This window comes from Lucilia sericata, unplaced genomic scaffold (assembly GCF_015586225.1).
Source record: "Lucilia sericata isolate MDLA Ls3-8-SP2 unplaced genomic scaffold, ASM1558622v1 Contig000195F_arrow, whole genome shotgun sequence".
NCBI classification, from domain to species: Eukaryota; Metazoa; Arthropoda; class Insecta; order Diptera; family Calliphoridae; genus Lucilia; species Lucilia sericata.
The window spans coordinates 356750-428838 of NW_023994223.1; the positions used below are offsets into that span (position 1 = coordinate 356750).

A 72089-nucleotide genomic window follows, 5' to 3' on the forward strand; every position below is an offset into this window, starting at 1 on the left:
CTCCACTTCCATCAAGGAACTTCTAAGGCTTTCATCAGAAAATTTTTGTGCTGGAGATATTTTGTACAAAATGGTTTTTACCGACCTCACAAGCCTTTCCCATGCTCCCCCCATATGGGGCGCGGCTGGTGGATGAAATCTCCATAGGATCCCTTGATGTTCCATTTCAGTTTGTACATAATCAAATTTTATTTTTGCTACTTCCTCTTTTAAAAAACGATCGGCACCACGAAAATATGTACCGTTATCGCTATAAATTTCCGCAGGTGTGACCCGTCTTGCAATAAAATTTTTAAGAGCCATTAAAAATGAGTCGGTTGAGAGGGTACGGGCTATTTCAATGTGTATAGCTCTTATAGTGAGACAGGTAAATATAACACCCCATCGCTTTAACGATTTCCTACAAAATGTAACAGCTATCGGACCAAAATAATCTATCCCGACAAATGTGAAGGGTCTTTGAAACGCACCGAGACGGGCTGGTGGAAGAGGTGCCATTTGGGGTGTAACTGGTTTTGCTGCATCAATTTTACATTTTTGGCAATTTCTCCGAACTATTTTGTATATTACTCTCAATTTTACTATAAAATATGTTTGACGAATTTCGTTTATGACAGTTTCGTGATTTTGGTGATGATACGCCAGATGGTAATTCAATACTATAAGTTTTGTTAAATGATGTTTGCTTGGCAGTATAATGAGATCACGTTGAGGGCCGCAAGCCAAGGTTGCGTATTTGGCTCGGTTTTTAACTCTTACTATGTCGTCACCATCAATATAAACGTCTAATTTGTCAAAGGCACCGCCGTGTGCATTTGGCCATCCATTTTGAATGGCATATTCCTCAGGAAAACTCGCCATTTGGGCTGTTTTAAAAATTAATTTTTTTGTTTTACTTAAATGCGTAGCTTTCAGTTGAACAACTGGCTTTTCTTTATATAGCAATTGTTTCTTACGTTCGATAAATACGATCCAATTTGCAACGGCACGGTAAAGCCTAAACCAGCTGGAAAAATATTCAAAATTAATTGGTAATATCATAGACTTTCGAGTGTGAATGTTAAGATATACAGGGCGTATTTCTGAAGTAACATTTTGATCTACATTTGATCCGACTCCGGCTGAGCCTTTTGGCCAATCATTTTCATCAAATTTTAACCAAGAAGGTCCTTCAAACCAATCTTTATAATTATCTTTAGCTGATCTATATTTCGTAGCGAAATCAGCAACATTCATTGCACTTGGCACCCATCGCCAATCGGAAACATTTGTAAACTTTAAAATTTCCTCAACCCGAAACATAACAAACTGCTTAAATTTCTTCGGGCCGCCACTTAACCATGTTAAAACAGTTACAGAATCGGATTTTTCGCTGCAAAATAATTTTGTGACAACTTACTGTGTTCATAAGTCTTGCACCTATTACAGCGGCTTGTAACTCGAGTCGTGGTATGGATAAGGGTCGAAGCGGGGCTACTTTTGCTTTTGCAGCTACCAGACGTATTTCTACTTTACCGTTAAGTTCTATTCGAAAATATGAAACAGCTGCATAAGCGTTCTCACTTGCGTCGACAAATGTATGGAGTTCGGCGACATAATTATGATGTTGTAGGTCTTTAGAATAGCATCGTGGTATGGAAACAGCTTCAATTTTGGCAAAAAATTTTGCCAATTTTTCCATTTACAAAAAATTTGATCATTAAGTGGTTGGTCCCAGTCCAAAGCAGATCGCCATATTTCCTGAAGAATAGATTTTAAATATGACATAAAACAGGTGACAAACCCTAAAGGGTCGAAGACTGACATTAAAACCTGAAGTATTTCCAGTTTTGTGGGCACTATTTCACCAGTTAGGATGGGTCTACGAAGTCGTAGAAACTTTAAATTAATTTTAAATATATCATTTTTGGGATCCCAGTAGAGCCCAATAATTTTTTCAAATTGAGATGAATTTGATTATTTTCGAAAGACTTAATTTCATTGTCACTGGTTTCGCCGAGTGCTGTTAACACCTCAACTGAATTAGATGACCAGTTACGCATATGAAAGCCTCCTTTGGCATGAACATCTCGTACTCCTAAAGCCAACTGAATTGCCTCCTCCACGGTATTTGTAGAATCAATAAAATCATCGACATAATGTTGTCGAGTTATGGCATCAATTACTTCTTGATTATTACCAAACATTGTTGCATTTTTGTCGCGAACATAATGTGAGATATATGGCGAACAAGAGGCACCAAACGTGAGTACATTAAGCTGATAAACTACTATGGAATTTTTGTTATCCCACCATAGGAAACGTTGGGCACTAGCGTCTTCCTTTCTCACCTTTATGCGGTGAAACATTTCGGCGATATCTCCACACACTGCAATGGCTCCAATCCGAAATTTAAATATAATATTCATTAGGGGTATTAAATAATCAGGGCCCTTTAACAAAAAATCATTGAGGGAAAAATCACCAGACTTGGCAGCTGCATCCCATACGAGTCTTCTTTTATTGGGCTTATGTGGGTTTTTAACAATGAATGTGGGTAAGTACCAAACAAGACCCTTATTTTGTTCTAATACTTCAATTGGAAGTTTCTGGGCATAACCTTTGTTTTCTAAATCAGAAATTTGTTGATTTATAATTTCGGCAAGTTCCGGTTTCTGAGTTGCTTTTCGCCTTATACATTGCAATCGTTTAATGGCCGTGGGTAAACTGTTTGGCAACTCTGTGGATTCAGATTTCCATAAGAGCCCAACTTCGTAACGTCCTTCATTAAATTTACACGTTTTCTCTAAAATTTCTAAAGCTTGTTGGTCATCCTTAGACATTGGCATCCTGTCAGGAGATATTATCCCAACATTTTCCTCAGCAAGAAATTGTTTTATAACGTCATGAAGTTCTTCACAGTTGCATTTGTGGAAGTTGAGTCTATTACCAGATTTAGAATCTCCACCAAAAAGCGTCCAACCTAATCTTGTTTTTGAGGCCACTGGTTGCTGCCACCCACCTTCTTTAACATTAAGAGATGTAATCAAATTTGGGTTGTTTACTCCTATAATCATGGAAGGAACTACGTTGTTATAGCTTTCTAGAGGTACATTTCTGAGGTAAGAGTATTTCTTTTTTATATCAAACACATTCATGGACTCTTTTGACAGGTTCAGGTTTTTTACTGTGTATACGTTTCTAACTGGAAAAATATTAGAGTTGGGTTTGGCCGATGAAATTTTTAAATCAAATCTTCTTGAGTCATCTTCAAAACGTGAGACATCACCAGTCCATAGTATACAAAGTGGGTCTTTCGTACCTTTTATGTCTAAAGAGTCGGCTACTTCCTGCTCTAAAAGTGTTAGGGTCGATCCGTCATCCAGGAGTGCGTATATTGTAATAGATTTTTTGTTACCGTACAGAGTAACTGGTACAATACGATAAAATAATTCTGCTTTTGCATCTTTGTGATTATTCACAGTGCCGGCTGATGACTGGTCTTCAGGATGAAGTAAAGCATTGTGAAGTACCTCACTACCGTCAACTCCACATGGCTTTTGAAACCAGCACCTGCGTCGATGCATACCTAGGCAAATGCGACATAAGTTTTTTAAATTTACAATGTCCCATTTTTCAGCTGTGGACAAATCTTTAAATTTTAAACACTGTGTCACTTTGTGGGGTTCATCGCATACTATACACTTTAATTGGGGGTTCTCTGTAGTAGTGGCTGTGTGCGTGTTAAGGCGCCCTTCTCTTTTGGATGACTTAGAATCACTACAGGATTCAAAAACCGGGACGGTTACTCTACAGGTGGCTTCTGCTATCATGTACAGCCAATTAGAAAAATCTGACAAATTTGGATGTAGTATATCCTTAGAAAATAGGGCTCATTGAAGTATAGTATCTGATGGTAATTTGTCAACTAATTCCTGTAAAAGAGTCGGATTAATTAAATATTCTTCTAATTGTGAGGCTCGAATAGTTGCACAAAGATTTTTTACTGCAAAGGCGAATTGTATTATGGACTCTAATTTTCCTTTTTGTAGTGTAAACTTACGTACTTCATCAATTAAGTTTTTAATAATAACCTCGGGTCTGCCGAAGTACATTTTTAATGTTCTTATGATGTCTGGCACCATGTCGGGCAACATTAAACAGTTTCGAACAGTTTCCCGTGCTTTACCGCGTAAACAATTTTGCAACCTGATAAGGTTCTCCTCGTTGCTACATCCAGCTACACGGTTGCTTTGTTCAAATGCACTTAAGAATATGGGCCATTCTTTTGGGTCTCCATTAAATATAGGTAAATCCCTTGATATACATTGTCTGGCCACAAGTTGTGTAGTGGTAATGTTTAAATTATTGTCTTCACAACTATTTTCACAATTGTTTGTTTTTGCTTATTATTGTTGTTTTTAAGACAAAAAAAATTATTAAATTGACAACTTGTCATGTGTTTACTTTGTTGTGTGACGTCATAAGTATATTGATTGACGTGGGTATGTTCACTATATAACCCTTTGTACATTGACAATGTTGATTAATTAGTGGTGAGAATGGATCGAAGGTTTGTGTCTGTGCTAAGCATTGATTACAAGTGTTATTGGCACTGTTATTAGTTGAGTTATCGACATTATGTCGATAATTTTGTTCACACTGTGGTCTAATTGATGCAACATTATTCATTATATTAGACTCCGGCTGTAGCAGTTGTGTCTGCGAATTATCGTCTTTGTGATGGCACTCATCATTATTAGCACGTAGTAAATCATACTTACGCCGCAAATACTCTTCTTTCAAACGCATTTCTTCCTCCAGCTGTTGCAATTTCAATTGAGTATTACTGTTTGCCATATCTGCTGTGACTTGAGGAGTCTGTGAGACTGTTTGTGGCGGACGCTGTTATAGAAATTCCTCAATAACTTCTAAACTGGAATCTGAAGATGGGTTTGATGCATTGAGGTTATGTATGTCATGTATGCTGCCCGATACCAATAGTACATTGTTGACACCTCCATAGAAATATATCAGAAGTATTATCTATATTACAGCAGCTTTTGTGCTAGCTGTAAAGACAATTAGAACAAGTAACCATTTTTTCATCTTCCGGGTCAGTACACAACACACAATTGGACACTAAGGTTGGATTGTATTGCGCCATATTTTTGAGTATATAAGAATTTTAAAGAAATTGTTGAATTAAAGACTAAGTTTTCGTAGCAGTTAGTCGCTTTAAAATTCTGTAAGCGAAATTTATTAATTTTATTTCTTTATGAATTTTTAATACATTTGATTTTACCTTAGTTCTTTCTTTTTATAACTTTTTGACAATTTTGTTCTTTAAATGGCGGGGTATTTTTATATTTTGTTTTTGTATAAGGTGTAAAGATAGAAAAGAAGATTGACATGGTTGTAAAAGTGGGGTCGATTGCTTTTAACATTTGTAGTTTTTAGTAATATAGACAACTGTCGGTAACATTATTAATAAATTTTCAAATTAAGCTGCATTGAAGGGTTGTGCTTTTATTTATTGTTTTATATCCTTGGCGTGATAGATTCCAAGTGGTGTACCTGTTAGACTTTCCAGCTCGTACATATTGTTGCCAATAACCCTGCGAATTCTGCATTTCATAAATTTTCGGCAGAATTTGGGGTTTATATTGATTTTAAAATCGCTTAGAATAAAGTTTCTTCTTGGCCTGGCACAAATCGTACTATTTGAGCATTTCTATTAAACCTAAGTGAACTTCGTTCAAATACTTTATACATGTTCTCTTTGATTTTCTCCCTAATAAGTCTGATTTTGTTCGATCTTTCTATAAATATTTCATTGTCATCCAACGTTTTGCCAATTTTTAATCAGATCCGCATGTAAACATGTTATGTCCGAACAATGTAAAGAAAGGACTAACACCTGTTGCTGTGCGGACTGATGTGCGTAACGATAGTTCTATTGAAGGCAGATTTACATCCCAATCGCGATGATCATTTTGTGGATACGCTCTTATAGCCGCCAGTACACTTTGATTCACTCTTTCAGAGGCGTTTGATTGAGGAACATATACTGATGTTTCCATGTGGTTAATTTCATATAATTGAATCATTCTTCGGACGTAAATTGTCTTCCATTATCTGAGTGTATAATCTCAGGGACACCAAATATATGAAAAACTTCTCCTGTGAGAAATTTAACCACAGTTGCATTTATCATTGCCTTCAAAAATACAAATTTTGTCATATGGTCCATAGCTATAAAAATGTATGCGTTACCATTTTTTGATCGCGGATATTTCCCTAAGAAATCAATATATATTTTCTGAAATGGTCTTACTGTTGAAACTTTAGAACCAATTTCAGGCATTTGATTGATATTTGCAGACTTTGTTTCCTTGCAGATTGTACAGTTTTGTATGTAATTCCTTGTAAAAGCATATTTTGCGAGTAGTATCTAATTCTGAGGCGATGTAATGTTTTATTAATGCCACCGTGGGCTTTACCCTCCGGATTATGAGCTTCTCTAATTAGGGTATCTGTTAGATTATCAGGTACCCATAATTTCCATTGAAATTCGTCTAAATTTTCTATTTCTGAACTAGTATTTGTCCTTTTATATATTTTGATATCCGGTAGTTTATTTTGATTTTCCCTTATAGAGTCTATTAAATTTAGGTATTCTTCGGAATCATATTCCACTGTATCAAACCCCAGTACATTTTGTTTATCTACCATTATCTCCTCCACTAACCTCGATACTACATTCATTAAACCTTTTCTATGTTCTATTTTAAAGTCGTAAGATTGTAGCTTCAATGCCCATCTTGCTAGCTTTCCACTCAAGTCTTTTAATGACATAAGCCATTTCAAGCTAGCATGATCAGTTATCACTGTGAATGGCATCAACTCTACATATTGCCTAAATCGTTTTATTGCTATTACTGCTGCATAACATTCTTTTTCAGTGACACTGTAGTTCATTTGTGCTTGGTTTAGTTTCTGAAAGAAGAATGAAATCGGTCTTTCGTTATTCTCTTCGTCCTTTTGAAACAATACCTCACCTATATCATAAGGTAAGGTTCGCTTTACTAAGACATTCGGATACTTTCTTTAACAGATTTAGGTGGTCATCAAAGTTAGATGAAATGACCAAATAAGTCGTCTAAATAGACGAAGACATTGGATTTTAATTCCTGAGGAATAACTTTATCCATGAGTCTACACAGTCTTTGCGCAGCGTTGCACAAACCAAAAGGCATCACAACATATTGATACAACGGCCGCCCTGGTCTAACCTACTCAGTATTCCTTATAAATTTTGGATTGGGTATGCATCTCTGATTGTTCATTCGTTGAGTTTTCTTGCATCCAGGCAAAGTCTGTTTTTACCGAGTTTTGTTAATAAAGTGGAGCGGTTACTCCAAGGACATTGACTAATTTCGATTACCCCTAATTTTAACATTTCATCCAATTCAGCGTATATAAGTTCTTGTACGGTAGGTGAAACAGGGTAATATCTATCTTTTATTGGTAACGTACCCTCACTTAGCTCTATTGTATGGACTTCTATCTGTGTTCGTGGGGCAGAATCGAAATTTTTTGGAAATAAATCTGGCATTTCTAAACGGCTGATCCGATCGGGATAAAATTTGGCGTGAGCGTAGCCAAGGAGTATTTGAGGGACGGCGCTGTGGCGGCTCAAAGTAGGGTACCTACGACATGTAAAACTTTTAAACTCGTGCCATTTTTTTGTTTTTCACCCAAATACAAAGATACTACTTATACATACTACTTATCTCTTATAATATCCGAGTTATAGGCATTTAAAAATTTAGTGATACAAAATTTACCATACCTTGGTCCGCCTTTTTTTGAATACCGGGCGTAATTTTGGACCAAATGGACTCAATTTTTTCTTGTTAGTTAGACAACAAAATTTCCAATAATATACAAAAAATTTCAGATCAATATCATTTACAGATCCAAAAATATACGTTTTTTAATTTAAAAATTCAAAAAATTTTAGATTTTTGCCGTTTTTTTGCCAAAAATGTGTCTTAACTCTTTTATTAATAAAATAAAATTTTCTTTAAGAACATATAACAATTTTATAGTTTGTTAGGTCACCGTATAATAATTACTAACATTATTATTTTGTTTTGTTTAAATTTTCCATTTTTTATTGTATTTAAATTTATTCATATTTTTGGCTCACTGTTGCCACTGTAATTTGTCATTATTTTTTGTTCATACTAACCACTGTACATATTTTTGGTAATGACCCGTTAGTTTTTATTATTTGTTTCTCACTCCAATTCTTATTATAAGCATATTGTTGTTGCTCTTAAAAATGCAATTTCTTATTTTATAGACTTATTGCATGTATTTTGTTTTTGCATATTTTGAATATAAATAAACAAGTTGAGTTGGTACATTGGAAGTGAGAAACAAATAATATTACAATAACAACAGTGTAGCCCTTATTTACATGATCAATTGTTAGGCTTAAGAAAAGAATTTTTAAATAAATAAATCATTGTCATAGTCAATCGAAAAACATCGCTCTTTTCATTTGTCGGTACCACGGTCGTAATTTATTTTGTTTTATAGATAATCACTGCCCATAGAACAATTTCAGCAACCTATAGACAACAATTCAAAGTAAACCGAATTGCTCTATAACGTTGCCGGTGAAGAAAAAGCTCTTCATCGTACATTTTGGCGCCCAACGTGGGGCACGTGATTAATCTAAATCTTACTAAATTTGTCGTTCTCGGTCCGTGGTATATTCTAAAATTGTCGTTGAAGTACAACTTAAAGTAAAAGTGTACGGTCGTATTGTGAAGTGGAAATTGTGGTTCTATGATAAAAGCAATATCTAGTGCTACAGAAATAAAAACAAGCTTTGTGGTTCAAATAAAAAACTTTTGTGCAACAAAAATAAAAAATTAAACATTAAAAAAAAACTCTGAGAAAACATATAAAAAAACTATTCGAAAAATCAAGAGACAGTGCAACATATATAAAAAACTGTTAAACAAATTTTTGGTGACGCACCTATTACAAATCTATTTAAAAAAAAACCTATTACAAACATTATAAAAATTTTGTCGGCTCAATACATAAGAACAGTTTTTGTGGAAAAATAAAATAGTGACTCTAAAATTTTACCGCAAATTTTTATATACAAGAAAATACATACATTTGTTCGCTCTTGGTTCCAGTATATAATATAAAATTCTGTGTATATTTAATTTGTCGCTCGGAATATTGCGTGTCATCCATTTTGTAAATACTTTTGGACATTTTTGGCTCATCTAACCTTACTTATTGAAAATTTATGATGACTCTGGAGGAGGTTAAGCAGCAACGGGCTAACACTAAGAAGAGCATTACCCGCATCAAGAACCAAATCGAAGCCAATGGAAGGGGAGAAGGTAAGACACTTTCGTCAGCCGAGTTGAAGTGCCGTTTGGGGATTTTGGAGTCGTATTTTAAGCAGATACTGACGTATCAAACCCTAATTGAAAAATACGATCCCGAGGACAATGCTAGGCCCGAAATAGAGGATTTGTACATCTCAGCCAAAATGAATATCCAGTCGCAGCTTGGTGAAGATGTTCATAATACAACATTGTCCGAGTCCACCATTTGTTTCCCAGCTCCCAGCCACAAATTGCCTCAGCTGAAATTGCCCACATTTAGTGGTAAGTACAGTGAGTACAAAAATTTCATTACGTCGTTCAATCAAGTTATCGATCGCGAGTTTGGCCTATCAAATATTGAAAAGTTTAATAATTTGCTCAACTGCCTCCAAGGCCAAGCTCTAGAAACGGTCAAGGCTTTCCAGATTACGAACGAAAATTACCCGAAGGCTCTGGAAAGGCTCAAAACGCGTTATGATAATAGCTCGCTTATTTTTATGGAAAATATTACCGCCCTTTTTGAACTTCCTGCCATGTCCAAATACAATTGTGCCCAATTACGAAGTCTCGTCGATAATGTTTCTGCCCTTTATAGTTCCTTACTGTCTCTTGGCTCACATAGTGATATTGCTAATTCCATGCTGATTTACATAGTGATGGAAAAAGTGGATGAAGATACCAGAAGAAAGTGGAAAGATTCCTTGGACTTTACCAGATTGCCAACATGGGATGATTGCTCCAAGGTCCTTGAAAGGCGTTGTCAATTTTTGGAATCGGTTGATACCAACCAAGCCTGATCATCAATCTGGTAAGTCCAAATCTAAAAATTCAAAACCTGGCTATACTTTTTCGGTATCAAAACGCTCTTGTGTGCTTTGCTCCAAATCTGACCACTCAATTAGTCGTTGTTCTCGGTTCAAAGATATGGATGTTAGTCAAAGGTATGAAAATGCAAAACGTCTAAGCCTTTGTCTAAATTGTTTGTCCAAAGGGCATCAAGTAAGTAGTTGTTCCTCCACATTCAAGTGCAAATTTTGTTCTCGCTCGCATCATAGTTTGCTTCATCGGTCTCAGCCAGCTTCTCGGCCCTCGTCCCCTGCTGCTGAACCTACTACTTCTCATGTTGCCTTGAATGAATCTTCTGCCTCGGTCCATACCCATATGGAAAAATCCTCGCCGGAACTGGTGCTGCTTGCTACTGCCATGGTTCTAGTTCGTGATTCCACTGGTCGCTATCAATTGGGACGCGCTTTGTTAGATTCTTGCTCTCAATTGAATTTCATAACCGATGAATTTTCCCAAAAATTACATTTGCCTCGTACAAAACAAACTACTGAAGTCTCTAGCATTGGTAACACTCTTAGCAAATCTAAATATAGGTCGTCCACAAATGTAAAATCTCGAGTCACAGATTTTGAAGTTTCGCTCTCATTTTGTGTCACACCTCATATTTCATATCAACCTGATAATGAATTAGATGTCTCATCCTGGAATTTGCCCCCAAATACTGAACTTGCGGATGAAAACTTCTTCAAATCAAAACGAATTGATTTACTTATTGGTACTGAAACGTTTTTCGACATTTTAGCAGTTGGTCAAATAAAACTTGGCCCTAATTTGCCTAAATTACACAAAACACTTTTCGGATGGATTGTAGCAGGTCGTTATGTATCAAAACAACCCAATATTTGTGGCTCTTCTTGTATGCTCTCGATAGAAGAAGATATTGATCTTAAATTACAGCGCTTGTGGGAAATCGATGAAGTTCAATCTGGCTCAAATGATTTGACACCAGAACAATCTGAATGTGAAACATTTTTCAATGATACTGTTCATCGTGAATCTTCTGGTAGGATTGTTGTTAAATTGCCCTTCAAGGAATCTCCTGACGCTTTAGGTCTTTCTCGAAATATGGCTCTTAAAAGATTTGTATCTCAAGAGAGACGATTTGCTCGTGACAGCAATCTTAAATCACAATATGTTGCTTTTATGAAGGAGTATGAAGATTTTGGACATATGAGTCTAGTTCGTAGCCCTCGTCTACACGAGCCTCATTATTTCATCCCTTACCATTGCGTTTTCAAACCAAGTAGCACTTCCACAAAGTTAAGAGTTGTTTTCGATGCCTCGTGTCCATCATCGTCCCAGAAGTCTCTCAATGATCTTCTTATGGTTGGCCCAACAATTCAAGATGAGCTGTATAAAATTTTACTTCGGTTCCGTCTTCATCGCTTCGCTCTTACTGCCGATATAGTAAAAATGTATCGACAAGTCCTTATTGACTCCCAAGATAGAAAATTCCAATATATTTTGTGGAGAAATTCAGAAGAGGAAGAAATTCGAACATATCACCTAAATACAGTCACCTATGGAATGTCAGCTGCGCCCTACCTTGCCATCAAAAGCCTTCACTATCTCGCAGACCAATACATGGACCAATTCGAACTTGGTGCAAAAACCATTAAGTCATCATTTTACGTTGATGATTTTTTTTTGTGGCTCAGATACGCTTGAAGAATTGTCTCGTATGAAGCAGGAGGTTAATGAAATTCTAATTCGTGGTTCGTTTCAATTAGATAAGTGGCACTCTAATCATAGAGATTTTCAGGACGACAAAACTGTCAAAGACCTTAATATTGAAGATTCTGCAGTAACTAACGCTCTTGTTATCTCTTGGGACCAACAAAAAGATGTTTTCTTATTTTTGTTTTCGCCTAAAGTCCAAATTGATGAAAAAATAACCAAACGTACAATTTTGTCGCTCTCGTCAGCGCTTTTCGATCCCCTAGGACTTTTATCCCCTCTCATAATAAAAGCTAAAATCATCATGCAAGAGTTGTGGATTCTAAAAATTGGCTGGGATGAGTCTGTACCTCAAGAAATACACTCGGCTTGGAAATCTTTCGTCTCTGATCTCAAACTATTACCTTCACTTAAAATTCCTCGTTTTTGTCTCGCTCCTGATTCTAAATCAGTTCAACTTCATGGCTTTTGTGACTCATCAATTCGTGCTTATGGTTGTTGTTTTTACTTTCGTGTTAAAACTTCTTCAGGAAATGTTGTTGTTCGGCTCTTTACTGCCAAATCTAGAGTGGCTCCTACAAAGCGAAAATCGTTACCCAAACTTGAGTTATGTGGCGCACAACTTCTAGCAAAATTGTATTCCAAAATCAAAAATCTTTTCGCAATACCAAATCTGGAAGTCGTTCTGTGGACAGATTCGCAACTAGTTCTTCACTGGCTAAAGCAACATTCATCTACTTTGTCAGTTTTTGTTGGCAATAGGGTATCAGAAATTCAAGATCTAACTAATGGCTGCGTTTGGCGACATGTCCCAACCCAGTTCAACCCTGCTGACATCGTTTCTCGTGGTTCAACTGTGCAGGAACTCGCCTCATCCATCTGGTTCAACGGACCAGCATTTCTCGCTCTCGATCCTGTTCAGTGGCCCCCTACTAAAACTGATAAACTCTCCGAAGAAAATCAGCAAGTATTCGACAAAGAAAAACGGAAAACCGTACTTCATCTTGAATCAAAATCTAACTACATCCTCGATTCTGTTGGAAAATATAGCTCGTACTTAAAAATCATTCGTATTATTGCCTGGATGTTTCGTTTTGCTCAAAAAACAAAAACTAATATTTCCAATTCTGACTCTTTGCAGCCCCAAGAATTAGAAAATGCTAAACTTTGTATCGTTTTCAACATCCAGAAACTACATTTTCAAGATGACATAACTCGAGCTCTAAAGAAGAAAGATCCCCAAGGTGCTCTAAAGTGTCTGAACCCCTTCCTAGATTCGTCAAATGGTTTCAACTTGCTCAAGGTCGGCGGACGCTTGGAGTACGCGGCAATTTCTGAAGGCCAAAAACACCCCATAATCTTGCACAGCAAATGCCATTTCGTCCACTGTTACGTACGTCATCTGCACATCAGTAACTACCACGCTGGACCCAAGGCTCTAATGTCATTGATTCGCCAACAATTTTGGATCATCAACTCCAGGAATTTGTGTCGCAGCATTGTAAATTCGTGCCCTCAATGCATTCGCTATCGCCCAAAATTGTTGCAACAAATGATGGGAAATTTGCCTGTGGAACGACTCAACCCGTCAAGGCCCTTCGCAAGGTGTGCTGTCGATTTTTGTGGTCCAGTCAACACCTACCTAAGAATTAGAGGAAAGGTCCCCTACAAGACATACATCGCTATATTTGTTTGTCTCGCTACCAAAGCTGTCCATATTGAAGTGGTATCCGACCTGTCAACAGATGCCTTCATTGCTGCCCTAAAACGGATGATTGGTCGTAGAGGTCTGCCCACAGATATATTCTGTGATAATGCAACAAATTTCGTTGGTGCAAACTCTAAGTTGGCTCAATTAAAGTCGTTCCTTTTTGAGCCAAAAAATTCAAATTTTATTACAAATTATTGATCGAATCATTTTATTAATTTTCGATTTATTCCCCCTAGGGCACCACATTTTGGCGGATTGTGGGAGGCGGCCGTCAAATCGGCCAAAGGTCACTTAACCAGAACCCTGGACAACACAAGGCTCACCTACGAAGAACTCGCAACGGCTATGATTGAGATAGAGGCAGTTTTAAACTCGAGGCCCATTTCGCCTCTATCCTCAGATCCCAGTGACTTTGAAGCTCTTACACCAGGACACTTCTTGATAGGCGCTCCCCTCCGTAGTTTGCCAGAACGTGATGTCCCTACAAATGAGATTAACAAACTTGAATATTGGGCCCGATTATATAAATGAGCTCCAGACTCGCAACAAATGGACTAGCACCAACTCTAATATTACCCCTGGTTCCCTAGTCATCATCAAAGAAGATACTTTACCCCCGCAGCGTTGGCTCATGGGTAAAATCATCAACATTGTTCGTGGAAGAGATTATCGTGTTCGAGTTGTCGACATCAAAACTACAAAAGGAGTTATACGTCGCCCTATCCACAGACTGGCTCTTCTATCTTCTTGAAAGTGTCCTTTCAATGGGGCCGGAATGTTAGGTCACCGTATAATAATTACTAACATTATTATTTTGTTTTGTTTAAATTTTCCATTTTTTATTGTATTTAAATTTATTCATATTTTTGGCTCACTGTTGCCACTGTAATTTGTCATTATTTTTTGTTCATACTAACCACTGTACATATTTTTGGTAATGACCCGTTAGTTTTTATTATTTGTTTCTCACTCCAATTCTTATTATAAGCATATTGTTGTTGCTCTTAAAAATGCAATTTCTTATTTTGGAGACTTATTGCATGTATTTTGTTTTTGCATATTTTGAATATAAATAAACAAGTTGAGTTGGTACATTGGAAGTGAGAAACAAATAATATTACAATAACAACAGTGTAGCCCTTATTTACATGATCAATTGTTAGGCTTAAGAAAAGAATTTTTAAATAAATAAATCATTGTCATAGTCAATCGAAAAACATCGCTCTTTTCATTTGTCGGTACCACGGTCGTAATTTATTTTGTTTTATAGATAATCACTGCCCATAGAACAATTTCAGCAACCTATAGACAACAATTCAAAGTAAACCGAATTGCTCTATAACGTTGCCGGTGAAGAAAAAGCTCTTCATCGTACATAGTTTTCTAAAAGGTATCTTTACGCAGAACACTTTGGCGTAAAAAACTTGTCCTATTTTTTGAAAATGTTGCCACTGCGTCCTTCCGAATATGACCTATTTTTTATCAAAACTTCAACTTTGGGCGACATGTTCTAAAATCCCAAAGCTGGGATCAGAAAACTGAAAGCATTTTTGGAAACCTCAATATGTTTCATATTTACTCCAAAAGTATTTTCCCAGCCCTGAAAGAAATGTGGACCCTGTGGGCAAAAAAGTAAAAATCCCATTTGTGGGATTTTCATTTTGTCATATATTACATATTTGTTTAATTTCTAAAACTATGATTTATATCAAAATTTTAATAGGGTCGCAGATAGCTACAACAATTTAGTCCATATTTATCCCTTAATATCTTTTTTTAGTTAGATATGGAAATTCTCGATTCTTTACAAAAATTTTCAAGCCAATATCTCAATTACATTCAAAAATATGTTCATTTAAACCTGTATCCTTTAATTTCATATTTTTCATATTTTAGTAATAAATATGACAGAACATATTTAAATCTTATATTTACCTATTTTCTATTTGTTTGCTTATCCTTATAATTGAAAGGTCCTATTATGCTTAAATTTTCAGAAATTTATAACTATTTTTTACCTAAATTTTTCCGACAGATCATTTCGTTCTCTTTCGTTTATGATCATGTAGGTAAAAATATACAGGTAATGATAATTTCGATTCATTCTCTAATAAGAAATATCAATGACTGAATTACAGGTTATAGTAATATAGTCCTAAATGTTAATAGGTAGACAATTCGTAATTTTTTACTTTGGAATACCTGTATCGGAAATGACAAGAATTGGCATATAAGTAAACTTCTCAGATTTTAAGTACCATATTTAATAAATCTACAATGAAGATTACATTAAAGTACGAAGAGTTGTGTTCCGTTTTATGGAGTGTATCTTCAAAAGGGCCAGAAAGAATTGAAGACATTTCAAATTATATAAAAACTACATATAGTAGAAAAGTAGACAAAACAGGCATATCAAAAATTGAAAACTTTTTAAGAATTTTTGATGTAAAAAGTAAGTCTGTGGATGGAAATCAAAAGAAATTTCGATTAAAATTTTGTAGTTGGATGGAAACTACTACGGAAATCTCAACTTACAACACATCAACAGGAGCGCCTTGCAAGTCATACGAAGACTTATCTCAAATGAGGAAATTGCTGATACATTTAACGAAATGCTGAAAAGGAAAAACCAACCTATGGATGTCGTACATATTGCAACTATTCTTCCTAATGCATCACCAAAACGACTTAAGCGAATTGTGGAAAGTATACCAACTCCAACATCATAATCAAATTTTACTGAAGAGGAAGCAATAGCGCTTATGTTGGAACTGGGTCTCAGTCGAAATAAGTACCAAATATTAAGGAAAGCTCTGCATGAAAAAGGACACAATATATTACCATCATACAAGGCGATCTAGGGAAAAAAAACAAACTATCCTACCATCACCTATTGCTGTTAATGATGTGGAAGCTTGTATTGATATATCATCTTTGCTCGAAAACACAGCATCAAGAATTGTGTCAGACTTTTCAGAAGACCAACTAAGGAAAATTCATAACTGTGATGTTGTCTTACTGTGTAAGTGAGGATGTGACGGTTTATCAGCACTTCCAGAATACAAACAAGCTTGTGGAAGTCGGACATTAGCAGACTACAAAAGTGTATTTATGTCATCATTAGTGCCATTACGAATTCGTTCATATTCCCTTAATCCATCATCGTCAAGCATCGGAAATTCATTTGAAGATATATGGATCAATACAACTCCGGGTTCAAAAAATTTTTGTAGACCCATTGGATTTGAATATATAAAGGAGTCAAAGAAAACAACAAAAGATTTAGTGGAATATTTAAAAGATGAAATAAATGCACTGGAGCCCATTTGCATAAAAATAAAGGAATTCTCTATTAACGTGTCATATCAGCTAAGCTTAACAATGATTGATGGAAAGGTCAGCAATGCCATAACAGAAACTTCTTCCTTCTGGAGATGCTCAATATGTAATGAGAAAAAGTCGCAATTCTCAAATATAAACAAAAGCAGAAGTATTAATGAAGAAGTCCTGTCTTTCGGAATTTCACCACTTCATGCCAGAATACGATTTTTGGATTACTTTTTACACATAGCATACGACGTCAAATATAGAAGTGTGCCAGGGAATCTTACTAAATCAACAAAAAATAATGAAGAATTGAAAGAACTGAGAGCTGCGGAAAAAAGCAGAATCCAAGAAGAATTTAAAGTTCAGATGGGATTAAACATCGACAAACCACTTCCAAGTTGCGGTAGTACAAATGACGGTAATACGGCGAGAAGGTTTTTTCGTGATTTTGAAATTACTTCAAAAATAACTGGAATCGACAAGGAGTTGCTTCGAAGAGTTAACACTACTTTAATGGCACTGAATAGTAAACATAAAATTAATGGAAATCGATTTGGGGAATATACATCTGAAATTTCTAAATTACTTGTATCTCTGTATCCATGGAGGGAACTAACACCAACAGTACACAAAGTATTGTGTCATGGTCAAATAATAATTGAATCGAATATTCTTCCACTTGGAGAGTTAACAGAAGAAGCCCAGGAAGCGAGGAATCGAGATTTTAAGCATGTTCAACTATTCAGCTCAAGAAAATGCTCCAGGCAATCACAGAATGAAGATATTTTTAATAGTTTACTTCTATCTTCTGATCCTGTTCTTTCAACTATGCGAAAAAGATGGATTTGTTATGAAACTCTATCATCTCAAAACAAGGAAGATTTAAAGGACTTATATTACCTTCTGGATATGTATACCGATATGACAGATTATTTTATAGAAAATAAGTAGTGTTAGGAATTAACTATATAAGTAGGTTGTAAGAATTAATTGTATTATGTTTAAGATAAACAGTTCAAATAAAAAAAGCTATTATACTAACTGATGATATTGTATTAAATTGTGTTTTAAATTTCGGTGGGCGGGAAAGGTGATTTGTGTGGGGTGATTTAGGTGTTGTTGTGCGTGGCTCATAATAAAATTATAATTTTTTTATTGTATATACAATGTTATAATAGTCTTTAATAAAATAATTAACTAAATAATTTTTAAATTTTATTTATTTATTATTTTTATTATTTATTATTTTTATTTAAATTGTCCAAATATTTTATTCAACACCAAATGTATGTTCTGTCATACTTAATACTAAAATATGAAAAAGATGAAATTAAAGGACACAGGTTTAAATGAACATATTTTTGAATGTAATTGAGATATTGGCTTGAAATTTTTTGTAAAGGGTCGAGAATTTCCCAGGGACCGTAACAGTTATAAGTTATATCAAAAAAGTTAATTTATAACAGTTATTTTGTGACTTTAAAAATAAAAATCCATCTGAAAAAGTTATTTTTCAACCTAAAAATAAAAATTCAAATGAAACTTTTAAAAAAGAGTTTTATTTTTCCGTCATAAAATAAAAATTATTTGAGGAATTTAATTTTTTCCGTCAGAAAATAATACTTATTTGAGGAGTTTTATTTTTTCCGTCAGAAAATAAAACTCTTTTATGTGAATTGACACCTAAAGCTTGCCACTGATCAGATAGGGAGCAAGAAAACGAAGAAAATGTTAATGATGATGAAAAAAGAGCTTTCTATGAAATTGATAATTTTTCTACACGGCCCTTGTCGATTGATAAGTCCCTTTTTGAGTTCTGGGAAGCAAAAAAAAAACATTACCCCCACTTATACAAATTGGCAAAAACTGTACAGTGTGTTCCTGCAACACAGGTTAGCGTGGAAAGAGCGTTCTCTGCTCTTAAATTGGTATTAAGTGACCTGCGTTCAAATCTTACCGCAGAAAATTTGGAAAAAATTATGTTTGTTAAATTAAACAAATAAATAACCAAACATATTATATCAGATACATATATTCAATAAAATAAGAGACTGAAAAAAATAAAGAAAAATTGTTTAATTATTTGACGGAAAAAATAATAGTCCCCAAATGAGTTTTATTTTTTGATGGAAAAAATAAAACTCCTCAAATAATTGAAGCATGGAGCCGAATAAGGGCGTATAAACCATTTGGGAAATTTTACAGGAGACGATAAAAACATCATAAAACTTTAAAATCGGCATTTTTTCCTACTTTTTTCACATATATGCATAAATATAACTCACATCTATCCCTGTGCTAAAACTCAGTAAAAAATTCGAGTCACAACTTGCCAAAATTAATACTTGAAATTTTGCTAAAATGGAATAAGGGCATATATCCATATATTTTAGTTGAAAGTATATATAAATGTTATTTTTATATACTTCTTAATTATTTTATTATATAAAACTTGGACAGCCTCAACATAACAGTCTAGAGCATTATTTGCTAAAGTTTCAAGGACATCCTTCATTATCATTATAAGTAATTAAAACAAAAACCAAAAAAAAAATATATATTTTTTAGTATTTTTATACATACATACTTATATGTATTTTTAATTTATTAAACAGGAACACCAAATTAGATATTTCTCTACTAGATTTATATTAAAAACGCCTACTATACCAAAAATTCTAAGGAAATGTATTTAAATTTAAGCGTTTTTAATTAATTAATAATTAAAATAAATAACTAAAAACTAATGTAAAGTAATAAGAAACGAACAAAACTTTTACATTTATTTGCATATGTCTTCATAAAATTGTTTTGCATAGTTCGGCAAATATTTCACCATTGTTAGAAGGTCTTTTTTCTTGTTTTCGCAAATATCAATGTTTTTTTCCCTTAAGGGTAGCAAGTTATCCAGATTTGGTATATTATTTCTGCCGGAATCTACTTTACCATTAGCTATTAAATAATTTGACCAGGATTCGTAATCTTAGGGTATTCGGGTCATCTAATGTTAATTGAATCCACCTTGCTTTTGTAATTTTACATTCAGAATTTCTTTTTATAAGCTCAGTGATTTCCATAAAATTTTTAAAATCTTCCAGCTTCATTTCACAAATTTTAAAGGGATTTTCAGTTTTTGCTGTTTTTATCATATTAATAACATCTTCTGGAGTATAAAGTTTTGAAATTCGCTTCTTTTTTTCAATAAGAGCAAAGTCTCTATCACAAGGTAGAAAACCATGCCCTGATGTTAAAAATTTTTGATTAACTTCTGTAAAGTAGTTTAATTTTATTAAATAATAGCAGAGGCTTAATATAGTCCAATTATTGTTCTGTCCAACACATCTGTCTGACCATAATATAAGTTTTTTAATTTCAACCGCTTCAAGGGGTTTAAAATTAGATGTTATATATTTTAATATACACGATGCAATTTCTGCTGAACCTCTCTTCCCAATATGCTCGTGCCATAAAAACATATTACCAATATTTTCCCCCATATTGTGTATACAAAAGTTATAGTTTGAATATTGGCGTTGGTAGTACACATCCGAGTGTGTTAAATTTGGTGTAAGTATTACCTGTTGTAAGTCGACGCATAAAACAACTAACGTATTTCTTCCGGTTGCCATATTAACATCAGCTTTTAATGTAGCATATGCAACTTCAGCTGTTTCCTGATGTTTTCCTAATTCATTGGAAATAGCGTTCATTTCTACTTCGTCATTTGAATTTATCATTTTTGTGAATAATTCGTCACACGTTTTGCATGTATCGGACCTGGGTAAGCCAAAGCCAAGTTTAAACTTTGTGTTAAATGTTCGAAGATATGATCTATATGTTATATTATCCATAGGGTATAATTCTTTATACATTTCAAACATTTTTTTTACAGATAAGTCGGCAGGTAGATATTTTTTTTCCGATTTATGCCGGCTATAATGCGATTCCTGTGCCTCGAAACTATTTATATGATTAATCATGTTGTTTATTACATGAGTTAAAATTTTTTTTGGCCTGTTGTTATGGGAACCTCGCATATCAGTAAGTATGGTGCCGTTTTTTATTTTATTTATTATCACTCTTATTCTTTTTTCTTTAATCTGGAATGCCTCCAAAAATAATTTTTTGCACACTTTAATTTTGTTGGCATCTTTATATAAATTGTAGGGTGATCGATTATTCGACATTTTCCAAAAACCGGTTTTCGAATAGTTCGAATAGTTGACATTTAAAAAAAAAACCGGTTGATATTTTTCAAATTCAGAAAAAAACGGTTAACCGGTTTTTCATTATAAATAAAAAAAATATATTTTAATTTGAAAAACTTAATGTTTTAAATTTGATTAATAAAACATGGCCCGAAATGATTTTTAACAGTTTAAAAGATTATAACTTTAGATCTAGTCGTCTGATTTACATTATTTCTTTAATATAAAAAAATTAGGAAAAAAGTGGGACACTTCTGTTAAACATAAGGTACTATGTAATCCTAGCTTATTTTAAAAGCCCTGTTTAGGAAATTTGCATAGGCATTCCAACACTTCCATAAAATTTCAGCCGTAAATTAATTATTGTAATTGGAATATAATCTTAAGATTGATAAAAGTTTATCAAACAGTTATCAATTTTACAAATAAATTTTTTTAATTAATTAGGAAAATCAAAAAAGTTTAACCAAAGGAGCTTTAGAAAAATATACGCTAGTTCCTCGACTCGAATATTTTTAAAATTTAGGCGGGCTGTATTATTATTTACTTAAAAATTTCATTTAAATAATCTTTGAATACAAAGCAAATAAAAGTATTCGAAACCGGTTTTTAAAAAGTGAAAAAAACCGGGTTATTCGATATTCGAAAAATCAACATTAAGAAAAAACCGACACTGGTAAAGCAGAAAAAAACGGTTTTAAAACCGGTTGAAAAATCGAGTCGATCACCCTAATAAATAGTAAAGAATTGTGGTTTGACGTTTTGATATAATATTATTCGTTCTTTTTCTTTGAGGTTTCTTAATACATATGAGATCTTTAAGATACTGTTGTTGGATGTTGTAATTTTTTGAATAAAATTCATTGAAAATGACTCTTAATTCCTGATTAGTGAAATTTTTGCAATATTTTGATGCACTGGTACAATTACATATCTAAAAATAATTTATAAGTTTTTAAATACACAATGTTAATTCTATATTCACCATTTTTGTAGGACACTTCTTAGGTACAACTCTTCCATCTCTTCTTATATATTCTTTACCGGCGTTTTTTAGGGTCTTTCTATTATGATCTTTCCACTGCTCTACATTAAGTTTCCTTTTTCTATTTTTATTTATCTTATTTGTAATAGCGTCCATTATGCCTGAACATTTTATGACAACTTGAAGGTAAAACTGATTTTAAAGACAAAATAATCAAGTGTACCTATATAGAATGAAGAAAACGACAGTATTTCCTCATATATTTACCTAAAAAGTCCCACCTATTCGTTCTGGCTTAAAAGTATTCAAAGGGTGTAAGGACAGTTAAATTTTTCTATATATTTAAAAAATTGTTTGCTATAAGCGGTTTTCAGATTTTTTTTGGTATATTAATCAATCAATTATAGTAATATGCATATAAAAATAGTATAATAACAATAGCATAGTAAAAATTGTACTTAGAAAAATCTTTCTTAGAAAAATCTTTAAATCGCACCTTATTGCGTTATTGTCAAAATCAGCGAACCACATTATTATCTTAGTTCATTATCAAATTGGATAGGACCTCTTTAACTAAAATAATCCGAAAATAACAAGATATAAAAATTTTTTAAAATATAACTATAGTTATGGATATACGCCCTTCTTCTTGTCCACACTTTCATACTTAAATAATTCATTAAATAATAATCTTTTTTGCAATATAATTAAAAAATTAATAAATTTGAAATGTTTTCCAACCATTCTGCAAATTTAGTGCAATTAGAATTAAAATTTATACGATTTTTTACAGAAAAATACATTAAATTGCTAATATTTTTTACCCAAAAAAATAAATAGTATTTAAAAATCGTGCTTTTAAAACTATCTATTTTAGCGAAAAATTTATATTTTTCAATTTATTTTTTTATGAATAGATGTAAAAAGGTTAGTTTAATATAATTATGCGAAAAAACGCGATTTTGAAAAGGTGGTCTTTACGCCCTTATTCGCATCCATGCTTCAATTGTTATTTTATGACGGAAAAATAAAACTCATTTTTTAACTGTTTCAATCAGACTTTTATTTTTCCGTTAAAAAATAACTGTTATTTGTGGAGCTAAGATCGTTTTTTTCAAATCACCATATATTCTGAAAAAGCACTTCAATACGAGTATATTGGTATATAATGGTATAGGTCTACGTTGACTCCAATATAGAGATTTTTTGGGTTAAAAATTTCAGAATAACTGTTATTTACAGTCCCTGGAATTTCCATATCTAACTAAAAAATGATACTAAGGGATAAATATGGACTAAATTGTTGTAGCTATCTGCGACCCTATTAAAATTTTGATATAAATCATAGTTTTAGAAATTTAACAAATATGTAATATAAGACAAAATCTTTATTTATGAACAAAACTCAATAAAATTTTCAACGCTTGTTAAATTTATCATTTCAAATAAGAAAATGCAAAACAAAAATTGAAAAGGTCAAAGGGCATCCCGCAATTCCCAAAAATAGGAATGAAAATCCCAAAAATGGGATTTTTTACATTTTTGCCCATAGGGTCCATATTTCTTTCAGGGCTGGGAAAACACTTTTGGAGTAAATATAAAACATATTGAGGTTTCCAAAACTGCTTTCAGTTTTCTGATCCCAGCTTTGGGATTTTAGAACATGTCGCCCAAAGTTGAAGTTTTGATAAAAAATTGGTCATATTCGGAAGGACGCAGTGGCAACATTTTCAAAAAATAGGACAAGTTTTTTACGCCAAAGCGTTCTGCGTAAAGATACCTTTTAGAAAACTATAAAATTGTTATATGTTCTTAAAGAAAATTTTATTTTATTAATAAAAGAGTTAAGATACATTTTTGGCAAAAAAACGGCAAAAATCTAAAATTTTTTGAATTTTTAAATTAAAAAACGTATATTTTTGGATCTGTAAATGATATTGATCTGAAATTTTTTGTATATTATTGGAAATTTTGTTGTCTAACTAATAAGAAAAAAAATTGAGTCCATTTGGTCCAAAATTACTCCCGGTATTCAAAAAAAGGCGGACCAAGGTATGGTAAATTTTGTATCACTAAATTTTTAAATGCCTATAACTCGGATATTATAAGAGATAAGTAGTATGTCCAAGCATGTTTTTTCAAGATCTCGTCGAGCGCTTTCAGAAAATATAAAAATCTTTGTATTTGGGTGAAAAAAATGGCACGAGTTTAAAAATTTTACATGTCGTAGGTACCCTACTTTGAGCCACCACAGCGCCGTCCCTGGGGCATCTGCAGGGTTCATCTTCAAAACTTAAACTCGAATACTCCTTGGCTACGCTCACGCCAAATTTTCAGCCGCTTAGAAATGCCAGATTTATTTCCAAAAAATTTCGATTTTGCCCCACTGTGCATTTTCTATATTTAGTGGAAATTTGCTTTGCAATACTTCTGGTTCAATGGTCTCTGTTCAATTTAGAAATTTACTATTCGCAACTAGTTGCATAGTTTTTTTTTTGTAAAATTTACTTACAAAGTGAACGCCATTGTGACCACTTAGTACACAACATCAGTGAAGAATTTTTAAGGTAAAGTTAAATTTAATAAATAAACTTTTTATTGAAAAAAACTAAAGTAGTTTGATCTTTTTTATTTCTTTTTTTTTTTTGAACACACATAAACATTTGGTCCTTCGAGCCGGATTATGGAAGCCGGAATTCTTGTTGTTTGAGCATTTGGAATAATACCATTCTTTTATTTTATTTTCTCAAGATCGCCATTTTCTTCAAGGAAAATCACCACCTTTAAAACCAACCGTTTTGTTTGTTTGACAGTTGTTACTACCCTTTTGCTAAGTGCAATATTGATCTACCGTGTATTTGTTTACATAGACGGACAAACATATTAAAGATAAAATAAAAAATAAAATTATGTACCTTGTACATAATGTGTGAAGGCTTAAGTGCAATGAATCCTATGGGCCATGCTGACGGAGTCAGCTCTGCCCAAGCTGGCTGGCTCCAGGGGGTCAACCTTGTCAGACGGGTCATAGGACGAGCGCGAAACTAAGAACTACCCCTCCCAACTGGCAGATGTCTGTTTCCCATATTGGGCGGTTTACCAGTACCCGCTCTATCGATTGTTTTTCCTATCACTGAGATAGGTCAATCGATAGAGCAGTCCGATTAAATCCCTAAAGGATTCATGCACTTAAATGTGCAGTCTGAAACCCATCAAGCGTCTGTTCCATATTGGGCGGCTTGATGGTCTGTTTGATCCCAGAGGGACGGCAGTTTTATGTCCTGACCCCCCCCCTCCTAAATGATGTCTGAGAAAGAAAAATGCGTCTCGTATCCGGTTCGGGGCTTGACAATATCCGGAGACCTTATTCTCACAGCGGCGACACCGGGCTGTGGTGAATCGAATGTTACTGGCATCCGAGTTAGTCAGGTGGTAGCACCTGGCCTGCCTAATTCGCAAGCTACTGGACAACAACAAAACCCGCAAGCAGCCGGCCCAAACTGGTTGCTTGTAAACCAATCCCTCCCACCAAACCATCAGTTTTGGGAAAGGTCCCAAGCGGTGAGGTACCTCTGCAGCAGCGAGAGCAGCCCAAGCTGATCAAAAGTCAGCCTCTTCCCTGCCTTCGGGTGACAAAAAAGTCTCCCATGTGCCACCTTGTGCAAAAGAGGAATCGTCGACCCTGATGTCGGGTTCCTCATCCGCACCTCCCCCTACGCTGGAAAAGTCGCCGAACTCGATGTCGGGCTCTTCCAGCGTACCAGCAGAATCCCAACGGCACAAAACCCCTTCCCGTAGGGCTTTTGCACATCGGCGCGCCGCCGAACGCATTGTTGAGCGACATGGCGCCAAGCCCAACAATGTATTGTCCAAGGACGAGAAATCGTCTCTTGAATGGGCCAAAAATATCCTGGCTAGACAACATGACTCAGATCCTCCAGCCAAAGCAGAAGTGACGAAGTCTGCTGCTGAGGCGCCTAAACGGCAAAGATCAGAGGAAGAGTCCCCTTCGTTGTCAACTATCTAGCCGACGACTAAACGTCCAAAGAAGGCGCAAACTGTCGTCGTTAATAGGCCTTTCAGTGAGGTTGCCAAGAATCCACTGGTAAGGGCTATTATCGACAGGAGCAATAGTATATCCAAGCATGTTTTTTCAAGATAAATGGGGGGTCATCCGTCAACGAATGCTCGGGGTGTACTGGAAAATCCTTAAGGAAAATCCAGGACCCGCCCCCCAAACTGATGACGCTGGTTGGTTCCAGGGTCACATAAAACTGCTGGCTTGTTCGTATGAGCGCTCTGCGTTACTTCTCAAGCTAGCGATTGAGTCTCTTGGGGAAGTGTGGCCAGGTGCTATGTTGGACGTGGTCCCGGTATGTGAAATTCCTCGCAGACCGAGATCCATTGCCACCATCCCAACTGAGCCTCATGACCCGTTGGAGATTCTGGCGTTCCTTCAGAGCGGAAACCCTCATCTACCTACCCATGACTGGAAGGTGGTGAAGGTCTCCGAACCGATAGGAACGATTAGAAAGGCGATTGTGGTCCTTAATAAGGAGTCCGTATCGCCACTGCGAGAGTGCGGAAGCAAAGTATACTATGGCTTTGATAGTATTACTCTCCGTACCTACCGCAGTGACGATAAACGCAACGCCGCCGCCTCTAAGGTTAAGCTAGAGGTTCCGCCCAAGAAGGACGATGAAAATATCGACGATCCCGCTGTTTCAGAAGGCGGGGAGAACTCTCAATCGACCACAGGTCAATTGGGAGAACTCCTCGGCGATCTGAAAGTGGCGGAGGACGACGACACCCTCTCGGATACTGATCCGGAAGATGTCGACGTAACCGTCGTCTATGATCTTGACTTAGGAGATGGTGCAGGTATTACAGATTAACCTCCACCACTCCAAAGCAGCATCTGCTACCCTCCTCCTCCGTCTATCCGAAAGAGGGGAGGAGCTAATCCTTGTCCAGGAACCGTGGACCCACCATGGTAAAGTTCGTGGACTCTCTATTAGAGGCTATAAGCTTCTCTATGCTAACTGTCCAGGTAATATAAGATCCTGTATTCTGGCTAAGAGCCATTTAAACATCTTTATCCTGTCTGATTACAGCGACGAAGATACTGTTGCGGCTGCTTGGGAGTCTGATTACTCAAGCTTCTGGCTTCTAAGTAGCTACATGGCACACGACCATGGCGACCAGCCACCAAATCGCCTGGTGAGAGAAATTGTATGTGAGGCAGATAGGCGACACATTCCGCTTCTCATGGGTTCAGATGCAAATGCGCACCACACGGTCTGGGGAAACTCAGATATTAACTCAAGAGGTGAGTCTCTTTTAGATTTTCTATTAGATAATAACCTAGTAGTAGTAAATAGAGGTTCAGAACCCACTTTCATAGTTGCAAATAGAAAGGAGGTACTGGATATTACGGTTGTGAATGCAAACCATATTGATCTAGTTCAGGGTTGGAAGGTCTCAAATGAATGCTCCTTCTCTGATCACTGCTATATAGAATTCGAAATAGTGGTTCAGGCAAAGATTACAAAACCATTTCTCAATAGGAGAAAGACGAACTGGTAGGTACATAAAGCGACATTGACTGATATTCTTTCTACTGCTCCGATGATAGAAAGCAAAAGTGACATTGACTTAGCCGTTAACTGGATCTCAAGTTCTATTAGTGTAGCCACAAATAGGGCTTGTAGATTATCAAAAGGTATGCTTAAGGGTAAACACCCTTGGTGGGATCCCGAAATTGCGAAAACTCGTAGGTTATGTCGTAAATTATTTAACGAGGCAAAGAGATCTGGTATCTGGTCTCTTTGTAAGTCAAAAGTTAATGAATTTAAAAATCAGGTACGAAGTGCGAAGCGTAGGTCCTGGAGAAAATTCTGTAGTTCTATAGAAAATTCATCAGATACGAGTCGTCTTCGTAAAATCCTGTCTAAATCTCCTTCCTTCCCAAGTTATATACAAAGAGCGGACGGAAATTGGACTGCAGGTAGTCAAGAGACACTTGAGCTTCTCTTGAATACTCACTTTCCTGGTTGCATCCCAACTGGTGAATCAGTTGCATATAATCAGCACGGTATTGAACTAGATAATACTGCTGCAGATGTTATGATAGATGATGACATCATCCGCTAGGCAATAAGGAGTTTCGACACCTATAAATCACCTGGCCCTAATGGCATTATTCCAGCGGATCTACAAAATAATTTAGATCGTATAATTCCCTGGCTAAGTAATATTTACAAGGCCTGTTTACACTGGTCCTACATACCTGTTCAGTGGACCAGGTGTAACGTGATCTTTATCCCAAAAGGGGGAAAGACATCTCACACCAAGGCAAAAGACTTCAGACCCATCAGTCTGGCGTCTTTCTTGCTTAAAACCCTGGAGAGAATAATTGATATCAATGTCAGGATATCTATTGACAAATCTCTACTCTCAAACTCTAAGCATGCCTACATGAAAGGTAAATCTGTTAAAACGGCTTTACATTCCCTGGTTGGGTATATTGAAAAATACATGAGTTATGGAAACTTCACTCTGGTTGCCTTTCTCGATATTGAAGGCGCTTTTAATAACGTCAGATCCTCACCTATCTGTCAATCCCTCTCACAGATGGGTGTGGACCGATCTATTGTGAGTTTTGTAAAGAACTTGTTATCTGAACGGACTATTGTGTCTTCACTGGGTGATACAATAATCTGTAAAAAAGCCATCCGGGGCACTCCTCAAGGAGAGGTGTTGTCCCCTATTCTTTGGAATATGGCAATAAATGAACTATTGGTTAGACTTGACTCACTATGTTGCAGTGCGGTAACTGGTACGCATCTTGAGACTCTGTCTCAGAGATTAGAAGAAGCGCTGAAGATAATAAGCTCATGGAGTGTTAAATGCGGTCTCAGCGTAAACCCAGGAAAAACGGAACTAGTATTGTTCACAAACAAATACAAAATTCCTCAATTCTCCCTTCCACGTCTCAACGGCGAGGTTCTTACGCTGTCGGATAGCGCAAAATACTTAGGTGTTATTCTCGATAGAAAATTGTCTTGGAGCTTGAATATCATCTCCAGATAGGGTTTCCAGCCTGGCTGGGCTTGGCTGGATTATCCAGCTTTTTTGATGCTTGTCCAGTTTCAAGCTAAAATTTAATTTGTCCAGCTAAATACAAATTTTTTAGTACACTGCAATAATTTTTATGTTATCTTTGTCAAATCATGTTAGCCAACACTGATTGTTATACAACTAAGTTATGATTTTCCTCTTCTATCATCAATGATAACATGTCTCAACACTTGAACAGCTGATGTCGTAATAAATATTAGGTCTGTTCGCGTACTCGATAATTTGTAACAATTTGCAACAATTGTTATTGGATTCCGTTCGCGTACTTTTGAAAACTTGCAACGAGAGAGCAAGAGAGCGATACAAATGACAGTTCATTGATAGAGAATTTTTTGATTTTACTGGATATTTTTTCCCCAGTAAAAAATATCCAACATATATTCACAACATATGTTTGATTTTTGAATATGTAAACAAACCAAAGAAATCGAAAATTTGGTAAATTTTATATTTTTTGAAAGAAATATATAAATTAATAACACACAAATATTAAAAAATTATTTGTAATTAGATTTATTTCAATTTTATTTATCAAAAATTAGTTTTTAAAAGAGTTTATTTGTTGAAAAAAATCATAACAAATATTGTCAATCTAGCGTTTTTAAAATAATTTAGTTTGTCTTTCTCTTAGCGATTTATTTTATTTTAATAATATCGAGCCCTTTTCGCACAAAAGACGTAACCGACAAAAACTAAATTTTACACGAGAGCATTTTTTTAAAATATCTTCGAAGTAGGACATAGCATTACTCCAAAACTTTGTTAATAAATATTATTACATCTAAAATATAAGATGCAGTTTGTTTCGATTTTATATTTACGCTATATCCGATTTTTTTGTCGCTTACGTCTTTTTTGCCGAGACAAATTTTTATAATATAAACAAAGTTAAGGCGGTTACGTCTAAATTCTCTGTCTAAAAAATTAATTTTTTGTTTATATCTTTATATAATTTGTATATATCTGAAATTTAAGAGTGTAATAAATATTTTTTATAATATTTTAAGATCATCTAGCGATGTCCGTATGTTAGTCTGTTTGTTGAAAACCGGAAAGCTCCTAACGTGATGAAATTCTCCAAAAATGCTCATTGATGACAAATATTATTTGGTGTTAAAAATGGGCAATATTTTTTCATGATTTCCCTTAGCCCCCATACAAGTACCTCCCGGATTATAGTTAAAACATTAATAAATATGTTGTTTATGTAGCAATCGCTATAAAATTTTGCAGAAGTCGGTTATATATACCTGTAAATTATGTTGGGAAGTATGACAGATGTCAGGAAATATTTGACCCTAGCCTCCATATATGGACCCTTTAAGACAATGATTTTATGACCATAGCTGTCTTAAATATATCAGTATAACAACGAAATCTCATGTATGATGATGTTTTAGGATGGGTTCCTATGCTCCTCATACAGAAAATAAGTTTACAGTTAATAAATCTTTCAAAAATTAAGAAAGTACACACAGAAAAAAGATTTGTTGGAAATCGGTGGTAATTACAGAAATTTAATAGCATTAACAAAAATTTGGTGTTAACTATTAAAAGTCTTACATCATAACAGTTTTTCTATAGCTAGACCTATAAAAATATAATTGTAATAGAATTGAAGTTCCAATAAATATTTAAGTAGTTATCATAAACGAAACATACGTTTATCAAAACTATTGAATAAATTCGGTAGATGTAATGGTAATAATTCAGCAAATTTATAAGTGAAATCCAAATATTGGTGTTTGCAATCAAATTTTATAAATCCCAACTGAATAAATAGTAGCTTTTTTTGACATTGAAAAAATAAATTAAAATTATTATTAAAAAATAATTCGAAAGAAACGAAAAATTAGGAAATGGATGCAAACGTTTTTATCTCAGCAGCTTGACGTTAATGGTAAGTACTAAGAAGATATCTTATGATTTGCATGTGCATATGTATGTATGTAAATAAATGAACAGTAATGTTTATGTATTTACATACATATGTATGTATGTAATAATTAATTATAATTACGACATATGTACATACATGTATGTATGTATTCAATTTGCTACATTGTCCTTTAGGTTTCCAATATTGTGCATCAAATGTCCTTAATATGTGGCTTAAATACATTACAAGGTATCGCCCTCTCAAATAACTCTTTTATGCTGGTATAAAGAAGAAAGAGCCCAGAAATGGCAAAGGATAACACCATAATTTCTGTTATTAATATTAATTGTGATCATAGGCTGATAATTCGTATATAATATTTAAGGTAAAAACACAGAACGACAAATTTTTAACCAAGGGCACTAATTATACTTTTCTAAAGGATTCGGCAAAGCTGAATCCGAATCTGTCATCAAAATTTCTTCATCACATCTGGGATTCGATATCATGCCCTGAAGTTTGAAAAATCTCTATTTTTAGCACTTTTTGAGATAACTTTATCTTAAAATATTGTATGTTATCATCTGAAAGTACATTCTGTCAACTTTAAAATGTGACATAACTTTTTTCTTTTTCGAGATATCTTTAAGCTTGATAAAAAAAAATAAATTGACAAAAACTGCATTTTTTCGTACATTTCGCCTTTATATTACATTGTTTATGCTATAAGTTATATATTCCCAATTTTTAAATTTTTGCCTATATAATACTTTTTGAATTGCTGTAATTGCTAAGATATCATCCGTTGAAGTTGACGGACGAACAGACATCGTTAAATGGAATAAGAATGTGATTTTGTGTCGATTGGACTATAGTGTGGATCCAATATTTTTGTTGTAAACAATATTTACTAAGCTTAATACCCTCCGCATTATAGTACTGTAGGCTATTAATACCATGAATATACCGAAAACCATGTGTTTTTAAGCTTTAGGTAAAGATAAGAAGAGAAAAGATATGTTAGATGATAGGCAGAATGGACTTTCAGATGGTGTACAACATTTTATAAATAAGATTGACTTGGCGCTGTTATAATCTCTCAAAAAAGGGCAAAAATGGTGTTTTCCAAACTCCAGGAAACGATATCTCAAATCCCAGTAGAATGTAGAAAATTTGGATTCAGCATGGCTCAATCCTTTAGAAAGGTATAACTCAGGGTTCTCTGACCGGTTCTGACCGATTGGTGTATGATACATAGATATGTATATCTCATGAATATAAATGATCAATAATCTCATGGAAAAAATTTTGTGTTCTTATCAGCCTATGACCATTTTATTCTATGTATTTCGATAAATAAAAAAATTAATAAAAGCTACTTTTAAACCAAAAACAAAAATAAAACGTTAGTTATTATTATTTAATCCAACCAATAGTTTCGGTTACTAACACCGAATTCGAATTTTTTATTCAGTTGTGTGTACCAATAATTCAGCAAGAGAACATTGCTTCTACCATATATTCGGCTATTCTAATCGAATTTTAGTATAGTTGTGGCAACCGACCAAATTCGATTGGCAACAAATTCGGTTATCACAACGAATCTGTTTTCTCTGTGTATGATGAAATTCTACAAAAAAACATTTGTTTTCAAAAGTAATCACGCGTTTAAATTTTATAGACCTCGGTCCACAATTGACCAAATCCCTCATTAAGGCCGTATTCTGAAAATCACCCTGATGTCCACATTAATATCCATACATTAAGAGTCCATATACAGGTCCGTCTTCCGAAATCCACAAATTTATAACCAAATATAAGAGTTGGTTAAATGGTAATAATATAAATGCAATGTAATTAGTAATTAGAATGAACTAAATTCATAAAAAGTTATAGAAAATTATAAATTTTAGCACATAAATTGCAATGGCATAGTGATAATTACATAAATTTATTACAATTATACTCAGATATGTGGCATTTCATTCACAAACAAATGTAATACGTTAATTTGTTCAAAAATTTTCTATAAATTTAATATATTTTAAAAGAAAATTTAGACGTAACCGACACCTTGCTGTTACAAAATTCATAAACAGAAAATAAATGTGTACTTACGTCTTTTTTCTTTTTCTTGAAAAGTTGAAACCATTGGATCTATAGCTACGAAATTTTCAGAGATGATGCTAATAGACCTAAATTATCGATTTCTATAAAAAAACGAAAATCGAAAATCAAGTCGTTTACGTCCATTTTGCAAAAAGGGCTCGATATGTTAGTATCATGAAGTTTTAAAACAGTTATATATTTTTAATGATACTACATGTTTTGTTAACTTTAAATATCCATTTTTTTATAGGAAAAAATCAAAGTTTCAATTATTTGTTTTTTAGTGTTATGTTAGCGATTGAGATTTCAGCAGAATCTTTGTTTATAAACAAAAACTTTTAAAAAATTGGCTTTCGCGTACTTTTTTGGAAATTTTTTTGATTCAGAATAAATTAAAAATTACTCTCTATCATTAAGTTACTGGATATTTCTTACAGGAAAGAACGTGAAAAGACCTATTATTGCGAGCGATAGTCAATTTCTTTACGTACATCTTACGTACTTAAGATTTTTTAAATTTAAAACTTCAAAAATGGCGCTTTTGCTCTTAAAAACTAAGTTAACGAAGTGATCGGGGAAAACTAAAAATATATTCTTACTCTATGGACTATAACAAAACGGAATTGGTATATGAGAACCCATGCATTTTTTTGGTGTATTACTGTGAAATTATTTACACAAACCAAAATTAACATTTTCTCAGTATTTTTTATGTCCAGCTTTTTTTGTTTTGTCCAGCTTTTTAAAGCCCAATGTCCAGCTTTTTGCGAATCGGAATCTGGCAACCCTATCTCCAGATCTTCCAAGCCATTACGGCGTTATACGTTTGTATAAAGGCTATTGGCCTGCATTGGGGTATCAACCCAGGTAATGTGAATTGGAAATATGAGGCTGTGATTAAGCCAATAATGTTGTATGGTGTAATTGTCTGGTGGTATGCACTTGACAAAACATCTAATAGAAATATTCTCACAAAAGTTATGAGACAATCTGCTCTTCTTATAACAGGTGTACTTAGGACTACGCCCAGTAAAGCGTTGATTGCCATGCTGAACTGGCTGCCTGTGGATCTTCTTGCTAAACAACTGGCAATGAATACTGCAGCCAGACTAAGTATTACAAATAGATGGAACTACGGTTCCAGAGGTCATGTAAAGATTGTATTTCTTCTACCAAACCTACATCATGCTATTGACTACCAAATTCCGGAACCGTGCATTTCGAAAAAAATCCGGTATAGTTTCATCTGTGATTATAATGAATTAGCACCTAAAGGTGTTGAAAGCTTTAATGTGTATACATATGGCTCTAAAACAACTAAAGGTGTCGGCGGTGGCATATTCATTGAGGAATTCGGGACGAAAATCTCTTTCCGACTTAACGACGAATGTACTATTTTACAGGCTGAAATCTCACCTATAAAAAAGGCATCAAATTGGCTTAGGTACTATCGGATATCCAACAGGGATGTCAGAATTTATACTGATAGCCAAGCCGCTATCAAATCCCTGATAGGTGTGTATTCTACTTGTCCAAGAATGCCGGGCGTCTCTAAACGGGATGGCGAGACATTCAAGAATTACCCTCGTTTGGGTCAAAGGACACGGGGACATAATTGGCAATACTACTGCTGACATTTTGGCAAAAGCCGGCACGAGGATGACCATGCAGGATATAGACCAGTTCTGTGGTGTCCCCTTAACGGTCATCAAGAAACAAATACTTCATTATTACTTTAGTTCAGCTCAGGAAAGGTGGTCTCAGGAGCACACTTGCTCGATCGCTAGGTTACTGTGGCCCTGTATGGATCCCTATAAAACATCCTACATTTTAGGGCTTAACAGAATATATCTGAGCGCTCTGCTATCAGTTCTTACCGGTCATTCAAAGTTCGGAAACCATGCTAGACGTATTGGTATTCCATATAATGACTTTTGTAGGAGCTGTCAAAATGAAGAAGAGGAGGAAACAATTACTCATCTTCTGTGTAACTGCCCGGCCCTAGAATCGCTCCGTTATCAGGCGCTGGGTTCGTCTCACTTTTCTGATCTATCTGATCTGTCAGCTGTTCAACCTGAGTGTATACTAGCATTCTTGAAATTGTCGAAGTGGGTGTGTAACTAAATACACACTAGGATTTTTCTTCAAATACAGTCTCGATCTCATCGATCTCTATACTCATTATTCTATAGTCTATATCTGTATCTTTCACTATTATCTCTATCACTATTTTTTTTCCCCTTCCAAATGTTTTCCCTTATCTTTTCTCTCATTACTTGGGACCTGATAGGACTTACTCGTGTCAGAAAGCAGTCTGCAAAACCTAACCTAACCTAGGGAAGAAAGACTCACTGCTTTTAGCTTAGAGGTTCATTCCGATGAATTGAAGGTTTTAATGAACGAGGTTAAGTCAACCTACCAGACATACTTAGATTATTTAGCTACTTCGGACACAACGGAGCCTGATGATATAGATGTCGTTTCATCAAAGTATCAGGCGACTTATAATGCATTCGTTAACTGTTTATCGAACATTAAAGAACGATTGCACATGTATGCCCAAGCTCAAAAGATTAGTGATTCTCCAGTAGTTAGCCAGAACAATACAGAAACTCACCATAGTTTAGTAGTGCCGCCCTGTGATGTTGAGACCTTTGACGGAGATTATCTCTCTTGGCCCGCTTTTAGGGATCTATTTACTGTTTTATACGTAAATAATACTCGTCTCACCAACATAGAAAGGATGTGTCATCTTATACGTAAGACTAGTGGTGATGCAAAGGAAATAGTAGCTAAATATCCTATTTCGCATTTAGGATTTGATATGGCGTGGAATAGCCTTAGGGCTGCTTACGAAAATCCACGTATGTTAGTTAACAACCAACTTAAATCTTTTTTTAATCATCTTATTATTGAAAAGGAAACTTCTGAAGGTCTCAAGACCATACAAAGAAGTATAAACAGTTGTCTTTCGGCCTTATCAATATATTATGTTTCCTTTGTGTACAACGACTGCCCGATAACTCTCTTACCTTATGGGAACAAAGTATAAAAGACAAATTCGTATTGTCTGTTTGGAAAGATCTGGATGCATTTCTGACAGAATGAATTCAGACCTTAGAATTTCTACGTGACATTAGGGAAGTCCCACAATCTAAAAAATTATCGACTCCAAAGGTGAAGGCGCACCATGCCACTTCATCTTCTTCCCTTTCTTGCATTTTATGCAAGAATCAAAGCCATTTTCTACGGGATTGTAAGAGATTTAAAAAACTTTCGGTAATGGACAGATTCTCGACTATTAAGAAACATCACATCGGCCTTATCAATATATAATGTTTCGACAGAAAATTGCGATCCGATAATTGTTTTCCTTTGTGTACAACAACTACCCGATAACTCTGTTACCTTATGGGAACAAAGTATAAAAGACAAATTTCGTATTGTCTGTTTGGAAAGATCTGGATGCATTTCTGACAGAAAGAATTCAGACCTTAGAATTTCTACGTGACATTAGGGAAGTCCCACAATCTAAAAAATTATAGACTCCAAAAGTGAAGGCGCACCATGCCACTTCATCTTCTTCCCTTTCTTGCATTTTATGCAAGAATCAAAGCCATTTTATACGGGATTGTAAGAGATTTAAAAAACTTTCGGTAATGGACAGATTCTCGACTATTAAGAAACATCACTATTGCATTAATTGTTTGTCACGAAATCATGAAGTGAAAGATTGTAAGAGTCTGCATTGTTGTTTTATTTGTAATGGTAGGTCAGTCTGAACAGAATGTTAGGACGCAATTTATACGGACAGAATCCTCTCTCTTGAGAAATCCTGTCATCAAGAATATGTATGATGACGTCGTTAGGGAATATTTAACTTTAGATCATATGCGTCCAGTTAAAGACTCTCCTTCTTCTTCTTGCTACCTGCCTCATCATCCAGTTATAAAAATGGACTCTCCTTCTTCTTCTTGCTACCTGCCTCATCATCCAGTTATAAAATTGGACAGAAAGACCACAAAATTACGTGTGGTTTTCAATGCGTCGAGTAAAACGTCTAACGGCAACAGTCTTAACGATTGTTTATTTACCCACATTACAGTCAGATCTCGTTCTCCCGATTTTACGTTGGCGCTTTTTTAGGTTTGTGTTTAATTGTGATATAACACAAATGTATAGGCAGATTAGACTTGATAGTTCTCATGCTCCATTCCAACGAATTTTGTTTCGTGATTCTCCGACGGAGGAAATTCAAGAGTATGAGTTACAGACTGTAACCTTCGGTGTTAATTGTGCACCTTATCTTGTCATTCGTACCTTGATATAATTGGCCGAAGATTCCGAAGCTGAGTACCCTCTAGCGGCGAAAATACTTCGGAAATGTATGTACGTCGATGACGTATTAACTGGGACTCATGAGATCCCAACCGCTTTGATCGCTCGCGATCAACTTATAGCGGCTTTAGCATCAGCTAGTTTTGTGCTAAGGAAATAGACTTCGAACGAGAAAGCCATTTTATCTGGTATACCCGTTGAGCATTTAGTAGATGCCAAACTATTGACATTTATTGAGTCAAGTAGCTCAAAAACTCTTGGGTTACAGTGTAATGCTCATTCGGACTCGTTTTATTTTAATGTGGATCGTATTTCGATGCGATCAAGTCACACGAAAAGAGAGGTACTATCTATAATAACTAGATTATTTGACCCTGTTGGATGGTTAGGACCAGTCATTATTGTCGCTAAGATGATAATGCAGAAGGTTTGGCAAGACCAGATAGATTGGGACGCAGCTCTTAAGCCCGCTACTGAAGCCGAATGGCAAAAATTTGCTGCTTCATAACATGAAGTAAACGACATCCAGATTCCTAGATGGGTTAATTATATACCTAATTCTACAGTGGAGCTTCATGTCTTTTCAGATGCATCTGAAAAAGCTTATGCAGGGGTAATTTACGCTAGAGTCGAAAGACCCAATGGCGAAATTTATACCCATCTGTTAACTGCTAAAACAAAAGTTGCTCCCATTAAATCTATTTCTCTACCACGACTTGAACTCTGTGGTGAAGTTCTTGCGACGGATCTTTTAAAATCCGTATTATTTGAAATTGACACCCCATTATGTCAAATATATTGTTGGACTGATTCTACAATCGTCCTTGCTTGGCTGAAAAAGGACCCTTGTTCATGGGCAACCTTTGTAGCCAACAGAGTTTGTAAAATTCAGGAAGTGGTCGGAAGACATAATTGGCACCATGTCAAATCTGAAGACAACCAGCAGACTTGGGAAGTCGGGGTATTTCACCCTCTGATTTAACACAGAACAATTTATGGTGGCATGGTCCCAATTGGCTTCGGGAAAAAAGCACTACCTGTAATCTAGGGAATTTGGCCTTATTAGATACGGATTTAGAGGCTCGATCAGTAAAATCTCATGCTTCATTTTTTTCGAACTATGAAGATATTCTAGAGATTTTCTTCTCTTGATAGGGCAATTCGAGTGTTAGCCTATGTATTTAGATGTTTCTACAACACTCACTCGGCTCATAAAAATCGGAATTCCTTTGAGACTACCATTGTGACAAACATTGAGGTTAGGAAAGTAAAACTGCGATTGGCCATTTTGGCTCAAAAAGTAAATTTTGTCGAAGAATACCAATGTCTTTTGCACAAAAGACCTCTATCTTCGAAAAGTCCTTTATTGACTTTGTATCCATTTCTGGATAATGAGGGTGTTATGAGACTTAAAGGTCGTTTGACAAAATCATCTTCATTAGTCTATACCGAACGGCATCCCATATTATTGCCATATTCTTGTCGCTTTACCCGTCTTTTGATTGAGTTCGTACATACGATTTCTTTCCACGGTGAAAATCAGTTAATGCTCAGGATCTTAAGGATCGAATATTGGGTACCTCGACTAAAAACACTAGTTCGAGCTGTTATTAATCGGTGCAAACGGTGTATTCTTGACCGTAAGCGCACCTGTACACAAATAATGGCAGCATTACCCCCCGAACGAACTCAGATAGGCCGACCATTTACGACAACTGGAGTCGACTTTACTGGGCCTTTTGACATAAGAAACTTGAATAGTAGATCGTGTCAAACTTTAAAGGCCTACGTTTGTATTTTTGTTTGTTTTGCGACAAAGGCCATTCATTTGGAAGTCACTTCAGACTTATCAACTGATAGATTCTTGGCCGCTTTTAATCGATTTATATCGAGACGAGGTTGTCCCACTACTATGTTCTCCGACAACGGAACGAACTTTGTGGGAGCTTCTCGTGAACTGGAAAGGGATTTTAGAACATTTTTGTCGGAAAGTCGTGCTCGGATGTGTTCCACTTACGGTATTAATGGACTAATATGGCGATTTATTCCAGCGGGCGCTCCTCATATGGGAGGCCTATGGGAAGCGGGAGTTCGAAGTTTTAAACTTCATTTCCGTAAAGAAGCTGAGTCCGTGAAATATACCTTTGAGGAACTATCGACGGTTCTCGCAAGAATTGAAGCTTGTCTTAATTCGAGACCGTTGTTTCCAATGAGTGATGATCCGAATGAGCCAGTAGCTCTTACTCCTGGTCATTTTTTGATCGGATCACCAATACTAGCTCCACCGTAGCCTTCTATATATGAATCCCCAATCAGTCTCATAAATAGATATATGAAGGTCAAAGCGCTATCCCATCACTTCAGTTGACGATGGAAGGTAGAATATCTATCAAATCTTCATAAAAGATATAAATGGAAATACCCTGAACGAGATGTATATTTAGGTGACTTAGTAGTTATAAAAAATGAACAAATGTCTCCGACTTCCTGGAAATTAGGTAGAGTTGTTAAAGCTTATTCAGGAAGTGATGAACATGTTCGCGTTGCTGACATATGAACAGAAAATGGCATAATAAAGCGACCAATCACAAAATTAGTCGTTTTGACTAATGAAACTTTGTAAAATTAAAAATATTAAAAAAAATTTCCTTGTTCCTAGTACCATGGACGCTTTAACCATTGCAATGGAAGATGCGCTCTTAGAGTCCGACAAGGAAGTAATGGAGGTGGAGGACCAAGGATCTAAGGTGGCTACAGTAGCTAATCCAGCCCTTGTTCCAGCCCCTGCTCCAATACCTGATCCAGTTTCTGCTCCAAAAGCTATTTCAGCACCTGCTCCAGCACCAGAGTTGCCTGCTTTAGTGATCGCTTGTCCAGATACAGCAGCAGCTCCACCAACAGCAAAGTCTTCGATGAGGAACACTCATGTTCGAAAGTTTCGGAATCTTCAAAGTCAAAATGCCTTCAATGTAAGGGTAAACATCCCCTTTATAAATGTGCGCACTTCCAAAAATTAAGTCACGAGCAGAAGCTACGATTTGTCGCGTTACATCGCAATTGTTACCGGTGTTTATCGACTAAGCATTTAGCATACGATTGTAAATCGTATTACATACATTGCAATGAAATGCAATGTATGTAACGAAAGTCACCACACCCTTTTGCACGCTTCAGGGAAAGGGTCATCAAAAAAGGTGGTTAAAGCTAAAAGTAAACCCTCGCGTTCTCTTGAGAATACTGTCCACGCTCGATCGAAACCTACACCGTCCCAGATATCTAATGTGCCAGTAAGACACGTGATAAGTCTTTCTCCTATGTTAAAGGTTAATTTGTTGATCGGTAATAGGAGAATTTTAGTGCGCGCGGTGATTGATTTATGTTGTTCGATGTCCTACGTATGTGAGTCATTAATTCAGCAGCTTTCGCTGCCGGTTTCGACCTTAAACGAGGACAAAATATGTCGTTTGACCATCGCGTCAAAATATGCGCCTTATCCGCACATAACTTTAACGGCAACAGTAAAGAAAATGCTTGGGATACGGACACCGACGGAGACAATTTCGACCGAAATTTTGTCGTTATTTGATGGGATTCAGTTAGCTGATCCCAATTTTAATCAGTCGGGAAACGTCGCGCTGGTATTAGGACCTGAATTGAGTTCGGCCATAATTAAAGGAAAAATCCATTCGAGCCCGGGAATTCCTCTTGCGCAATATACTTTGTTTGGACGGGTCATTTCCGGCCAATCCCCGTATTAGAACAATAAAATGTCTTTAATTTGACCTGTGAATCTTATTTATTCATGGGTACAGTCGAGGGACTGAAAAAAAAAACCTGTCTTCGGGACTTCGGTTCTGTGGGGAAAGTCGAGAGACTTCGTAAAAATCTGCCTTCGGGACTTCGGTTCTGAGGGGAAAGTCGAGAGACTTCGTAAAAATCTGCCTTCGGGACTTCGGTTCTGTGGGAAAAGTCGAGAGACCTCGAAAAAATCTGCCTTCGGGAATTCGGTTCTGTGGTTAAAGTCGAGAGACTTCGTAAAAATCTGCCTTCGGGACTTCGGTTCTGTGGGAAAAGTCGAGAGACTTCGTAAAAATCTGCCTTCGGGACTTCGGTTCTGAGGGGAAAGTTGAGAGACTTCGTAAAAATCTACCATGGTCCTTGGACCTTTCGTCGATATATTTAAAATTTGAAAAAATAATAATAATTATGAAAAAGAAAAAAAATTGAAAAGAAAACAAAATATAAATCCATATATGATAATGAAAACTGTATATATTATAGTTTATTCTAAATTTAAGAACCTTTATTTCTCCTCTGTTTGTTGCAACTGACTTCGTCGTCGCAAGGTGGCCGGCAATGTTCAATTTAGAAATTTATTTGAAAACCTACACAGAAAAAAATGGAATTCAAAATCAAACAAAAAATTCATAAAGCCAAGTATTTTTTTTACTAAAATAGGACCTATCACGAAATTCGTAAAATCAAGTACTCAAATTCGTAAATTCTTTATTGAAAAAATTTCAGGATTTTTCTTATTAAAATAATATACTATTTACGAAAAACATTAATAAATATTCACAACATTTCCAAACAATTATTTTACTGAAACAATAACAAAAGTTATTAGTATTTGTACTGAAGTTCAAGTAAATATGTTATCTGAAACAGTTAAATTATTTATTGTATTTTGGCAATAATAATAAGCAAAATTTTTTATTGAATCTATAAAAATTTTGTTAAAAAATATATACTAAATTTAAACAAAAATTTTACTAAAAAATTTAAAACTAAAATTTGTAAAAAAATTACATATATACTTACAACATTTTTAAGAAAACGTTTCTAATTCTAGAAACTGTTATTTTGTACTGTGAAAACTGAAACACTTATACATTAAATGTTATAAACCAAATAAGAATTATATCAATTCATTTTAGTACATTCCAAAACTGGTTTTATTGTTGTATTCCATATGCTGACATAAAAATAAAACTCAAACAAAATCATTGATTGAATCAGTAAAAATATTTACTGAAAATTAAATTTATTTCAATAAAGTGTTTGTTAGAAAATATTTTCCTTCTGTGTGAACATCAAACAAATTCGTTATAAACCCAAATAAAAATATTTATAAAAATCGAAATTAAATTTAAGCAAACGATTGTTAAGAAAAAAAATGTGCATATTTTTTTCTGTGTATTTTCTATTCCCTTTATACTACGTTAGGATTTATCTAACTACTTCTTTTTTCATCCTTGAAAAAGTGTAGAGATAAATTCTAACTAGTAAAACCGCTAACGGTATAACTATTCGCAACTAGTTGCATAGTTTTTATATCCTACACCACTTTAGTGGGGAGGGTGTATTGGATTTGTGCTGATGTTTGTAACGCACAATAATATTGGTCCTATACCCACCTTAAAGTATACCAATCGGCTTAGAATCATTTTCTGAGTCGATTTAGCTATGTCCGTCCGTCTGTCCGTCCATGTAAACCTTGTAATCAAACTACAGGTCGCAATTTTGAAGATAATTCAATGAAATTTGGCACATGATCTTCTATTGTCCCAGAGACGAAGCCTATTGAAAATGGTTAACATCGGTCCATTTTCTCATCTAGCCCCCATACAACTGAACCCCCGAATAGAGCTTGTAAACTTTTAATCAAACTACAGGTCGCAATTTTGAAGATAATTCAATGAAATTTGGCACATGATCTTTTATTGTCCCAGAGACGAAGCCTATTGAAAATGGTTAACATCGGTCCATTTTCTCATCTAGCTCCCATACAACTGAACCCCCGAATAGGGCTAGTAAACCTTTGAATCAAACTACAGGTCGCATTTTTGAAGATAATTCAATGAAATTTGACAGATGACCTTCTATGGTACCGGAGACGAAGCTTATTGAAAATGGTTAACATCGGACCATTATTTCACCTAGACCCCATACAACTGAAAACGACGAATAGGGATTTTAAGTTTATAATTATGTTTAATATACTCGTATCTCGACAAAAAGCTGCAAAACCAAGTTCTATACTAGCCTTGATGACTCGCATGAATTTTATAATTATAGGGTCTCATTTGACCATAGCCCCTATACAAATCCCCCTTCAAAATTTGACTTAAATGTCCACAATTTTATTCAACAATAAATGGCTTAAGCATAATTCAAGGCAAGGTGCAATTCAACTTAAATGCTTTATTAGGAAAACTAAATCACATTTTATTTTTGTAACAGGTGTAGGGTATTATATGGTCGGCCTCGCCCGACTATAATTTCTTACTTGTTTTTTGTGTAAAATTTACTTACAAAGTGAACGCCATTGTGACCACTTAGTACACAACCTCAGTGAAGAATCTTTAAGGTAAAGTTAAATTTAATAAATAAACTTTTTATTGAAAAAACTAAAGTAGTTTGATCTTATTTATCACTTTTTTTTGCACACACGTAAACAGTCTCTATGTTGAAAATTTCCGGTGCTATTTTAAACTCTTTCCAGAAATTTATCCCTAAATAAACTTGCTATCAACTATCAATTAAATCTAAACAATTCTTACCTAATATGCTAATAGATGCTCCGCTATCGAGTAATCCTTCTAAACTAATGTCTCCTATTTGTATTCTAGCGAAAGCTCTCGGATCAGTGTTGTTGTTAATATTCCTAAATAAATTTTTCTTATTCTTAAATCTATTCCTAGTTCTCCTAACTTTGATCAATTTTTCTGTCTCTATTTCAGATTCAAATATTCTCTTCCTTATCTTCATATAATTCTCTAATCTTTTCTCATATGTATTACTAAAATTGTTCTCTAATCTATTACCTACACTCTCTTCTACTCTTTTCAAAATTTTAATTTCATTTCTATTTAGTCCTATATTTTCAGTTTGGGTCCCTATGCTCTTCAATTTCCGGTTGTCGTTTGTGGTAACTACTCCAGTAAAAATCTGCCTTCGGGACTTCGGTTCTGTGGGGAAAGTCGAGAGACCTCGTAAAAATCTGCCTTCGGGACTTCGGTTCTGTGTGGAAAGTCGAGAGAATTCGTAAAAATCTGCCTTCGGGACTTCGGTTTTGTGGGGAAAGTCGAGAGACTTCGTAAAAATCTGCCTTCGGGACTTCGGTTCTGAGGGGAAAGTCGAGAGACTTCGTAAAAATCTACCATGGTCCTTGGACCTTTCGTCGATATATTTAAAATTTGAAAAAATAATAATAATTATGAAAAAGAAAAAAAAATGAAAAGAAAACAAAATATAAATCCATATATGATAATGAAAACTGTGTATATTATATAAGTTTATTCTAGATTTAAGAACCTTTATTTCTCCTCTGTTTGATGCAACTGACTTCGTCGTCGCAAGGTGGCCGGCAATGTTCAATTTAGAAATTTATTTGAAACCCTATTTTCTATTCCCTTTATACTACGTTAGGATTTATCTAACTACTTCTTTTTTCATCCTTGAAAAAGTGTAGAGATAAATTCTAACTAGTAAAACCGCTAACGGTATAACTATTCGCAACTAGTTGCATAGTTGTTTATACCCTCCACCACCATCAGTGGTGATAGAGGGTATATATAAGTTTGTCGTTCAGTGTGTAACACCAAGAAATATTCATCTAAGACTCAACAAAGTATATATATTCTGGGTCCTTATCAAATTCTGAGTCGATTTAGCTATGTCCGTCTGTCTGTCTGTCTGTCTGTGTAAAACACATTAAAACTAAGCAAAGGAAATCAACCAAATTCACCCAAAGTATTTATTATTATCCTAAGCAGTTTGGTATTGAAAATCAGAAAAATCGGTTCACAACGTAAAAAGTTATGAGTAAAAATTTCAGACTACCTCGAAAAAAATTACGTTTTTTTCAACACTCTTTTGAAGTTTGCTCAGAAACTACCAAAGATATTTCGATGAATTTTGTCACACATTAATTTTTTATGCCTGTGATCAATTACGTTTAAGATCTTTACAATAGATCGAATATTTTCCATAGCCCCCATACAAAGGTATATACATATTCCCGGAAATTAGTTTATCGTTAATAACTCCCTCAAATATATCGGTATCAACACAAAATTGTGTACATGCAAATATAATATGAACAGAAATCATACAGTCAACGTAGATCTCAGTCGGTCCACAATTGGTCATAGCTCCCATATAAGGTCCACTTCCGAAATCACCTATCTTCATTCATGAATATAGCTATTGTGATAAAATTCGAGTTAAATATGTTTTGTGTACATACAAATCAATCTACCAAATTTTTTACGGATCGGTCCATTATTGCTCATAGCTCGCATATAAGGCCCACTTCCGAAAATCATTTAAAAGCTCATATTTCATTGTCAAATAAAGCTATCTTGAAAAATTCGACACAAATATGTTTAGTCCAAATATGAATCACTCTACGAAATTTTTTCCGGATAGGTCCATAATTGGTCATAGCTCCCATATAAAGTCCACTTCCGAAAATCACTTAAACTAATATATTTCATTGAATTATAAAGCTATCGGGATAAAATTCGACACAAATATGTTTTGTCTAAATATGAATCATTTTACATTTTTTTACGGATCGCTCCATTATTGGTCATAGTTCCCATATAAGGCCCACTTCCGAAAATCACTTAAATGCATATATTTCATATATGAAATCCCATATAAGGCCCACTTCCGAAAATCACTCAAAAACTAAAGCTAACGTGATAAAATTCGACAAAAATATGTTTTGTGTACATTCAAATCATTCCACAAAATTTTTTACGGATCGGTCCAATATTAGTCATAGCTCCCATATAAAGCCCACTTCCGAAAATCACTTAAAAGCACATTGTCAAATAAAGCTATCTTGATAAAATTCGACACAAATATGTTTTGCCTTTATATGAGTCACTCTACGAATTTTTTTCCGGATAGGCTCATAATTGGTCATAACTCCCATATAAAGTCCACTTCCGAAAATCACTTAAACGCATATATTTCATTAAATTCTAAAAATATAAGGATAAAATTCGACTTGAATATATTTTGTGTGCATATAAATCATTCTACCACTTTTTTCCCGGATTGGTCCATTATTGGTCATAGCTCCCATATAAGTCCCACTTCCGAAAATCACTTAAACGCACATATTTAATTGTTAAATAAAGTTATCTAGATAAAATTCGGCACAAATATGTTTTATCTTTATATGAATCACTCTTCCAAAATTTTCCGGATTGGTCCATATATGGTAATAGCTGCTATATAAGGTCCACTTCAAAAAAATCACTTGAGCGCACATATTTCATTATCAAATAAAGATATCTTGATAAAATTCGACAAAAATATGTTTTGTGTAAGGTCATAGCTCGTATACATATAAAGCACTTCCGAAAATCACCTAAACGCACATATTTCATTAATTAGTAAATCTATTATAGTAAAATTCGAATTGATTTTTTTTTTTTTGGCATATAAATCATTATATGAAATTTTTTTCTTATCGGTCGATAATTGGTCACAATTCCCATATAAGGACTATTTCCGAAAATTACTCAAATGCACATTGACAATCAAAGTTATCGGGATAAAATTCGACATAAATGTGTATTTTGTATATATAAATCATTCTACGGAATTAATATACATTTTTCTCGACCTTATTAAAATTAGTTTGACATATGCATTAATGTTAGTACCCTCAATACGGAAACAAAAATTTTGCCAAGTTATCTGAAAATTAGATATTTAAATGAGTAGCTTGCTGGTGGAGGGTATTTAAGATTCGGCATAGCCGAATATAGCACTCTAACTTGTTTTTGTGTAAAATTTACTTACAAAGTGAACGCCATTGTGACCACTTAGTACACAACATCAGTGAAGAATCTTTAAGGTAAAGTTAAATTTAATAAATAAACTTTTTATTGAAAAAACCAAAGTAGTTTGATCTTTTTTATTTCTTTTTTTTTGCACACACATAAACAGTCTCTATGTCGAAAATTTCCGGTGCTATTTGAAACTCTTTCTAGAAATTTATCCCTAAATAAACTTGCTATCAACTATCAATTAAATCTAAACAATTCTTACCTAATATGCTAATAGATGCTCCGCTATCGAGTAATCCTTCTAAACTAATGTCTCCTATTTGTATTCTAGCGAAAGCTCTCGGATCAGTGTTGTTGTTAATATTCCTAAATAAATTTTTCTTATTCTTAAATCTATTCCTAGTTCTCCTAACTTTGGTCAATTTTTCTGTCTCTATTTCAGATTCAAATATTCTCTTCCTTATCTTCATATAATTCTCTAATCTTTTCTCATATGTATTACTAAAATTGTTCTCTAATATATTACCTACACTCTCTTTTCAAAATTTTAATTTCATTTCTATTTAATCCTATATTTTCAGTTTGGGTCCCTATGCTCTTCAATTTCCGGTTGTCGTTTGTGGTAACTACTCCAGTAAATCCGCACTTATAGCAGAATAAGTTTCGCTGCATGGATGGACATTCTTTAAATAAGTGAACTGATAAGTGACAATTCCAGCACATGCTGTTATCAGTTTTGCTCGTTTTCGGTCTGTTCCTAGGGCATATCTCTTCTATTATCTCCGCCTGTTCATCTTCTACTTTTTCTTCTTCGCCACATAATTCCCTCCATGGATAAGCATGATACTTTTGCAAATACTCAATTCTAAATATGAAATCCTCGATATTGAGTCTATCCGTATTCCCATCAAAGCTTACATCCCATTTGTCGACTCTAGCATATGTGTTATGGTAATATCTTTCGGTCTCAGTATTTAAATTTGTTGTAGCATTTGCAAATTCCTGATTCCGTGAGCTATTATCACACACATTACTACCGTCGTCAGACATCGGAGGAAAATCTAATCTTCTTTGAGGAGGATAGACATCATCATTCTTCTTGTTTTCTGGAGCTCTTTTTATATTTATAGAGGGTTCATGAAGAATTTATGCCTTCAGAAGATTTTCCATTTATTCAAATTTTTTTATTTCTTTTATAATATCAGCAAAACCATCCTGTAAGCTATTTTGTATTCTAATTATTTTCCAGCTCATCCCTATATTCTTTATTGGTTTCAATAATGAGTTCGCGGATTAAACCTGCGTATTCTCTGGGACTATGTCCTATGGAGATTCCTCTTTGTAATTGGGAAATTGGTGGCGGTGGCATATTATAGTTTATTGGTGGTCGAGGATTATGAACCTTTGGAATTGCTCCTGTTGATTGCCATGAAGTTTCCTTACTGGGTTCTGTTAGGTTCGCTTGGTAAGTATTAGGAGTTTTAATTGTTTCGGATAGGATCAACAAGGCACATCGGTGCTGGGCGATATGTAGGAGAACCATAGGCATGAAATGGGGTCTTAGTCCTACTATGACAAATTGGTTTTATAAAAGTGTAATTAGACCAATTCTAGCTTATGCTTCAATAATTCACGGATGGCTCTAAATTAGGGGACAAAGTGGGCCTGGGGTTCTATATTGAAGACCCAGAAACAGAAATATACCACCGTTTACCTAATCATAACACAAGCTTCCAGGCAGAAGTACGAGCAATAACGGAATGTGTAAATTGGATTAGAATAAATATGGCGCCCACAGGGCTTAATATATTTACCGATAGCCAGAAGGCAATTTGTGCGATATCAGGTGATAGAATTAAATCTAAGACCGTATTGGATTGTAAGAAAGCTTTAACTGAATACTCTCCCAGAGGTAAGGTTCACATCATATGGGTACCAGGCCACTCGGGAGTAGTCGGCAACGAAAGGGCGAATGTAATAGCTTTAAAGGGAAGGGAGCTCGATGTAGTTAACCTGACAAACGCAAAACCATTCGACGCAACAAAAGCTGAATTAAAAATATGGATGAGAGAATCCCATAAGGCCTCTTGGAATAATGAAACGGTGGGTAGAACCACAAAGATTCTATGGGGTGACCCTGATGAGAGCAAGACGAGAAATCTTCTCAAAATGAGCAAGTCTGAGGTTAGTATGATGGTACGTATTCTCAGTGGACACACAGGATTACGAGCACATCTATACAAAATTGGACGTGCGAATTCAGACGAATGTAGAGCATGTGGAGAGGACAGTGAAACTCTGGAGCACTTTCTTTGCCATTGTCAGGCATTCGTCGAAGTTAGATCCAAGTATCTTGGAAGTGATGTTATTCCGGAAATAACATTCTTAACCAACACCGATTGGAAGATTCTTAGGAATTACGTCCAGGAAACTGAGTTTCTGAACATGGAAAAATAATACATTCAGTGAACAATTTTTTTTTTTTCTTGAATTGGAGCGCACAACAGGCCCAATAGTGGCCTAGGTGTATTTCTTCGGATTTGATGTAGTATACATCCTCCTATCAACCTCCTATCAGTTCTCGGAGGAGTTCTTTGAATGGGCATCGTGAATACTAATATCTTTGATTTCTAATTTATAAATTTATCAATTTTTCCTAATATTTATGAGACAAACGTTAAACACATTACAATTACAAATTTTAGACATAAAATTATACACAATACAATTAACATATAATACTATACTAATTTAATAAAAAAAAATAAATTTCACAAAACATGATAACACAAACAAGTTGTAATATTTTCACAAAGTTAAAAATGTTAAAAAAAAAAATACAATAATTAAGATACAATTTAAAAAGTTTCACAATGACAGGTATGCGTTACAACAATTTCAAAAACATATATCTTACGATTTTACAAAACACATATAACATATTAAGATTACAATATTTTCACAACTTATATTATACAACTGGCTGCGTGTACCCGGCGTTGCCCGGGGTTCTTCAAAAAGTAAAGAGAATATTTTTCTATTTGTAATGACTTTTTTTGAAATATATATCAAAATTTATCTTATAACGATAAAATAGTTATTTTATTTTTCTTCCTTTTTTAATCCTTAAAGTCAGTTTCTGGACCAAAAAGTCCTTAAAATTTTAGAAATTGAAAATGAGCTTAAATTAGGAAATTTGTAGAAAAATTTAAAAAACTTTTTTTGAGAAAAATATACTGAAATCCGCATTTTCAATCACTGGCAGGGAACTAAGAACACTTTCAAATGATTTGTTTTATTTTTTTCCATGTGCAGTAGATTTATAGAACTGTTCAGTTTAAATTACGTCACACCGAATTTGGAATTGTAATACCCCTGGTTTAAAGAGGCAAAAGTCTTCGGGGCATTTTATTAATTTCAAAAATACGTACCATTAACCGTATAAAATTTCAAGCGATGAACAATGCATCGTTTCAGAGGTATACCTATATAAGATTTGCAAAATTGCTGTCTTTCAGGACACTCAAATGAGTAGTCAAATACATATCATGGTTTTTTAGATTTGAGCTGCATTTAAAAAATTATATCAAGATAATTTTTGATGGTTTTTTTTAACTTAGTGCAGATTTTTATTGTTATCTCGATTTAACAATAAATTTAAATTGTATATTTTTGTATGAAAAATATGAGTGATTACGGATCTTTATTTTTTCTCGAATTGAGAGTTATTTAAAGTAGATTTTTAAAGAGTTATATAATTAGAAATTTTAAGGGGAGGTATAAATGATTTTCTGGATGGATTTGGATATAAATCTATATTTAAAATTCGAATTTTTGTGAAAAATGTAATATGAATATATTATTTACCCTATTTTAGGAGCGGTTTTTGTTCAGTACTGCATACAAAAGTGACATCGTAGACATTCATTCAAATCTAACATAGTTATAGTTCTCATGTTCAGAACTGCATACAAAAGTGGCATCGTAGACATTCATTCAAGATCTAATATAGTTTATAGTTTTCTCGATCGTAGGAAACCACATCCGATTCTCTTTTAAAATTGTTATTTTCTGAGGATATACAGCAAATTAAAGGTTTTGAAATAAAAATAGTTTACCGGTGGAAAATATAAGTGATGGGAGTAATATATACAGATCTACAACAATATAACTTTGATAAAAAATTTCCGATTCTGTTTTAAAATAGTTTTTTTGAGGATATGCAGCGGATTACAGGTTTTGAAATAAGAATAGTTTTCGCGTGGAAAATATAAGTGACGGGGTATACGAATCAACAACCGATTTTACGCTTTAGATGAAAATCCATTTTTGATAATAAATTAAATTGATTACAGATTTTTATTTTACCTAATCGTAAAGTAAGTTAAGGACCTACAAACATTTTAGAGTTTTCAAATAAAAATAAATTTTTGATAAAAATTTTAACTACCTAAATAATAATTCTCATTAACTTAGGAAGTATGTATATATCATGAGTATTATAAATGCAACAAAAAATGGACGGAAAAAGGTCATTGCATTTCATTAAGATTATAACAGGCCCGAAATTAGTGGTATAGGTGTATTTATTCGAATTTAATGTATTAAACATTCTATTCCTCAAACTAACCTAACCTTCCACGACAAAACTGTTGTAATGCAAAATTTCATGACGCATAAAATCCAGATCAAAAAGTTGATTCTAAAAATACACTGTCTGTTGCCAAATTTCTTTTTGCTTTTTATATTTAGCCTAGAAATTTGGTGTTATAGCTGTTATTCAAAAAGTGAACATAAAAATGTGCGTAGCATCCAACCAATACCATATAGAGTTTTTTTAACTTCTGAGGTTAGACCTATTTAATGCCAAATTTTATGTAAATAAGTTTATTAGTTATGTAGTGGAAGAGTAAAAAAAGTCTCATATATATTTATTATTATATATTATAGGTTTTGATGATGTAATGTGTCGTACTGTTCATTCCACAACATTCATTATAACAGATTTCATGAAAATCGGATCAGTAGATTTTTGTATGCCTGAACGTAAATTTGGTTTAATAATTGTTTTACAAAAAGTTGGTGTAAAAAGGGGCGTGGCGTCCGATCCAGATCCTGAGATCGGTATACCAAATTTTATGTAAATCGGTTCAGTAAGTCTCGAATGAAAATTTTCTATAACAATTATATAGAAAAAAGTGAGCATAAGAAGAATCGTGACGTCAAATCATGATTTTATATAGCCTATTGTTCCACTTTAGAATGGAACTATTAGTGTTCTAAATTTCATGAAAATCGGTTCAGCAGTTTGTCCGTGAAAGCGTAACAAACTTTCTCTTTCATATAATTATAGGATAAGATATAGGTAAGGATAGTTTTATAAAAAGTGGGCGTAGAAAGAGGCGTGTCATCGGATCAAGTTCTTATATATAGCCTATAGTTCTTTCCAAGCTTATACCTATCGGTATGCAAAATTTCAAGTTAATTTAGTAGTTTTTGCATATTGTGATTGCAAAATTGGTGTAATAAGAGTTTTACAAAAAGTGGGCGTAAAAAGGGCGTGGCATCCGATCAAGATCTTATATAACCTATTGTTCCTCTTGGGGTTAGCCCTATTAGCGGTCCAAATTTCATGTAAATCGGTTCAATACTTTTGCCGTGAAAACGTAACAAACAAACAAACAGTCTGTTATATAAATATATATATAAATATATATATATATATAAATATATATATATATATATATATATATATATATATAAATATATTTTAAATATATATTTTATTCATATGGGAATAACTCCCATTGGTATTCCGCCAATTCATTACACGAAATGTTTACATGGATGCTAAAGTTCTTTGTGCAAAATTTGATTCTTTTTTTTTTTGGTTCTAACTCTAATAGTTTCCCAGATAAGCGAATTTTTGTATTTAATTCATATTGGAGGTGCCACGCCCCCTACTGCTAGTACGCTCCCTTTTTCCTTAAATAATAATATTGATCCTAAAGTGGATCCTACAAAATTTGAGGACTCTATCTGTTATATTTTCTCAGATATACTGATTTAAGATTTTCTTCATATTGAAGGTGCCACGCCCACCATCGCCATTCCGCCCATTTTATCCAAAAATATTCTTATGGATGTCAAAGTTGTCCGTACAAAATTTGAGGACTCCATCTCTTGCAGTTTCTGAGATATGCGACTTTAAATACTTATTTTGAATGTAGGCGTGGCACGTCGCCCACTTGAAATTTTGAAGTAAAAAGTAGCCTATAATTCCTTCCAGACATACAGGAATACACTGTGAAAATTTCAGAAAAATCCGTCCAGCCGTTTAGTTATCTATAAAGTCCAAACAAACATACAAACACACATTCATTTTTATATATATAGATAGGATTTCACAAAGGACAAATAACATATATAAGTTACAGGAATAGTGGTTTTCCATAAGATATAAGAGTTTTTTCTGGGTGGTTGATGTTGTAATGTTGAATATGTTTCTGACGATTTCCTAAACAAATGTGGTGTTCTATAATGATAAATTTTCCTCTATTTTCCTAAATGATATTGAAATTTGCAACTAAAGTTTATTTTCCAAATTTAGGACATATTTCAATTTACTTTATAATATTCTTAGCACATAATGCAAACTATCTTCTTGAGATTAGAACATTTGAATTTAACGCTTAACTTTTGAATTTAACTACCTTTCTAAGATACAACTCTATGATTTATTGAATGTTACATTTTTATACAACCATGCACAGTGGGGCAGAATGGAATTTTTTTGGAAATAAATCTGGCATTTCTAAACGGCTGATCCGATCGGGATAAAATTTGTCGTGAGCGTAGCCAAGGAGTATTCGAGTTTAAGTTTTGAAGATGAACCCTGCAGATGCCCAAGGGGCGGCGCTGTGGCGGCTCAAAGTAGGGTACCTACGACATGTAAAATTTTTAAACTCGTGCCATTTTTTTGGTTTTCACCTAAATACAAAGATTTTTATATTTTGTGAAAGCGCTCGACGAGATCTTGAAAAAACATGCTTGGACATACTACTTATCTCTTATAATATCCGAGTTATAGGCATTTAAAAATTTAGTGATACAAAATTTATCATACCTTGGTCCGCCTTTTTTGAATACCGGGCGTAATTTTGGACCAAATTGGACCAATTTTTTCTTGTTAGTTAGACAACAAAATTTCCAATAATATACAAAAAATTTCAGATCAACATCATTTACAGATCCAAAAATATACTTTCTTTTTTTAATTTAAAAATTCAAAAAATTTTAGATTTTTGGCGTTTTTTTGCCAAAAATGTGTCTTAACTCTTTTATTAATAAAATAAAATTTTCTTTAAGAACATATTTATAGTTTTCTAAAAGGTATCTTTACGCAGAACGCTTTGGCGTAAAAAACTTGTCCTATTTTTTGAAAATGTTGCCACTGCGTTCTTCCGAATATGACCTATTTTTTATCAAAACTTCAACTTTGGGCGACATGTTCTAAAATCCCAAAGCTGAGATCAGAAAACTGAAAGCAGTTTTGGAAACCTCAATATATTTTCTATTTACTCCAAAAGTATTTTCCCAGCCCTGAAAGAAATGTGGACCCTATGGGCAAAAAAGTAAAAAATCCCATTTTTGGGATTTTTATTCCTATTTTTGGGAATTGCGGGATGCCCTTTGACCAAACAAGCGTTGAAAATTTCATTGAGTTTTGTTCATAAATAAAGATTTTGTCATATATTACATATTTGTTTAATATCTAAAACTATGATTTATATCAAAATTTTAATAGGGTCGCAGATAGCTACAACAATTTAGTCCATATTTATCCCTTAATATCATTTTTTAGTTAGATATGGAAATTTTCGACCCTTTACAAAAAAATGTAAAGCCAATATCTCAATTACATTCAAAAATATGTTCATTTAAACCTGTGTCCTTTAATTTCATCTTTTTCATATTTTAGTATTAAGTATGACAGAACATACATTTGGTGTTGAATAAAATATTTGGACAATTTTTAAAAATTATTTAGTTAATTATTTTATTAAAGACTATAACATTGTATATACAATAAAAAAATTATAATTTTATTATGAGCCACGCACAACAACACCTAAATCACCCCACACAAACCACCATTCCCGCCCACCGAAACATAAAACACAATTTAATACAATATCATCAGTTAGTATAATAGCTATTTTTATTTGAACTGTTTATCTTAAACATAATATAATTAATTCTTACAACCTACTTATATAGTTAATTCCTAACACCACTTATTTTCTATAAAATAATCTGTCATATCGGTATACATATCCAGAAGGTAATATAAGTCCTTTAAATCTTCCTTGTTTTGAGATGATAGAGTTTCATAACAAATCCATCTTTTTCGCATAGTTGAAAGAACAGGATCAGAAGATAGAAGTAACTATTAAAAATATCTTCATTCTGTGATTGCCTGGAGCATTTTCTTGAGCTGAATAGTTGAACATGCTTAAAATCTCGATTCCTCGCTTCCTGGGCTTCTTCTGTTAACTCTCCAAGTGGAAGAATATTCGATTCAATTATTATTTGACCATGACACAATACTTTGTGTACTGTTGGTGTTAGTTCCCTCCATGGATACAAAGATACAATAATTTAGAAATTTCAGAAGTATATTCCCCAAATCGATTTCCATTAATTTTATGTTTACTATTCAGTGCCATTAAAATAGTGTTAACTCTTCGAAGCAACTCCTTGTCGATTCCAGTTATTTTTGAAGTAATTTCAAAATCACGAAAAAACCTTCTCGCCGTATTACCGTCATTTGTACTACCGCAACTTGGAAGTGGTTTGTCGATGTTTAATCCCATCTGAGCTTTAAATTCTTCTTGGATTCTGCTTTTTTCCGCAGCTCTCAGTTCTTTCAATTCTTCATTATTTTTTGTTGATTTAGTAAAAGTATGCTATGTGTAAAAAGTAATCCAAAAATCGTATTCCGGCATGAAGTGGTGAAATTCCGAAAGACAGGACTTCTTCATTAATACTTCTGCTTTTGTTTATATTTGAGAATTGCGACTTTTTCTCATTACATATTGAGCATCTCCAGAAGGAAGAAGTTTCTGTTATGGCATTGCTGACCTTTCCATCAATCATTGTTAAGCTTAGCTGATATGACACGTTAATAGAGAATTCCTTTATTTTTATGCAAATGGGCTCCAGTGCATTTATTTCATCTTTTAAATATTCCACTAAATCTTTTGTTGTTTTCTTTGACTCCTTTATATATTCAAATCCAATGGGTCTACAAAAATTTTTTGAACCCGGAGTTGTATTGATCCATATATCTTCAAATGAATTTCCGATGCTTGACGATGATGGATTAAGGGAATATGAACGAATTCGTAATGGCACTAATGATGACATAAATACACTTTTGTAGTCTGCTAATGTCCGACTTCCACAAGCTTGTTTGTATTCTGGAAGTGCTGATAAACCGTCACATCCCCACTTACACAGTAAGACAACATCACAGTTATGAATTTTCCTTAGTTGGTCTTCTGAAAAGTCTGACACAATTCTTGATGCTGTGTTTTCGAGCAAAGATGATATATCAATACAAGCTTCCACATCATTAACAGCAATAGGTGATGGTAGGATAGTTTGTTTTTTTTTTCCCTAGATCGCCTTGTATGATGGTAATATATTGTGTCCTTTTTCATGCAGAGCTTTCCTTAATATTTGGTACTTATTTCGACTGAGACCCAGTTCCAACATAAGCGCTATTGCTTCCTCTTCAGTAAAATTTGATTGTGATGTTGGAGTTGGTATACTTTCCACAATTCGCTTAAGTCGTTTTGGTGATGCATTACGAAGAATAGTTGCAATATGTACGACATCCATAGGTTGGTTTTCCCTTTTCAGCATTTCGTTAAATGTATCAGCAATTTCCTCATTTGAGATTGAAAAAAGTTTTTGTGTGACCCTCTTTTTTTTGACCTTGAACATAAGTCTTCGTATGACTTGCAAGGCGCTCCTGTTGATGTGTTGTAAGTTGAGATTTCCGTAGTAGTTTCCATCCAACTGCAAAATTTTAATCGAAATTTCTTTTGATTTCCATCCACGGACTTACTTTTTACATCAAAAAGTTTTCAATTTTTGATATGCCTGTTTTGTCTACTTTTCTACTATATGTAGTTTTTATATAATTTGAAATGTCTTCAATTCTTTCTGGCCCTTTTGAAGATACACTCCATAAAACGGAAAACAACTCTTCGTACTTTAATGTAATCTTCATTGTAGATTTATTAAATATGGTACTTAAAATCTGAGAAGTTTACTTATATACCGATTCTTGTCATTTCCGATGCAGGTATTCCAAAGTAAAAAATTACGAATTGTCTACCTATAACCATTTAGGACTATATTACTATAACCTGTAATTAAGTCATTGATATTTCTTATTAGAGAATGAATCGAAATTATCATTACCTGTATATTTTTACCTACATGATCATAAACGAAACAGAACGAAATGATCTGTCGAAAAAATTTAGGTAAAAAATAGTTATAAATTTCTGAAAATTTAAGCATAATAGGACCTTTCAATTATAAGGTTAAGCAAACAAATAGAAAATAGGTAAATATAAGATTTAAATATGTTCTGTCATACTTAATACTAAGATGAAATTAAAGGACACAGGTTTAAATGAACATATTTTTGAATGTAATTGAGATATTGGCTTTACATTTTTTGTAAAGGGTCGAAAATTTCCATATCTAACTAAAAAATGATATTAAGGGATGAATATGGACTAAATTGTTGTAGCTATCTGCGACCCTATTAAAATTTTGATATAAATCATAGTTTTAGATATTAAACAAATATGTAATATATGACAAAATCTTTATTTATGAACAAAACTCAATGAAATTTTCAACGCTTGTTAAATTTGTCATTTCAAATAAGAAAATGCAAAAAAAATTGAAAAGGTCAAAGGGCATCCCGCAATTCCCAAAAATAGCAATGAAAATCCCAAAAATGGGATTTTTTACTTTTTTGCCCATAGGGTCCACATTTCTTTCAGGGCTGGGAAAATACTTTTGGAGTAAATAGAAAACATATTGAGGTTTCCAAAACTGCTTTCAGTTTTCTGATCCCAGCTTTGGGATTTTAGAACATGTCGCCCAAAGTTGAAGTTTTGATAAAAAATAGGTCATATTCGGAAGAACGCAGTGGCAACATTTACAAAAAATAGGACAAGTTGTTTACGCCAAAGCGTTCTGCGTAAAGATACCTTTTAGAAAACTATAAAATTGTTATATGTTCTTAAAGAAAATTTTATTTTATTAATAAAAGAGTTAAGACACATTTTTGGCAAAAAAACGCCAAAAATCTAAAATTTTTTGAATTTTTAAATTAAAACAAGTTAGAGTGCTATATTCGGCTGAGCCGAATCTTCAATACCCTCCACCAGCTGCTTTTATATTAATACTTTTCTAATTGATCAAATATTTGTAGAAAAAAGTTTTCTCATATCTTAAATAGAAAAATCCGTAGATTCAAACAGCTCAAATCTATTACAATTCCAAGATTTATTGAACATTACCAACGCTTGGCGATTTTTATTAATTTGCATGTATGCATGTGTGTGAAAGATTTAAGGATTATCAAAATACATATATATATAATTTTGTTCTACACAAATTGATAATGCAACTAGTTAAATACGGTTTTAGGGGCAGGACCTAGTATGGGAGATATGACCAATTATAGACCGATCGTAAAAAATTCTTTAAGCAAAACTTCTGGAAATGAAAGCTATATTTCAGTAAAATTTTGTATCTATATCGTAATTTAGTAATAAGTAATGTGTGTTATGAACCGATCGTGCAAAAATCTTGTAATAGAATTTTTGTATCAATAGCTTTATTTGGTAATGAGTAATGTGCATTTAAGAGATTTTCGAAAGAGGACCTTGTGTATATAAAAACAAAATTTCAAAATTCTGTATCTATATCATTATTTGGTAATTAATATTGTACATTTAAGTAATTTTCTGGAGGGGGCCTAGTATGAGAGCTATGACCAAGTATGGACCGATCGTAAAACAATTTTATAGTGTAATTTATGTATATAAGAGCAATATTTGTGCTAAATGTATGGATATCAATATTTTGTAATGAGTTATGTGCGTTTATGTGATTTTCGGGAGGGAACCTTGCATGGGAGCTATGACCAAGGATGGACCGATAGGAAAAAAATTCCACAGTAATATTTCTGTGCATTTGAGCAATACTTGTACCAAATTTTATATGGATATCTTAATTTAGTAATAGTTATGCGCGTTTAAGTGATTTTCTGGAAGGGACCTTGTATGGGAGCTATGACCAATTATGAACCCCTCGGAAAAAAATTTCACAGTAATATTTCTGTATATGTGAGCAATACCTGTACCAAATTTTATGTGGATATCTTAATTTAGTAATGAGTTATGTACGTTTAAGTGATTTTCGGGAGGGGACCTTGAGTGGGAGCTATGACCAGTTATGAACCGATCGGATAAAAAATTCACAGTAATATTTTTGTGCATATGAGCAATACCTGTACCAAATTTTATATAGATATCTTAATTTGTTAATGAGTTATGTGCGTTTAAGTGATTTTCGGGAGGGGATCGTGTATGGGAGCTATGTCCAATTATGGACCGATCAGAAAAAAAATTTCTCAGTAATATTTCTGTATGTGAGAGTAATACATGTACCAAATTTTATATGGATATCTTAATTTTGTAATGAGTTATGCGCGTTTAAGTGATTTTAGGGATAGGACCTTGTATGGGAGCTATGACCAATAATGGACCGATCGGAAAAAAAATTCACAATAATATTTCTGTGCACATGAGTAATACATGTACCAAATTGTATATGGATGTCTTATGTTAGTAATGAGTTATGCGCGTTTAAGTGATTTTCGGGAGGGGACCTTGTATGGGAGCTATGTCCAATTATGGACCGACCCAGAAAATTTTTCTCTGAATGATTTCTATTGACATAAGATTTTAATTTGTAAAATTTTGTAAAGATTTCGACATTGTGACGGAAGTTATTAATAAAAAACCCATTTTCCGGGAATATGTACTTTTGTATGGGAGGTATATGAAATTGTGGACCGATTCAGGCAATTTTCAGCGGGAATCAAGCTCTTGTATAGAAACGAATGTATGCTGATTTTCATGGAATTATCATTCACAGTTTTCGAGAAAATTACATCAGAATGTGTAAAAAATGCTTATTTTTTTCGAGGTTGTTTCAAATTTTGATTCATAACTTTTCCCGGTGTGAACCGATTTTGCTCATTTTCAATACCAAACTGCCTAGGACAATAATAAATATTTTGGGTGAATTTCGTTAATTTTTGTTGCTTCGTGTTAACGTGAGAATGTTTTATACAGACAAACAGACGGACGGACGGACGGACGGACGGACAGACGGACATAGCTAAATCGACTCAGAATTTCATAAGGTCCAAGAATATATATACTTTGTTGGGTCTCAGATGAATATTTCTTGGTGTTACACACGGAATGACAAAGTTATATATACCCTCTATCACCACTGATGGTGGTGGAGGATATAAAAAGTATATTTTTGGATCTGTAAATGATGTTGATCTGAAATTTTTTGTATATTATTGGAAATTTTGTTGTCTAACTAACAAGAAAAAATTTGTCCAATTTGGTCCAAAATTACGCCCGGTATTCAAAAAAAGGCGGACCAAGGTATGGTAAATTTTGTATCACTAAATTTTTAAATGCCTATAACTCGGATATTATAAGAGATAAGTAGTATGACCAAGCATGTTTTTTCAAGATCTCATCGAGCGCTTTCACAAAATATAAAAATCTTTGTATTTAGGTGAAAAACAAAAAAATGGCACGAGTTTAAAAATTTTACATGTCGTAGGTACCCTACTTTGAGCCGTCACAGCGCCGCCCCTGGGGCATCTGCAGGGTTCATCTTCAAAACTTAAACTCGAATACTCCTTGGCTACGCTCACGCCAAATTTTATCCCAATCGGATCAGCCGTTTAGAAATGCCAGTATTTATTTCCAAAAAAATTCCATTCTGCCCCAGAATTCTGAAGTGTTTAAAGAAAAGTAGTTACAGTGAAAATAGTGCGATTGTGTTTTATTTTTAAATGAGTAAATATTTATGAGTAAATATAATCTTCGGTATAAGATTACTTCATTGGCGCCCAACACGGTGGCTACGAAAGAGACCACGAAAAAAAATATTGAACCAAACTCCGAAGTTGACGTTAAAAAAGCAACGGCTACAGAAGAAGTATTTAAAGTAAACGTTTTGTATGCGGAAAAAACCGAACAGATGGCTACCTTTTCTGATGAGCAATTTCAACAGATTTTAGCTGCAATGAGTGGTAATGTGAGAAGTGGCTCCTTTACTCAATGTACCGCTCGTTTCAAAGGACAACGTGATCCGGCAGCGGTAGAAGAATTTTTATCTGCCATTTCTGTATATAAGGATATTGAGAAAATATCCGATATTGATGCCTTGAGAGGAATGCCGTTGCTATTGGAGGATTATGCTGCATCATGGTGGATTGGCGTAAAAGACAACGTGCTTACGTTTGAGCAGGTGATGTCCCTCATTCGGTCTACGTTCACCCCTCCTGTTCCTGACTGGCGCATTTTCTCCAACTTTTTTGAGACGAAGCAACAGAAGAATGAGCCGACAGATGTATTTATTTGTAAAAAGCGACTACTCTTGTTCCAGCTGAAAGTGCCGCCTACTGAGATGATTCAAATAAACATGCTATACGGCCTTCTTAACATTAATATACGAGAACGTGTTCGCCGTGAGAAGCAATTGATTTCTGCCAGCCGTGAAGCAGAGATGTTTTATCTAGAAGCCAAACCGGTGCCAACAGCTGATTCTGAATTGAAGAAAGATGTCCCTAATGTAAACCGCTGCAGTTTTTGCCGAATTAAGGGTCATACGGTTGAGACATGCTTTAAGAAGAAGAAACGAGGTGAGCTACAGAATAATCCACAAACAACACAACAAAATCAAAATTCATTAAACCCACGACAACCACAACAATCAGATGTAATGCGAAAGCCAACATTTTCCTGCTATGGATGTGGAGCATCTGGTGTGTACAGATCAAACTGTACTACATGTAGTTCCAGTGGTGAGGACAGTCCCCAATATTTTGCCTTTAATTCACTATCGTCTACTGTTATTGGACATTCATTGCCAACGACCCAGGTGGAATTTTTTGGCCTTAAAGGTGAGGCTATTTTTGATAGTGGCGCTAAAACCAGTGTTGCTAGTTTGGAGCTCAAGAAAATACTGACAGCCAACAAATGCGTTTTCCAAGATGTTCGTGCGGAAATTACACTAGCAGATGGCTCAGTCTCTACAGGTAAGGTCATGTCTACCATTTGCAATATCATCATTGGAAACAGATTGCGAAAAATAAGGTTGATCTACCTACCAAATGCCACGGAGAACAGAACACTTCTTGGTGCCGACTTCATGGAACAGGCGGGTATAGTCCTCAACATGGCCCAGAACTGTACTGGTATTTTGAGGATCAACCCAGGCAAAAGTTTTCATTTGCCAATTTGTTGGAGACAAACATTTGTTCGCTGCAAATCAGAGATGAGACCTCCCCATGTACAAAAGCCGTAAAAGAGATGTCTCTTTTTATAAAATTTATTGAAGGTAAGAATGTATTATCAGCTATACCGGGAACTCCAAAACCAACTGTGACAATGGGTAATGCGACACCTTTGCCCAAAACACCCTCATTTGTAAACCAAAATGATTCGCCTTGTTTAATCGGCAAAGTATTAGAGGAGAAATTATTGGCTGAAAGTTTGAATTCCCATCAACAATTGCCCGATCAATTTTTATCTCCTATGCGGACATCTGGTAACGATTACTCTCCAAGGTACATCCAATCTATATTTAAGAAGACTATGGCAACTATTGAAGAGCAACGTTCTCCCAAAGTACCACCAACAAAAACACGCAAAATTCAGCAAATTGAGGACACAAATAACTATTTTACACCCTTATTTTCAATGGACTTTAAAATTTTGAAGGAGTCTGATGGTGTTGGTCTAACCAGCGAAGTGAGTTGGACCAAATCCTGGTATTACACCAGACAATATTTGAGGATTCTACTGGTGCTACACCTTATGCTATCCATCGTATTCATACCGAGGAACATGATCCCATAGCAATTCCTCCTTATCGGTTATCGTCAGCTATGAAGACTGCTTTGAAGAATGAAATTACCAAAATGCTTGATTCTGGAGTAATTGTTGAGTGTCAATCTCCATGGGCTGCTCCTGTAGTTATTGTCCCTAAAAATACTGGTGGAATTCGTGTGTGCATTGATTACCGCGAACTTAATTCAATAACTAAACCTGATCGTTATCCTTTGCCAAGAGTAGATGGTATACTGCATGAGACCAAAGCTTACATGTCAACGATAGATTCACAAAGCGGTTACTGGCAAATTGGAGTTCACCCTTTGGATCAGGATAAAACAGCTTCCGTATCTCCCTTTGGTATGTATAAATTCACATGTATGCCATTCGGTTTACGGAATGCTCCTGGATTGGATGACATAATTTCTTGCTTCCCCAGTTTTGAGGAACACATCCGAGATCTACAGAATATATTTCAGTGACTGCAGGAATTTGGTCTTACAGTCAATCTGACGAAATGTCGATTTGCCTGCAACGAAGTAAAATACCTGGCCATGTCCTTACACCACAAGGAATTATGACAGATCCTGAAAAAGTAGCGGCGTTACAAAATCGAAAAAGACCAAGAAACGTTAAAGAAGTCCCATCATTTCTACAAGCCTGTTCATGGTACCGCCGTTTTATACCATCCTTTGCCGATGTATCCAAGCCGTTATCTGCCCTGTCAAAGAAGAATGCTAAATGGTGTTGGGGTCCGGAACAACAAAAATCATTTGACTATTTGAGGACACTATTAACATCAGCTCCAATCTTAAAACAAGCTGTCGATGGTGAGCCATTTATTTTGAAAACTGATGCCAGCGGTTATGCTTTAGGGGCAGTTTTGCTCCAGGGGGAGAGCCAAGATGAACATCCCATTGAGTACGCAAGCAGACTCCTATCAAATGCAGAACGCAACTATTCCACAATTGAACGTGAAGCCCTTGCAATAGTTTGGGCCGTGAATAAATATCGTGGCTATATTGAGGGAGCTCCAGTTAAACTCATCACTGACCATCAGCCTCTAAAATGGTTGATGAAGATCAAAGCTCCAACTGGACGATTAGCCCGCTGGGCTCTACAACTACAACCATTTGATATTCAAATTGAATATAAGCCAGGAAAGGCAAATGTGGTTGCAGATACACTGTCTAGACCACCATGCGAAGATGACCATGATGTTACAGGTCCTTGCGAAATTTGCTCATTCTCAATCGAGATGCCAAGGAAAAATGCTAGTGCAATTAGAGAAAGCCAACTAAATGATCAACAACTTAAAACAATTATTGAAAATCTTGAGAATAATGCAGATGATCTTGCCTATTGGGCGAAAAGAGGTTACGTTATGAATGATGGTGTCTTATATTGCTACAATGATGACGATGCTGAAGATGCTCAACTTGTGATACCCAGTGAAGAGAGACAAGACATCCTTAAGTACTACCACAATGATGAAACTGCCGGTCAATATGGAATAGAGAGAACAACAAACAAAATAATCTCTAGATACTACTGGCCAGGAATTCGAAAGGATATTGAGAACCATGTTAAAGAATGTATAGAATGCCAGAGATACAAAGCCACAAATCTAAAGCCTGCAGGACTATAACAAACAGTATCATCTATGTGATGAGCAATTTCAACAGATTTTAGCTGCAATGAGTGGTAATGTGAGAAGTGGCTCCTTTACTCAATGTACCGCTCGTTTCAAAGGACAACGTGATCCGGCAGCGGTAGAAGAATTTTTATCTGCCATTTCTGTATATAAGGATATTGAGAAAATATCCGATATTGATGCCTTGAGAGGAATGCCGTTGCTATTGGAGGATTATGCTGCATCATGGTGGATTGGCGTAAAAGACAACGTGCTTACGTTTGAGCAGGTGATGTCCCTCATTCGGTCTACGTTCACCCCTCCTGTTCCTGACTGGCGCATTTTCTCCAACTTTTTTGAGACGAAGCAACAGAAGAATGAGCCGACAGATGTATTTATTTGTAAAAAGCGACTACTCTTGTTCCAGCTGAAAGTGCCGCCTACTGAGATGATTCAAATAAACATGCTATACGGCCTTCTTAACATTAATATACGAGAACGTGTTCGCCGTGAGAAGCAATTGATTTCTGCCAGCCGTGAAGCAGAGATGTTTTATCTAGAAGCCAAACCGGTGCCAACAGCTGATTCTGAATTGAAGAAAGATGTCCCTAATGTAAACCGCTGCAGTTTTTGCCGAATTAAGGGTCATACGGTTGAGACATGCTTTAAGAAGAAGAAACGAGGTGAGCTACAGAATAATCCACAAACAACACAACAAAATCAAAATTCATTAAACCCACGACAACCACAACAATCAGATGTAATGCGAAAGCCAACATTTTCCTGCTATGGATGTGGAGCATCTGGTGTGTACAGATCAAACTGTACTACATGTAGTTCCAGTGGTGAGGACAGTCCCCAATATTTTGCCTTTAATTCACTATCGTCTACTGTTATTGGACATTCATTGTCAACGACCCAGGTGGAATTTTTTGGCCTTAAAGGTGAGGCTATTTTTGATAGTGGCGCTAAAACCAGTGTTGCTAGTTTGGAGCTCAAGAAAATACTGACAGCCAACAAATGCGTTTTCCAAGATGTTCGTGCGGAAATTACACTAGCAGATGGCTCAGTCTCTACAGGTAAGGTCATGTCTACCATTTGCAATATCATCATTGGAAACAGACTGCGAAAAATAAGGTTGATCTACCTACCAAATGCCACGGAGAACAGAACACTTCTTGGTGCCGACTTCATGGAACAGGCGGGTATAGTCCTCAACATGGCCCAGAACTGTACTGGTATTTTGAGGATCAACCCAGGCAAAAGTTTTCATTTGCCAATTTGTTGGAGACAAACATTTGTTCGCTGCAAATCAGAGATGAGACCTCCCCATGTACAAAAGCCTAAAAGAGATGTCTCCTTTTATAAAATTTATTGAAGGTAAGAATGTATTATCAGCTATACCGGGAACTCCAAAACCAACTGTGACAATGGGTAATGCGACACCTTTGCCCAAAACACCCTCATTTGTAAACCAAAATGATTCGCCTTGCTGAAAGTTTGAATTCCCATCAACAATTGCCCGATCAATTTTTATCTCCTATGCGGACATCTGGTAACGATTACTCTCCAAGGTACATCCAATCTATATTTAAGAAGACTATGGCAACTATTGAAGAGCAACGTTCTCCCAAAGTACCACCAACAAAAACACGCAAAATTCAGCAAATTGAGGACACAAATAACTATTTTACACCCTTATTTTCAATGGACTTTAAAATTTTGAAGGAGTCTGATGGTGTTGGTCTAACCAGCGAAGTGAGTTGGACCAAATCCTGGTATTACACCAGACAATATTTGAGGATTCTACTGGTGCTACACCTTATGCTATCCATCGTATTCATACCGAGGAACATGATCCCATAGCAATTCCTCCTTATCGGTTATCGTCAGCTATGAAGACTGCTTTGAAGAATGAAATTACCAAAATGCTTGATTCTGGAGTAATTGTTGCGTGTCAATCTCCATGGGCTGCTCCTGTAGTTATTGTCCCTAAAAATACTGGTGGAATTCGTGTGTGCATTGATTACCGCGAACTTAATTCAATAACTAAACCTGATCGTTATCCTTTGCCAAGAGTAGATGGTATACTGCATGAGACCAAAGCTTACATGTCAACGATAGATTTACAAAGCGGTTACTGGCAAATTGGAGTTCACCCTTTGGATCAGGATAAAACAGCTTTCGTATCTCCCTTTGGTATGTATAAATTCACATGTATGCCATTCGGTTTACGGAATGCTCCTGGATTGGATGACATAATTTCTTGCTTCCCCAGTTTTGAGGAACACATCCGAGATCTACAGAATATATTTCAGCGACTGCAGGAATTTGGTCTTAAAGTCAATCTGGCGAAATGTCGATTTGCCTGCAACGAAGTAAAATACCTGGGCCATGTCCTTACACCACAAGGAATTATGACAGATCCTGAAAAAGTAGCGGCGTTACAAAATCGAAAAAGACCAAGAAACGTTAAAGAAGTCCCATCATTTCTAAAGCCTGTTCATGGTACCGCCGTTTTATACCATCCTTTGCCGATGTATCCAAGCCGTTATCTGCCCTGTCAAAGAAGAATGCTAAATGGTGTTGGGGTCCGGAACAACAAAAATCATTTGACTATTTGAGGACACTATTAACATCAGCTCCAATCTTAAAACAAGCTGTCGATGGTGAGCCATTTATTTTGAAAACTGATGCCAGCGGTTATGCTTTAGGGGCAGTTTTGCTCCTATCAAATGCAGAACGCAACTATTCCACAATTGAACGTGAAGCCCTTGCAATAGTTTGGGCCGTGAATAAATATCGTGGCTATATTGAGGGAGCTCCAGTTAAACTCATCACTGACCATCAGCCTCTAAAATGGTTGATGAAGATCAAAGCTCCAACTGGACGACTAGCCCGCTGGGCTCTACAACTACAACCATTTGATATTCAAATTGAATATAAGGCAGGAAAGGCAAATGTGGTTGCAGATACACTGTCTAGACCACCATGCGAAGATGGACCATGATGTTACAGGTCCTTGCGAAATTTGCTCATTCTCAATCGAGATGCCAAGGAAAAATGCTAGTGCAATTAGAGAAAGCCAACTAAATGATCAACAACTTAAAACAATTATTGAAAATCTTGAGAATAATGCAGATGATCTTGCCTATTGGTCGAAAAGAGGTTACGTTATGAATGATGGTGTCTTATATTGCTACAATGATGACGATGCTGAAGATGCTCAACTTGTGATACCCAGTGAAGAGAGACAAGACATCCTTAAGTACTACCACAATGATGAAACTGCCGGTCAATATGGAATAGAGAGAACAACAAACGAAATAATCTCTAGATACTACTGGCCAGGAATTCGAAAGGATATTGTAATGTTAAAGAATGTATAATGTTAAAGAATGTATAGAATGCCAGAGATACAAAGCCACAAATCTAAAGCCTGCAGGACTATAACAAACAGTATCATCTAATCAAAGATTTGAAGTTATTGCCATCGATCTCTTTGGTCCATTGCCTGTTACCCAAAAAGGATATCAATGGATATGTATAATAGAAGACATAGCCAGCAGATGGGTTGAACTTTTCCCCTTGGAGATCGCTTCAGCTGAAGTCTGCGCCAAAACATTAATAGATGAAGTTTTCCTACGGTACGGAGTGCCCAGAAAAATCATTAGCGACAACGGTGTTCGATTTATTACGGCTGTTATGCAAAAAGTGGTTTATTGTCTAAATATTGACCACATACTAACTCCTGTATATCACCCTAAGGCTAATCCAGTCGAGCGTAAAAATAGAGATATGAAGGCTCAACTTACCATTTTAGTTGGAAACGATCATCAATCCTGGGACGAGAAGTTGCCTAGTATTCGGTTTGCGATGAACACAACATTATGCCAAAGCACAAAGTACACACCTGCAGATTTGACATTTGGTCGTCAACTGCGAACATTAGATGACGTTCAACATGATTTAAGATCGGTAATTCAATCTGAAAATTTTTTGTCTGAGATTACGCCATATCTAAAAAACCTGGTGAATGTTTTCAAGGACGTTAAGGAAAATGTTCATAAACAACAAGACCATAACAAGCGAAATAGCAACAATCATAGACGTAACCAGCCGCCATTGGAAATTGGTTCAAGAGTTTTGGTAACCACACATGTTTTAAGCAACACTAGCAAGGGCAAATTTGTTCCAAAGCGAGATGGACCATATGTCATTATAGAGAAGAAGGGCACTACCTCTTACGTAACAGCTCATGGAGATGACGTGAATATGCCACTAGGAACCTATCATGCTTCTGCCCTAACACCTGTAGTAGGGTCAACAGATCCAGCCATACAACCAGTACGTAGAATGCGAACTAGGGGTCGGCCCAGAAAATAAAGAATTGATGCATTATTGGGACGATTGCCGCATCAAAGGGGGAGACTGAAGCAGATCATTATTTTCTTTATTTATTTTACACATGAAGTAAACCATTTAATATCATTTCTTTTAAATTATTAACTTTTAACGTTTATTTTCAAAACTAACTGATTTTTATCAAATGCGACTCTGTAATTTACTTTTATACATTTTAATACAACACTGTTTATATGATCAGTACATTTTGAATTTAACGCTTAATTTTTGAATTTAACTACCTTTCTAAGATACAACTCAATGATTTATTGAATGTTACATTTTTATACAACCATGTTAATGTATTATAGTCATTGCTTTTGCATTACAACTACGTATTGGAAATAGTATAAAATCAGCGCGGGTTGCATTAATAAATTCACTTTGCTTTATGCCTTCGATGAATAAACATCTTTGTCTAGTTTAATTTACCGGACGGGTTGGAAATGATTTGAAGTGTTTAAAGAAAAGTAGTTACAGTGAAAATAGTGCGATTGTTTTTTTTTTTTTTAAACGACGGCTTTATGAGTAAATATAATCTTCGGTATAAGATTACTTCAATTTCCTTTTCATTAGGACAACTTTGCTTAATTCATATGCAAACTAATTACAAATTTGATGTTAGGACAATGACAATCACATCATGTCAAGAAATACGCCAACCCCTTCTTTTGTTTACTTTACGGTAAGGCCGATTTCCGTTTTACCATGATATTGGTATTCGTTTCCGATTGGGCGCCATTTATTTGTTTCGAATCTTTCTGTTTTTCTTTTGGTGATAAAAGATGCCGCCTCTGCTAGTTAAGACTCCAGCGTGGGATCTCAACCCGCATCTACACCACCTCTGGTTCGTCAAAACAAAAAAAATATATATCTAAATATTCTACACAACCTTATTTCATTAGAACACACACCTACATATAATTGATAGGTATAGATGTTAATCCCATCTTCGTCGCCCACCCTACCGTGATCTCTTCTCCTTAACGACCCCTTTAACTTGTTTTTTTTCTGTTTACATATTCGATAACTCACCACATCTTTAACTCATACATCTTCGTCCCACTGTACCTGTAATACTGAAACTCAAAATTCACATTTATTAAACTAAATTAAACAAACAAATTTTTTAACAAAAAGGTCTTAATCAAAGGCATACAAATTTTTGTGTTCTTAAATATTCGCTCAATATCTAAGCATTTATCAAATTCATAAAATTATTAGTTTCAATTAAACCAATGGTCTTTTCAACCTGATTTCAAGTTGTTTAGATTTTATATTGTAGAATTTTATTTTTTTATCAATCCTAGGATCACTAGTTATATATCCATAAGATTTTAAAAAACCCTACAATATATATTTGGGTTTCATTTGTAAAGAAACTGTAATAATATTGCGGTTTTTTCAATTATATTGTCCTAATTATATTGTGTCTAAATTTCCATTTTTCTTTATTTTTCTTATAAAACTTAATAAAACTAACCTTCTTGGAAATTAAACTTAATCTAACCCTAAATAAAAGCTAAACTATATATATTAACTTAATCTAAACAATAACAAAGAAATAACACAATTGGTCACAATTTCTCAATTTTATACTATCTACCAGCGTTTAAATATGCAGCACTAGCACCACCTCTCTTGTATATGACTATAAAATAAATATGAAACTTTAACATTTTTGTATCACTTTGCTACTAAAAATTGCAGTCATATATATTCGTATTAATATAAAAATTGCAACTCGTGTTTGCAATTTCTAGTAGCAGGCAGACATAATTGCAGGCCAACACAAATATATTTTTGTGCTTTAGCAGCGCACAGTGGGGCAGAATGGAAATTTTTTGGAAATAAATCTGGCATTTCTAAACGGCTGATCCGATCGGGATAAAATTTGGTGTGAGCGTAGCCAAGGAGTATTCGAGTTTAAGTTTTGAAGATGAACCCTGCAGATGCCCCAGGGACGGCGCTGTGGCGGCTCAAAGTAGGGTACCTACGACATGTACAATTTTTAAACTCGTGCCATTTTTTTGTTTTTCACCCAAATACAAAGATTTTTATATTTTGTGAAAGCGCTCGACGAGATCTTGAAAAAACATGCTTGGACATACTACTTATCTCTTATAATATCCGAGTTATAGGCATTTAAAAATTTAGTGATACAAAATTTACCATACCTTGATCCGCCTTTTTTTGAATACCGGGCGTAATTTTGGACCAAATGGACTCAATTTTTTCTTGTTAGTTAGACAACAAAATTTCCAATAATATACAAAAAATTTCAGATCAATATCGTTTACAGATCCAAAAATATACGTTTTTTAATTTAAAAATTCAAAAAATTTTAGATTTTTGGCGTTTTTTTGCCA

The 72089-nt window shown here is 34.7% G+C and overlaps 3 protein-coding genes across 3 annotated transcripts; all 3 read left to right on the plus strand.

The window, feature by feature from the left end:
- Positions 1-9322: 9322 nt before the first annotated feature.
- Positions 9323-10201, plus strand: LOC119601874. Its single transcript, XM_037953107.1, has one exon. The coding sequence runs from the start codon at positions 9323-9325 to the stop codon at positions 10199-10201; it is 879 nt and encodes a 292-aa protein (XP_037809035.1).
- A 127-nt stretch (positions 10202-10328) lies between these two features.
- Positions 10329-14169, plus strand: LOC119601875. Its single transcript, XM_037953108.1, has 3 exons — positions 10329-11576; positions 13069-13247; positions 13875-14169. Exons 1-3 carry the CDS (start codon positions 10329-10331, stop codon positions 14167-14169), a joined length of 1722 nt encoding a protein of 573 aa, XP_037809036.1.
- Positions 14170-39287: 25118 nt separating this feature from the next.
- On the plus strand, positions 39288-39914 carry LOC119601876. Its single transcript, XM_037953109.1, has one exon. It carries the CDS (start codon positions 39288-39290, stop codon positions 39912-39914), a length of 627 nt encoding a protein of 208 aa, XP_037809037.1.
- Positions 39915-72089: the final 32175 nt, after the last annotated feature.

What these genes read in the sequence shown, in the direction of transcription:
- LOC119601876 (XM_037953109.1), top strand. Translation starts at nt 39,288, where the DNA reads ATGGCAGCATTACCCCCCGAACGAACTCAGATAGGCCGACCATTTACG.
- LOC119601875 (XM_037953108.1), top strand. Translation starts at nt 10,329, where the DNA reads ATGGATGTTAGTCAAAGGTATGAAAATGCAAAACGTCTAAGCCTTTGT. An exon ending in CTCTCAATGATCTTCTTATG is followed by an intron (nt 11,577 to 13,068) that starts GTTGGCCCAACA and finishes GACTCTTTGCAG; the next exon opens with CCCCAAGAATTAGAAAATGC. An exon ending in AAGGTCGGCGGACGCTTGGA is followed by an intron (nt 13,248 to 13,874) that starts GTACGCGGCAAT and finishes TATTCCCCCTAG; the next exon opens with GGCACCACATTTTGGCGGAT.
- LOC119601874 (XM_037953107.1), top strand. Translation starts at nt 9,323, where the DNA reads ATGACTCTGGAGGAGGTTAAGCAGCAACGGGCTAACACTAAGAAGAGC.